We start from the raw sequence: 70547 nt of genomic DNA on the forward strand, positions 1-70547 counted from the left end.
AATACCTTGTGTGCAGTTCGGTTACCAGTGTGGTGCCCTCAGTAGGCCCCAGAATGACACTTTCGTAGGGCATGTCCATGTTCACGCTCAGGCACACAACATCTAATAACACCATCTACCCCTTCTTGATAAAGATGTGGGTCATCCCAAAAGTAATGTATTAAATCATAGAAGAACTTTTTCTTTTGTTGGTAGGTGAAACTCGATGGTATATATTTAGCAACAATGTAATTAGCATAATGTGACATCCTCGACTTTTGCTACAGTGATTATTGTAATTAAGCTACAGTGATCAACCGCTAATGATGCCACGTCATCGAATTCTCATCTCAGACCCGCGTTGATTCGAGTTTGTCCGGATCCAAAATTTGGAATCAAAAGAAAAGTATTTTATAAATTCATGTTAAATATTAAAAGAATATGTATATGAAAGAGAGAATTAAAAGTATGTATAATAAATTGTAAAAAAAATATAATAAGCATTTAAAAAGAAAAATCAGTTAGTAAAATAAATAGGAAAGAAAGAAATAATAAAAAAGGGCAAAATAAAACAAAACAAAATAAAACAACAAAAAAAAGGAAAAAAAGCAACCCCCACCCCCCTGGCCGAGCTGGGCCAAAAGGCCCAACTGGCCAGCCCACCCGCGCCACCCTCCCCTCAAACCCTAGCTCCACCTGGCGAGGGAGCCCCCCTGGCTCGCTCCCTCTCCCTCCCCTTAGCGCCGCCACCCCCCACTCCCTCGTCCCAGCCCCTCACCCCCCCCCACGAGAGCCCCACCCCCCACCAACCGTCGCCCTCTCTCCCGTGACTTCCCTCCCACCTCGCCTCCCACCTCGGCTCCCCTCCCTGGCCGGCGCGCCTCCCCCCCCCCCCCCCCGCCGACGAGCAACCCCCCCCCCCACGGCCTCCCACTCCACCGCCCGATCCCTCCTCCTCCTCCCTCCTCGGTCCTCCCGCCGGCGGCCTCTCCCCCCGTCGGCTCCTCTCCTCCCGTCGGCGAGCTCCCCCGTCGCCCCCCCCCACGGCCTCATCCTCCCGGCCGGCGAGCCCCTCCTCCTTCCCGCCGGCGAGCCGCCCCCCCTCGGCCTCCACCCCGCCGGCAGGGGCCCCGACCTCCTCGAGGTCCCTCTTGCCGGCCTCACCCACTCCGGCCGGCTCCATCTCCGGGGGCCCCTCCTCACCGGGGCCCCTCTCGGCGAACCTCCGGCCGGCTCCTCCTCGCCGGCACGCCCGTCTTCACCGGAACCGCGTCACCGTCGTCACCTTCACCTTCGTGCGAACTCCGGCTTCATCGGGCCGTCTCGTCACCGTCGGTGAGCCCCTCCTCGGGCTCCTCCCACCATGTCATTCTCCTCGCCGCCCCGGTTCCGTTCCGGCAAACGGGACCTCGATTCGTCGACGGTAGACACCGGTAGGAGGGATTGAAGTTTAGGTTCTTCTATGTTAGTTAGCAGAGAGTTGTTTCTCTCTTGTGTGTTAACAGAGAGGGAGATGAGAGTTTTGAGAGAATAAAAAAAAGCAAATGTTGTATTCCGTATGTATGTATGTATGTATTTGATACCCGTATTATGTATGTATTGCGTATATAAATATTGGAGGAATACGATATTTGCATGTTTATATCTATGGAAAAAATCGAGTATATGGCCTATGTCACTTACCGGTGGGGCCATACCTCCACACCCACTTACAGGGAGGCCCCACACTCGCTTTGAAGAAAATGGAAATTAAAATATAAATAATAGCAATATATGTTTTTATTAAATAAATAAATAAATAGCTATAATAATTAATTAATGAGTTAATGAATTAGTTAAATAAATATATAAGTTAATCTGTTAATTAGAATAATTATTTAACATAATGAGAGAATGCCACGTGGGTCCCTCATTAAATTAATCTGATTAATTAATAATTAATCTTAAATAAAACTTGTGCCTATGACGTTCGGGACCCACTGGTCAGTTGACCAGTCAAATGTTGATGTGAGCCTGACATCGCGATGATGTCATAATGGGATTTTATTAAAATAACTAAATCTGTTTTTAATTCCTAAATAATTAATAAAACTTTAAAAATTAATATAAAATAATCCGTAAGTCAGATCAAATTATTTTCAACATGAAAGTTGATCAGCAGATCGAGACGAACCCGGATACACGGCCCGTTCGTCTGTCACGCGTCCCTAGCATAGCAAACTTGGAACTTTTCCTCCGTTTCCAGTGTAACCGGTAGTAGCCCGAGACCCGGAAAATATCGTCAGATATTCTTCCGACCCGTCTATGACGGATGTTGCTGCGTTAGCTCATGTCTAGCCTGCATCTTTCCATGTCATGCTTTGTGTTGCATCGGTGCTATTTATTTATTGTTTCTTCCCCCTCTTCTTACCGGTAGACCCCGAGACTGACGCTGCTGCCGGGTACATCTACGACCCTGCCGATCAGTCCTTTGCCGCAGAGCAGCAAGGCAAGCAAACTCCATTGATCATTCCTATATCGCCTATGTCTTTCTTCCTACTGCTTGCATTAGTATTTTGCTACTGTTGTAGTTAGCTCCTATATCTGATGCATAGCCTGTTTTTTATGAACTGCTACTTTCAGTCCTGTACCTTTAATATGCCTAGTATAGGTGGAGCAGTCATCCCCTCAGACCCCGTAGTCCAGTTGCCCCGCTTGTTTTCAATTCTCGATCTCTGATCGACGAGCCAGACCCGACACAACACTTTCACCCCCTTCGTTGTACGACGCTACAGCGATACTATCGGGTACCGAGGGTGACACCTCGCTAAGTACTCCTGATGATATCTTTGTAGTATAGCTAGTCGGTCGTGGTTATCGAGGGTGATTCCTCTTTCACCATTCCCGATGACGCCTCTGTCGTGCAACCCCGCGAGTGTGGGACCCCCGAGGGTGATTCCTCTAAGCCCACCTTGACGGGTACATCGTTCGGAATCCAACGAGGGTGATACCTCGGATTCCCCCGATGTTACAACCACACAGTTACTCGACCATGTTACTGGGATCATTGGTGATTAGTTGTAAGACGGGTGGATTCCCGTGAGACTGTGTTGCTGGCCTAATTAAAATGCTAATGGATTTGGGTATTTGATCTGGGTTGGTCGGAGACCTTTTCGCACTAACCGGCTACGCGGGAAGAATTATGGGTACTCGGCGTCGCGGTATCAGCCGAAGCTTTTCAGATGCCAGCAATGTAGCGGCGCGCGCCCGAGTGGTCCCGAGATGCATCGCGCTTGTGATTAAGGGATGCTAGGACTGACGTCGGCCGCCCACGCCACGTGCAGGAGCGTGAAGGGGAACTGGGCCCACGAACCCTTTGTGCTTAGGATTTAGACCGGCGGGCTGGCCTCTCTGATTAGTCTTAGGTGGGGCTGCGACGTGTCGATATTCCGAGGCCGGGCAGGACCCAGAAAAGTATGTCCGGCCAGAGTGTTATCGAGCGTGACGGGACATGTGGTGCACCCCTGCAGGGATGAAAATTAACTATTCGGATAGCCGTGTCCACGGTTACAGGACGACTTGGAGTTGTGCCCCGATCTTTTACAACTACAATTGTTACTTAACTGGAATTAGTTTGCCTCGGGATTGCTTCCTCGCAGGGAGTCGAGGGAGGATCCTTAGGCGTGACCTCACCTTAATATTGCTGCAACAATATGACTATTAATGTTTTACCCGTGTTCTACTCTCGTCTATTGCTGCAAGACCCTGAAGATGCTAGTCTTCGATAGGACTAGGTCTTCTCTCTCTATTCTCGCATTGCTGCACTCAGTCCACATATACACCCTCCCCTTCTTTGATACTGATGCATAATTAGAATAGTTCTGATGTAAGACTTGCGAGTACTTTGGATGAGTACTCACCGCTGCTTTGCTCCCCCCTTGTCCCCTTGATCCGTTTGCTGCGACCAGATGATGGAGCCCAGAAGATGGAGGTCCCCGCCGCCGACGACTGCTACCCCGACGGTGCCTACTACTACGTGGAGGCCGCTGATGATCAGGAGTAGTTAGGAGGTTCCCAGGCAGGAGGCCTCGCCTCGTTCGATCGTTGTATCTTTTGTGCTAGCCTTCTCTAAGGCACCCCATGTTTTATGTCTGTACTCAGATATTTGTTGCTTCCGCTGACTCGTGTGTTTATCGAGCTTTCGTATTCTAGCCCTCGAGGCCCCTGGCTTGTAATATGAAGCTGATGTTATTTTATTTGTGTCTAGAGTTGTGTTGTGATATCTTCCCGTGAGTCCTTGGGTTTGATCGTACGCATTTGCGTGTATGATTAGCGTATGATTAAGCCGAGGGCGCCACACATAATCTGCATACCAAGGAGTACCACGGGAAGCATTTATAACATCTAGTTACTCATCATGAAAATTATCATCAATTGGAGGTAGGTCATCAAGAACATTTTCCATTCTAGACAAATTATCTGCTACAGGGTTTTCAACTCCCTTTATATCAAGAATATGAAATCAAACTCCTGAAGTAAAAGCACCCACCTAATCAGTCTAGGCTTAGCATCTTTCTTTTCCATAAGGTATTTAATATTAGCATGATCAGTGTGAATAGTAACTTTGGAATCAACAATATAGGGTCTAAACTAATCACATGCGAACACAATTGCTAAAAATTCCTCTCAGTATTACCATAATTTCTTTGGGCACTCCCTAGAGTTTTACTAGCATAATGGATAACATTCAATTTCTTGTCTACTCTTTACCCTAGAACAACCATAAAACATAATCACTAGCATCACACATATTTTCAAATGGTAAGTTCAAATCAGGTAGTTGAATAATAGATGTAGAAATTAAGTCTTTCTTAAGTATTTCATAGGCTTGTACACAATCATCATCAAAAACAAATGGAATATCCTTTTGAATAAGATTAGTTAACAACCTAGAAATCTTTGAGAAATCTTTAATGAAACACATATAGAACCCAGCATGACCAAGAAAGCTTCTTATACCTTTAACATCTTTAGGACATGGCATTTTCTATATTGGATCAACTTTAGCCTTGTCTACCTCAATACCTCTTTCAGAAATTTTATGCCCAAATACTATACCTTCATTCAAAATAAAGTGGCACTTCTCCCAGTTCAAGACAACATTAGTTTCTTCACATCTCTGCAAAACTCGATCAAGGTTGCTTAAGCAATCATCAAAAGAAGTCTCGTAAATGGAAAAACCATCCATGAAAACCTCAACAATCTTTTCACATAAGTTAGAGAATATAGCAGTCATACATCTTTGAAAGGTAGCAGGTGCATTGCATAAACCAAAAGGCATACGTATATAAGCATAAGTTCCAAAAGGGTATGTGAAAGTAGTTTTTTCTAGGTCTTCCTTTCATACGGGTATTTGAGAAAACCGATAATATCCATCAAGAAAACAAAAGTGCGTGTCTCAGATAATCAAACATTTGATCAATAAATGGCAAGGGGTAATGATATTTTCAAGTAGCTTTGTTTAATTTCCTGAAATCAATTACCATGTAACCAATCACAATTCTTTGTGGGATAAGTTCATTTTATCAATAGGAACAACAGTTATATGTCCTTTCTTAGGAAAACAATGAACATGACTTACCCATCTACTGTCAGCAATAGGATAAATTATACATGCCTCCAAAAGCTTTAGTATTTAAGTACTTACCACTTCCTTCATTTTAGGATTTAAACGGCGTTGATGATCCACGACAGGTTTAGCATTCGGTTCCATATTAATCTTGTGTTCACATAGAGTGGGCGAATGCCCTTAAGATCATCAAGAGTATATCCAATAGCAGCTTTATGCTTCTTCACGGTTTCAAGTAATCTCTTTTCTTCATGCTATAAAAGATTAGCACTAATAATAACAGGATATATCTTCTTTTAATCAAGATAAGCATATTTCAAAGTATCACGTAATTTCTTTTTCTCAAACACGGGATCTCCCTTTGGTGGAGGAGGACCCCCCTAAAATATCAACATGCAAGTTGTTTTTAAGAACAGGTGTTTCTGCAAAGAATATCTCATATATTTCATTTCTTTCATTCATATGCATATCATTCTCATGGCCTCGCAAGTATTGTTCAAAAGTATCAGTAGGAGGCACTGTTGGAAATATGCCCAAGAGGCAATAATAAATTAGTTATTATTATATTTCTTTGTTCATGATAATCGTTTATTATCCATGCTATAATTGTATTGATTGGAAACACAATACTTGTGTGGATACATAGACAAAACACTGTCCCTAGTAAACCTCTAGTTGACTAGCTCGTTGATCAAAGATGGTCAAGGTTTCCTGACCATAGACAAGTGTTGTCACTTGATAACGGGATCACATCATTAGGAGAATCATGTGATGGACTAGACCCAAACTAATAAACGTAGCATGTTGATCGTGTCATTTTGTCGCTACTGTTTTTCTGCGTGTCAAGTATTTATTCCTATGACCATGAGATCATATAACTCACTGACACCGGAGGAATGCCTTGTGTGTATCAAATGTCACAACGTAACTGGGTGACTATAAAGATGCTCTACAAGTATTTCCGAAGGTGTCCGTTGAGTTAGTATGGATCAAGACTCGGATTTGTCATTCCGTGTGACGGAGAGGTATCTCGGGGCCCACTCGGTAATACAACATCACACACAAGCCTTGCAAGCAATGTGACTTAGTGTAAGTCACGGGATCTTGTGTTACGAAACGAGTAAAGAGACTTGCCAGTAAACGAGATTGAAATAGGTATGCGGATACTGACGATCCAATCTCGGGAAACTAACATACCGAAGGACAAAGGGAATGACATACGGGATTATATGAATCCTTGGCACTCAGGTTCAATCGATAAGATCTTCGTAGAATATGTAGGATCCAATATGGGCATCCAGGTCCCGCTATTGGGTATTTACCGAGGAGTCTCTCGGGTCATGTCTACATAGTTCTCGAACCCGCAGGATCCGCACACTTAAGGTTCGGCCATGTTTTATGCGTATTTGAGTTATATGGTTGGTTACCGAATGTTGTTCAGAGTCCCGGATGAGATCACAGACGTCACGAGGGTTTCCGGAATGGTCCGGAGACGAAGATTGATATATAGGATGACCTCATTTGATTACCGGAAAGTTTTCGACATTACCGGGAATGTACCGGGAGTGACGAATGGGTTCCGGATGTTCACCGGGGGGGGGGGGGCAGCCCACCCGGGGGAAGCCCATAGGCCTGAGGGGTGCTGCACCAGCCCTTAGTGGGCTGGTGGGACAGCCCAAGAGGCCCTATGCGCAGGAATCAAAGGAAAAAAGGGGAAGTGGGAAAGTGGAGAAGGACTCCACCTTCCAATCCTAGTTGGACTAGGATTGGAGGAGGAGGACTCCTCCCCTTGCTTCGGCCGACCCCTTGGGGCTCCCTTGAGCCTCAAGGCAAGGTCCCTCCCCTCCCTCCTATATATACTGGGGTATTAGGGCTGATTTGAGACAACTTTGCCACGGCAGCCCGACCACATACCTCCATGGTTTTTCCTCTAGACCGTATTTCTGCGGAGCTCGGGCGGAGCCCTGCTGAGATAGATCACCACCAACCTCCGAAGCGCTGTCATGCTGCGGGAGAACTCATCTACCTCTCCGTCTCTCTTGCTGGATCAAGAAGGCCGAGATCATCGTCGAGTTGTACGTGTGCTGAACGCGAAGGTGCCGTCTGTTTGGCACTAGATCGAACGGATCGTGATACGGATCGCAAGACGGTTCGTGCAACGGATCGCGAGATGGTTCATGGGACGGATCGTGGGACGGTTCGTGGGACGGTTCGCGGGGCGGATCGAGGGACGTGAGGACGTTCTACTACATCAACCGCGTTTCTTAACGCTTCTGCTGTGCGATCTACAAGGGTACTATATTGCTAGGACATAGCTTTAGTAGTAATAGCATGAGTAGCACGACAACCCCGATGGCGACATGTTGATGGAGATCATGATGATGGAGATCATGGTGTGACGCCGGTGACAAGAAGGTCGTGCCGGTGCTTTGGTGATGGAGATCTAGAAGCACATGATGAGCCATATCATGTCACTTATGAATTGCATGTGATGTTAATCCTTTATGCACCTTATCTTGCTTAGAACGACGATAGCATTATGAGGTGATCTCTCACTAAAATTTCAAGACGAAATTGTGTTCTCCCCGATTGTGCACCGTTGCGACAGTTCATCGTTTCGAGACACCATGTGATGATCGGGTGTGATAGACTCAACGTTCACATACAACGGGTGCAAAACAGTTGCACACTCGGAACACTCGAGTTAAACTTGACGAGCCTAGCATGTACAGACATGGCCTCGGAACACAAGAGACCGAAAGGTCGAGCATGAATCGTATAGCTGATATGATTAGCATAGAGATGCTTACCACTGAAACTATTCTCGACTCACGTGATGATCGGACTTGAGATAGTGGATTTGGATCATGTACCACTCAAATGACTAGAGAGATGTACTTTTTGAGTGGGAGTTCTTAAGTAATATGATTAATTGAACTAATTGTCATGAACATAGTCTAATGGTCTTTGTGAATTACGATGTAGCTTGCGCTATAGCTCTACTATTTTTTATATGTTCCTAGAGAAAATTTAGTTGAAAGTTGATAGTAGCAAACTTTGCGGACTAAGTCTGTAAAACTGAGGATTGTCCTCGTTGCTGCACAAAAGGCTTATGTCCTTAATGCACCACTCGGTGTGCTGCACCTCGAGCGTCGTCTGTGGATGTTGTAAACATCCGACATACACGTTTCTGATGACTACGCGATAGTTCAGTACAAAATACTTAATGGCTTAGAAGCAAGGCGCCGAAGACGTTTTGAAACGTCACGGAACATAAGAGATGTTCTAAAGAGATGAAATAGTGATTTCATGCTTGTGCCCTTGTTAAGAGGTATGAGACCTCCGACAAGATTCATTGTCCACGAAGTAAAGGAGAAAAGCTCAATCGTTGAGCGTATGCTCAGATTGTCTGAGTACGACAATCACTTGAATCAAGTGGGAGTTAATCTTCCAGATGAGATAGTGATGGTTCTCCAAAATCACTGCCACCAAGATGTGAGAGCTTCGTGATGAACTATAACATATCAAGGATAGACACAATGATCCTTGAGCGATTCGCGATGTTTGACACTGCGAAAGTAGAAATCAAGAAGGAGCATCAATAGTTGATGGTTAGTAAAACCACTAAGTTTCGAGAAAGGCAAGGGCTAGAAGGGATACTTCGTGAAACGGAAAAACAGTTGTTGCACTAATGAAGAGACCCAAGATTAAACCCAAGCCCGAGACTAAGTGCTTCTGTTATGAGGGGAACGGTCACTGAGGCGGAGCTACCCTAGATGCTTGGTAGATAAGAAGGCTGGCTAAAATCGACAGAATTATATTTGATATACATGATATTGATGTGTACTTTACTAGTACTCCTAGTAGCACGAGGGTATTGGATACTGGTTCGGTTGCTAAGTGATTAGTAACTCAAAATGAAAGCTACGGAATAAACAGAGACTAGCTAAAGGCGAGGTGACGATACATGTTGGAAGTGTTTCCAAGGTTGATATGATCAAACGTCGCACGCTCCCTCTATCATCGGGATTGGTGGTAAAACCTAAATAATTGTTATTTGGTGTTTGCGTTGAGCATGAACATGATTGGATCGTGTTTATTGCAATACGATTATTCATTTAAGGAGAATAACAGTTATTCTATTTGCTCTAATAATTACCCTCAATGGTTTATTGAATCTCGATCATGGTGTTACACATGTTCATGATATTGGTGCCAAAAGATACAAGGTAATGATGATAGTACCACTTACTTGTGGCACTGCCGCTTGAGTCGTGTATGTATAAATTGCATGAAGAGGCTCTATACTGATGGATCTTTATACTCACTTGATTTTGAATCACTTGTGACATGCAAATCATACCACATGAGCAAGGCCTTGTTTTCATTGAGATGAGACAAGATAGTAACTTGTTGGAAGTAATACATTTTGATGTATGCAGTCCAATGGGTGCTGAGGCACGCAGTGGATATCATTATGTTCTTACTTCAATGATGATTTGAGTAGATACAGGAGTATTTACTTAATGAATCACAAGTCTGAAATATTGAAAAAGTTCAATTCTGTTTCAGAGTGAAGTTCGTCGTAACAAGAGGATAAACTGTCTACAATATGATCATAGAGATGAATATATGAGTTGCAAGTTTTGGTACACAGTTAAGACAATGTGGAAGTTGTTTCACAATTCATGCCACCAAGAACACCATGGTGTGATGGTGTGTCCGAACGTCATAGCCGCGACCTATTTGATATGGTGCATACTATGATGTCTCTTATCAAATTACCGCAATCATTTATGGGTTATGCATTAGAGACAACCGCATTCACTTTAAATAGGGCACCACATAATTCCATTGAGATGACACAGTATAGACTAAGGTTTAGAGAAATCTAAACTGTCGTTTTTTGAAAGATTGGGGTTGCGACACTTATGTGAAAAAGTTTCAGTCAGATAAGCTCGGACCCAAAGCGGATAAATGCATCTTCATAGGATATCCAAAATAGTTGGATACATCTCCTATCTTAGATCCGGAAGCAAAGTGTTTGTTTCTAGAAAATGGGTCCTTTCTTGAGGAAAGGTTTTCTCTCGAAAGAATTGAGTGGGAGAGTGGTGGAACTTGATGAGGTTACTGAACCGTCACTTCAATCAGTGTGTAGCAGGGCGCAGGAAGTTGTTCCTGTGGCGCCTACACCAATTGAAGTGGAAGCTAATGATAGTGATCATTGGAGCTTCGGATCAAGCTACTACAAACCTCATAGGTCGACAAAGGTCGCGTACTACTACAGAGTGGTATGGTAACCCTGTCTTAGAGGTCATGTTGTTGAGCAACAATGAACCTATGAGTTATGGAGAAGCAATGGTGGGCCCGGATTCCGACAAATGGCCGGAGGCCATGAAATCCGAGAGAGGATCCATGTATAAAACAAAGTGTAGCCTTTGGAGGAACTGCTTGATGGTAGCAAGACTATTAAGTAAAGATGGATCTTTAAAAGGAAGACAGACGATGATGGTGATAAGTCACTATTAAGAAAAGCTCGACTTGTCGCAAAGATGTTTCCGACAAGATCAAATAGTTGACTATGATGAGACTTTCTCACTCGTAGCGATGCTAAAAGTCTGTTAGAATTATGTTAGTAGTTGTTGCATTATTTATGAAATATTGCACATGGGATGTCAAAACATTGTTTCCTCGACGTTTTCCTTGAGGAAAAATTGTATGTGATACAACCAGAAGGTTTTGTCAATCCTGAAGATACTAACAAGTATGCAAGCTCCAGCGATCCTTCAATGGACTGCTGCAAGCATCTCGGAGTTGGAATATACACTTTGAGGAGATGATCAAAGATTTTGGTTTTGTACAAGGTTTATGAGAAACTTGTATTTCCAAAGAAGTGAGTGGGTGCGCTGTAGAATTTCTGATAAGTATATGTGGTTGACATATTGTGGATCAGAAGTAATGTAGAATTTCTGTAAAGCATCAAAGGTTGTTTGAAAGGAGTTTTTCAAAGGAATACCTGGAATGCGCTACTTGAAAGTTGAGCATCAAGATCTATGGAGATAGATAGAAACGCTTAATAGAAGTTTCAACAAGATGCATGCCTTGACAAGTTTTTGAAGGAGTTCAAAATAGATCAGCAAAGAAGGAGTTCTTGGTTGTGTTGTAAGGTGTGAATTTGAGTAAGACTCAAAACCCGACCCCGGCAGAATAAAGAGAATAGATGAAGGTCGTCTTCTATGCCTTGGTCGTAGAATCTGAAGTATGCCATGCTGAGTACTGCACCTGATGTGTGCCTTGCCTCAAAGTTTGTTGAGAGGTACAGAGAGTGATCCATGATTGAATCACTAGCAGCGGTCAAAGTTATCCTTAGTAACTAAATAAGGAATTTTTCTCGATTATGGAGGTGGTTAAAGAGTTCATCGTAAAGGGCTACGTCGATGCAAGCTTTGACACTAATCCGAATAACTATGAGTAGTGAAACGGATTCGTATAGTAGAGTAGATATTTGGAGTATTTCCGAATAGCACGTAGTAGCAGCATCTATAAGGATGACATAAAGATTTGTAAAGAACACACGGATCTGAAAGATTCAGAACCGTTGACTAAAACCTCTCTCACGAGCAAGACGTGATCAGACCCCACAACTATATGGGTGTTGGATTCGTTGAAATCACATGGTGATGTGAACAAGATTATTGACTCTAGTGCAAGTGGGAGACTGTTAGAAATATGCCCTAGAGGCAATAATAAATTAGTTATTATTATATTTCTTTGTTCATGATAATCGTTTATTATCCATGCTATAATTGTATTGATTGGAAACACAATACTTGTGTGGATACATAGACAAAACATTGTCCCTAGTAAGCCTCTAGTTGACTAGCTCGTTGATCAAAGATGGTCAAGGTTTCCTGACCATAGACAAGTGTTGTCACTTGATAACGGGATCACATCATTAGGAGAATCATGTGATGGACTAGACCCAAACTAATGAACGTAGCATGTTGATCGTATCATTTTGTTGCTACTGTTTTTCTGCGTGTCAAGTATTTATTCCTATGACCATGAGATCATATAACTCACTGACACCGGAGGAATGCCTTGTGTGTATCAAACGTCACAACGTAACTGGGTGACTATAAAGATGCTCTACAGGTATCTCCGAAGGTGTCCGTTGAGTTAGTATGGATCAAGACTGGGATTTGTCACTCCGTGTGACGGAGAGGTATCTCGGGGCCCACTCGGTAATACAACATCACACACAAGCCTTGCAAGCAATGTGACTTAGTGTAAGTCACGAGATCTTGTATTATGGAACGAGTAAAGAGACTTGCCGGTAAACGAGATTGAAATAGGTATGCGGATACTGACGATCGAATCTCGGGCAAGTAACATACCGAAGGACAAAGGGAATGACATACGGGATTATATGAATCCTTGGCACTCAGGTTCAATCGATAAGATCTTCGTAGAATATGTAGGATCCAATATGGGCATCCAGGTCCCGCTATTGGATATTGACCGAGGAGTCTCTCGGGTCATGTCTACATAGTTCTCGAACCCGCAGGGTCTGCACACTTAAGGTTCGGCGATGTTTTATGCGTATTTGAGTTATATGGTTGGTTACCGAATGTTGTTCGGAGTCCCGGGTGAGATCACGGACGTCATGAGGGTTTCCGTAATGGTCCGGCGACGAAGATTGATATATAGGATGACCTCATTTGATTACCAGAAAGTTTTTGGCATTACCGGGAATGTAACGGGAGTGACGAATGGGTTCCGGATGTTCACCGGGGGGGCAGCCCACCCGGGGGAAGCCCATAGGCTAGAGGGGTGCCGCACCAGCCCTTAGTGGGCTGGTGGGACAGCCCAAGAGGCCCTATGCACAAGAATCAAAGAAAAAAGAAAAAAAGGGAAGTGGGAAAGTGGAGAAGGACCCCACCTTCCAATCCTAGTTGGACTAGGATTGGAGGAGGAGGACTCCTCCCCTTGCTTCGGCCGACCCCTTGGGGCTCCCTTGAGCCTCAAGGCAAGATCCCTCCCCTCCCTACTATATATACTGGGGTATTAGGGCTGATTTGAGACAACTTTGCCACGCAACCCGACCACATACCTCCACGGTTTTTCCTCTAGATCGTATTTCTGCGGAGCTCGGGCGGAGCCCTGCTGAGATAGATCACCACCAACCTCCGAAGCGCCGTCACGCTGCCGGAGAACTCATCTACCTCTCCGTCTCTCTTGCTGGATCAAGAAGGCCGAGATCATTGTCGAGCTATACGTGTGCTGAACGCGGAGGTGCCGTCTGTTGGGCACTAGATCAGAACGGATCGTGAGATGGATCGCAAGACGGTTCGTGCAACGAATCGCGAGATGGTTCGTGGGAAAAATCGCGGGACGGTTCGTGGGACGGTTGGCGGGGCGGATCGAGGCACGTGAGGATGTTCCACTACATCAACCGCGTTTCTTAACGCTTCTGCTGTGCGATCTACAAGGGTACGTAGATCGGAAATCTCCTCTCGTAGATGAACATCACCATGATAGGTATTGCGTGTGCGTAGGAATTTTTTTGTTTCCCATGCGACATTCCGCAACAGGCACAACAATAGAAGCAAGACCAATAATTTCATTTTTGCTAGATAACTCTTTCTCATGTGGTTATCAACCAAACTTAGATAAATTAAATTCACGAGAGACATCACCAAATCTTACTTTAACATTCTCAGTAACACAATTAATTTCAGCATTAATCATATTCAAGAAAGGTCTGCAAAATATAATGGGACAAAACTATCTAATTGTGAACCAAGTACTAAGAAATAAGTAGGGTACTTAATTTTTTTCACACAAGACTTCAACATCTCTAACATTCCCAAGCGGTGGAATAGTGTCTCTATTTGCAAGTTTGATAGTAACATCAATATCTTCAATTTCAGTGGGTGCTTGATACGTCTCCAACGTATCTATAATTTTTGATTGTTCCATGCTATTATATTATCAACTTGGGATGTTTTATATGTATTTATATGCTATTTTATATCATTTTTGGGACTAACCTATTAACTCAGTGCCCAGTGCGAGTTTCTGTTTTTTCCGTGTTTTTTACCTTTTCAGATAAGAATATTAAACGGAGTCCAAATGGAATAAAACCTTCGGGGTGATTTTTTCCATAACAGAAGGGATCCAGAAGACTTGAGAACCAAGGCAGAGGGCCACGGAGGAGGCCACGAGCCCCCTAGGCGCGCCCCAGGGGGGCGCGCCTAGCAGGCTCGTGGGCTCACCGTGCCTCCTTTGCCCTACCTCTTTCGTCTATAAATCCCCTAAAATCCCCAAACCAACAGAGAGATCCACGAAAATACTTTTCCGCCACCGCAAGCTTCTGTTTCCGCGAGATCCCATCTGGGGACCGTTCTGGTGCCCTGCCGGAGGGGGATTCGGACACGGATGGGTTTCTTCATCAACACCATTGCCTCTCCGATGATGCGTGAGTAGTTCACCATAGACCTTCGGGTCCATAGCTAGTAGCTAGATGGCTTCTTCTCTCTCTTGGATCTTCAATACAAAGTTCTCCATGATCTTAATGGAGATTGATAACCCACAAGTATAGGGGATCGCAACAGTTTTCGAGGGTAGAGTATTAAACCCAAATTTATTGATTCGACACAAGGGGAAGCCAAAGAATATTCTCAAGTATTAGCAGTTGAGTTGTCAATTCAACCACACCTGAAAGACTTAGTATCTGCAGACAAGTATCAGTAGCAAAGTAGTATGATAGCAACAGTAGCAACAGTAACCAGTAGCAGCAAAGTGACAGCAGTAGCAGCAGAGTAACAGTAGCAGCAGAGTAACAGTAGCAGTAGTGACAGCAGTAGCGGCAAAGTAACATAGCAAGGGCCGGTAGGAAAAACTTGTAGGCATTGGATCGGTGATGGATGATTATGCCGGATGTTATTCACCATGCAACAGTTATAACACGGAGAGATATGTAACTAGCTCCAATTCGTCAATGTAATGTAGGCATGTATTCCGTATGTAGTCATACGTGCTTAGGGAAAAGAACTTGCATGACATCTATTGTCCATCCCTCCCGTGGCAGCGGGGTCCTAATGGAAACTACGATATATTAAGGTTCTCCTTTTAATAAAGAATCAGACCAACGCATTAACACTTGGTGAATACATGAACTCCTCATACTATGGTCATCTCCGGGAGTGGTTCCGGCTATTGTCACTCCGGGGTTGCCGGGTCATAACACATAGTAGGTGACTACAACTTGCAAGATAGGATCAAGAACACACATATATTGGCGACAACATAATAGGTTCGGATCTGAAATCATGGCACTCGGGCCCTAGTGACAAGCATTAAGCATGGCAAAGTAGTAGCAACATCAATCTCAGAACATAGTGGATACTAGGGATCAATCCCCGTCAAAACTAACTCGATTACATGATAGATCTCATCCAACCCATCATCGTCCAGCAAGCCTACGATGATATTACTCACGAACGGTGAAGAGCATCATGGAATTGGCGATGAAGGAAGGTTGGTGATGACGATGGCGACGATCTCCCCTCTTCGGAGCCCAGACCGGACTCCAGATTTGCCCTCCAGAGGAAGAACAGGAGGTGGCGGCGCCTCCGTATCGTAAAACGCGATGAACTCTTCTCCTTGATTTTTTTTCCAGACGAAAGGGACTAAATAGAGCTGAGATTGGAGGCGGTGGAGAAACGTGGGCCCCACAAGCCTGCCAGGCGCGGCCAAGGGGGGGCGCCTGGTGGGCTTGTGGGCTCTCAGCTCCACCCCTCCGGTTGATTCTTGCGCCAGTATTTTTTATATATTCCACAAAAAATCCCCGTAAATTTCCAGGTCATTCCGAGAACTTTTATTTCTGCGCAAAAACAACACCATGGCAATTCTGCTGAAAACAGCGTTAGTCCGGGTTAGTTCCACTCAAATCATGCAAATTAGAGTCCAAAACAAGGGCAAAAGAGTTCGGAAAAGTAGATACGACGGAGACGTATCATAGATCTATTTGATGTAACTTTCTTTTGTGGTGTGTTTGTCGAGATCCGATGAATTGTGGATTTATGATCAGATTATCTATGAATATTATTTGAGTCTCCTCTGATTTCTTATATGCATGATTTCGTATCCTTGTAATTCTCTTCGAGTTATGGGTTTCATTTGGCCAACTTGATCTATAATATATACGTGCAATGGGAGAAGTGCTTGGTTTTTGGTTCATACCGTGCGGTGTTCTCACCTAGTGACAGAAGGGGTAGCGAGGCACGCATCGTGTTGTTGCCATCAAGGGTAAAAAGATGGGGTTTATATCATATTGCATGAATTTATCCCTCTACATCATGTCATCTTGCTTAAGGCGTTACTCTGTTTGTTATGAACTTAATACACTAGATGCATGCTAGATAGCGGTCGATGTGTGGAGTAATAGTAGTAGATGCAGAAAGTATCGGTCTACTTGTCTCGGACGTGATGCCTATATGTATGACCATTGCCTTAGATATCGTCATGACTTTGCGCGATTCTATCAATTGCTCGACAGTAATTCGTTCACCCACCGTAATACTTGCTATCATGAGAGAAGCCTCTAGTGAACACTATGGCCCCCAGGTCTATTTTACACATTATATATTCAGATCTACATACAAAAATACCTTGCTGCACTTTTATTTATTTATTTATATTTACCTATTATCACTATCAGATCTCACCTTGCAAGTAATCGTAAAGGGATTGACAACCCCTTTATCGCGTTGGGTGCAAGTTTGTTTGTCTTTGCGTAGGTGCCTTGGTGCCTCATCTTGATACTCCTACTGGATTGATACCTTGGTTCTCAAACCGAGGGAAATACTTATCTCTACTTTGCTGCATCACCCTTTCCTCTTCAAGGGAAAAACCAACGCAAGCTCAAGAAGTAGTAGTGCTATGTCATTCATAATTTCCTGATATAAGGTAAAAGGTATAGCACTAACAATAGCACCAATGTCACATAATCCATGATAACAGTGATCTCTAATCTTAACAGAAACAGCTGGTGTGCCAGCAATTAATTTATTTTTGTCTAACTCATCCCGCTTGTTTCTAACAGGTTTTGCAATTCTAGTGGCTTCAGCATAGAAGTAAATAGCGTGTCTATCAATATTATCAACTAGGAGATCCTTAACCATAGCAATATTAGGTTATACATTTATTTGTTCATAGGGTTTAGGTGTTCTAATATTGCTTTTATTAACCATAATTGTAGCTTAGCATGTTCCTTAATTCTAAAAGGAAAAGGTGGTTTCTCAATGTAAGCAATAGGAACAACTTGATCAACATGGCTAACAATTATTTCCTCCTTAACCTTAATGGGTTCCTGAAATAATTTCAATGGGTGGATGAAATTTAAACCACTTATCCTTAGGGAGATCAACATGAGTCGCAAATGATTCAGAGAAAGAAGGTACTATCTTAGAGTCAAGCCCACATTTATCTCTAAGCTTATGAAAAGTATCAGTTTCCATAAAAGATTTAACACAATCAAACTCAAGCTTTATACCTTACTCTTTACCTTTGTTGAGTTCCCAATCTTCAGAGTTGCATTTAATTCTTTCAGAAGATCCCATTTGAATTCAATATTTCTATTCATGTAGGAGCCAATGGAAGAAGAATCGAGTATTAATTGATCATCATGAGAAAGCCGAGCATAGAAATTTTGTATAATCATTTTTCTTGAGAGTTCATGGTTGGGGAAAGTGTGCATCATGGATTTAAGCCCCCCCAAGCTTGAGAGATGCTTTCTCCTTCACAAGATCAGAAATTATATGTATAGTTCCGGTCATGATGAACTAGATGCATAGGACAAAACTTCTGATGAAATTCCAGCTTCAAGCGATTCCAGTCCCATGATCCAACATCATCCAATAGCCTATACCACATCAGTGCTTTTCCCTCCAAAGATAAAGGGAAAACCTTCTTCTTAACTTTGTCCTCGGATAAACCTGCAAGCTTAAACAATTTACAAATCTCATCTACATATATCAAGTGGTAATCATGATGAGTTGTACCGTCTCCTGCATAAGGATTAACTAGTAGTTTCTCTAACATACCTGAAGGAATCTCGTAATAAATATTTTCAGAAAGTTCGGTAGGTTGAGGGGCAACTTTTTCCACTTCTCGTCGGGGTGAAGATACCCCAAACAGACCCTTCAAAGGATTACTATCCGTAGTAACAAGCAATGGTAAATTTCAGCATGTATCGGAAATGTTTCCTTACGAAATTCCACTTACCAAAGGCGCTACACTCCCCCGAAACGGCGCCAGAAAATAGTCTTGATGACCCTCAAGTATAGGGGATCAATCATAGTCCTTTCGATAAATAAGAGTATCAAACCCAACGAGGAGAAAAAGAAAATGATAAGCGGTCTCACCAAGGTATTCTCTGCAAGTGTTGTGAGTAAAAATGATAGATAGTTTTGTAGCAAGATAATTCATAACAAGTGACAAGTAACAATAGTAATAAGTGTGCAGCAAGATAGCCCAATCCTTTTTATAGCAAAGGATGGGCCCGAATTAACTCTTATATAAAGCAAAGCGCTCCCGAGGACACATGGGAATTTCCGTCTAGTCATTTCATCATGTTTAGTTGATTCACGTTCGTTATTTTGATAATTTGATATGTGGGTGGACCGGTGCTAAGGAGTTGTTCTTACTTGAACAAACAACCCACTTATGATTACACCCTCTCGCAAGCATCTGCAACTACGAAAGAGGAATTAAGATAAATCTAACCATAACATGAAACATATGGATCCAAATTAGCCCCTTATAAAATAACGCATAAACTAGGGTTTAAGCTTCTGTCACTCTAGCAACCCACCATCTATGTATTACTCCATAATGCCTTCCCTTAGGCCAATTAGATGGTCAAGTGTCATGTAGTCGACGTTCACATGACACCACTAAGGAAACAACAACATACATATCATCAAAATATCGAACGAATATCAACTTCACATGATTACTTATAACAAGACTTCTCTCATGTCCTCTAGAACAAAAGTAGCTACTCACACATCATCAACATGCTCAAGATCAGAGGTGTAATAATGATGATTAAGGATCTAAACTAATATCTTCCACCAAGTAAACCAACAAACCTCAACTACAAGATGTAATCAACACTACTAGTAACCCGCGGGTACCAATCTAAGTTTTTGAGACAAATTTTGAATACAAGAGATGAACTAGGGTTTGAGATGAGATGGTGTTGGTGAAGATGTTGATGAAGATTGGTCATCCCACCAAGGAGGAAGCGTTGGTGGTGACGATGGCTTCGATCTCCCCCTCCTGGAGAGAAATTTTCCCGCAGAATCACTTTGTCGGAGAGCTGACGGCACTTCTTCTCGAAAGTATCTTCTTATTATTTTTTCTAGGTCAAAACACACCCTATAGCAGAAGAGGGAGGTTAGGGCGCCTACGAGGGGCCCACAAGCTAACATGTGCCTAGGAGATGGGCGCGCCCTGTTGGCTTGTGGCCAGCAGGTAGCCCCCTACCAGTATATTGTTGGCCCATAAATTCACATATATTCCATAAAAAAAGTTTCAGGACAATTGGAGTCCAGTGATTTTTCACCCTTTTTCTTGGTTTTCACGTCTAGACTTCCAATTCCCGGCAATTTTCTCTTTGTGACGTACCTTATAAATTAAGAGAGAAAAGACATAAGAATTGTATGATGAAGTGGAATAATGGATAAGAATACTATAAATATCGATAGGAAATCATGATGCAAAATTGACGTATCATTGAGCAACGGGGTAATCGATCATACACCTCGCCTAACGGACTAACGGCCTAACAACGGAACCTAACATTGGGGAGAGGGGGTGTTGCTTACCGCATCGAAGATGAGGGCGACAAAGGGGGCATGGTTGAGTCAAGAACGAGCATACAGCGGCCAAATGGAAGAGCAGCAACAGTTCCTACTGTCACATCTGCTGTCGTCGCCGCCGCTTGCACAGATATGAGTCACCACCGCAGGAGGTGGTGATGCTAGAGGAAGAGGTTCTCCTAGAGGTAGCGGTGACCGAGTAAATGAGTTGGGAGGAGCATAGATTTGGCGTCGCGTCCGATTTCCATCTCCTACCATCTTCACTCGCTTTCGTCCTGCCACCCGCATACAAGCTTGCGCCGCCCTCAGTCTGATTCTGTAAAAACTGCCGACTCGATAGTTTCTAAAGGCCCAGGTTGTTCGTTAGAAACTGTCGACTAAGGACTGCTTTAAGTTTCGTGCCGATCCGCTCCGTTCGACGACAAGGGAGTTTTTTTTTTTTTTTGAACCACGATGGTAAGGGAGTTGACTGCCGGTGCGGTACCGGTACTATTACCAAACACACATTCTGTGGTTGAACCGGGTCTGGTTAAACCGGATGCGGGCAACCAAACGCCTCCAAGGCGAACCATGGTCGGACGGACGCAGCCCGTTGGCACCCAGATTTGCCGTCACGTTTAATAATCGGGATCGGCCTCCGCAACCGCACTCCAGAGCTCACAAGGGACGGAGGTTTGATGGCGCCAGCGCAGCGCAACAGCCCTCTGCATCTACACCAGCCGCTATAAATGAAATTCCGTTTGGAGGATACTCTAGCAGATTAATAAAGGCATCCCGCAAGCTCACGACTCCCCCAAGCAACCTCGGCTCAGCGAGACCTGCAAGAAACAAGCACCGGGCGGGCGGCAGGCAGGCGATCTTGGGAGCGCGCGATGGCGGCCAAGGGGACGACCGAGATGGAGGTGGGCGGCGACGGCGTCGCCGTCATCACCATCTGCAACCCGCCAGTCAACTCCCTCTCCATCGATGGTAATAGCACCGCACCGGCAGCACCCATCCCCGTCTTGGATCCCATCCCAGTCTGTTGCTCTGCCTGTTTTATCTTCTCTTTTCTGTTGAATTCTCCTTGGTGTTTGATGGGGGGAGCGTGATTCGCTGCCAAGAACTGTGTCTCTAGGCTTAATTTTGCCTCCGTGATTCACTTCAAGATTGGGGGCCTGTGTGTTGTTGGGGGCAACTTTCCGGTGGAGGCGCACACGCACAGCCACAGACACACGTAATCAACGCCGGCCGGCGAGATTCCAGGTCGGAGAGAGACACACACACACACACACATACATACACAGCCAAGACAAGGATTTGGTCCTTCAACATTGGGGATTTTTGTTTCTCCCAGCTCACTCTGCTTTGCTGGGTAGAGGAATTTAGTAGCAGCTTAGCGCTTTACAGAATCAGAAATTTAGCTTAGCGCTTTTTGCGTGATCTAACTGCCGCCTATAGTCAAAACTGTTCTTGTCACCTGTTAGGCTGCTGTTACAACAACTATGCTACGGGTAACAATTAAAACTGACTGTTTCGCCAATCCTTTGAAGCAAAATCACATGGCATTCTACAAACCATCTGTGGCTGATGACCACAGGTTTATACCCCGAACAATCGGCCGACATTAGCGCAAGTTGTTCTCCTCCTAACATAAGCATTCGTAGGATAGTTAGCTGGAATGTAATTAGAAGCTATTGCCTCTGAGGATTATATAAAATATTATTGACAAATCTTTTGGTGATGTTAGTTTTCACCATGACTTCTTCTTTCTTTCAGTACTGCTAAGCTTAAAGGAAAGCTATGAAGAAGCTCTTCAGAGGAAGGATGTCAAAGCTATTGTTGTTACAGGTATTTGTCAGTTCTTTTTTCTAGGCAACTGAGGGCGCAGCCTGACCCACCTTCTCCATGCCCGGGCGCGCTAGCTGTCCCCATGTCTGTGCATTTGAAGAACCAAACACTATTTGTTTCAGTGAGGAAACCTTTTCTTGTTATTTCAAACCTTTCGCAGGGAAAGGAGGAAAATTTTCTGGAGGATTCGATATTAGTTCCTTTGGTGATCTTCACAGCGGAAAAAGTATTTTATACTCGTCTCATTGTGTTATTCTTGTCGTTTCATTGCTGTTTGAATATTAATTCTATAAATCTCATCATTGTTTTACATTTGTTTCTAACAGTTGAGCAGCCAAAGGTTGGTTACATATCAATTGACATTCTCACTGAACTTCTGGAAGGTATATGATCAGTCTGCCTTGTCTCTTGATTCGTTAGTGTACAGAGGTAGTAATTTTTGTTGAATATCTCCCGTACTTATTGTGTTAAACAGGAGCAACAAAGCCATCAGTGGCTGCAATTGATGGTCTTTGTCTTGGCGGAGGATTAGAAGTTTCCATGGTACTTTTCTTCTTTATCCTTCCCTAGATCAGTTGAATCAAGAGGTTTTATCTTACATGATTTTTTTCTGTGTTATATTAGGCATGCCATGCACGTATTTCAACTCCCACTGCTCAATTAGGTCTTCCAGAACTTCAACTTGGGATAATTCCAGGATTTGGAGGTAAAATTATATCTTTTCATATCTCGTTTATGTTACATTTTCTTTGTAGCACCCAGAGACAATTCATTATTTAAATCCTTTTATACATAAAGTGAAGTAGCTCTTAAACCATGCACTTTCCTGTTAGTTTTGTACTTTAGCACAGAAACTGCTTAATGTAATGTTTGTGGTTTTTTAAACACCCAGAAATATATTAGGGCTCATCACTTGTCAACTTGTTGTGTCAAACTAGCTTGTAGGCTCTATGCACAGTAAAACAACCATACTTCTCATAATACGAGATGGGTACTGCATCCGCATCATGGATGTTTTGTTTGTCATCCCTAGTTTATTTAAATACGAACGATATGGACTCCACTGTTGCTTTGTATCTTTTCTGTCATATACTTACCCCCAATATGAACTGGATTTTCAATGTGATGACCCATATGCATAATTTATAGGAACGCAGCGACTCCCACGTCTTGTTGGACTGACAAAGTCACTTGAAATGATGTTGGTAAATACTGCTTTGGAGCCTGTTTTCTTTTCTGTGACTTAACTGGTTTAAATTCAACCACTTCACCTAACTAAACAACCCATTTGCATCAGCTATCCAAGCCAATTAAGGGCGAAGAGGCACACCAACTGGGTCTTGTTGATGCCTTGGTTTCTCCTAATGATTTGGTGAATACTGCTCGTCGTTTGGCTTTGGATATCTGTGAGCTCAGAAAGCCATGGATCAAAAGCCTTTACAAGACCGACAAACTGGAACCCCTTGGTGAGGCTAGGGAGATTCTCAAGTTTGCAAGGGCTCAAGCTCGAAAGCAGGCTGCAAATCTTGAACACCCACTTATTTGTATTGATGTCATTGAAGAAGGTATAGTTTCAGGACCTCGAGCTGGGCTCTGGAAGGTACTTGATGCTATTACTGCTACTTTATTTAATTTTCCTGTTATGAATACAGAATTTTGGATTCACTTCTGTAATGTACATGCAGGAAGCAAACGCATTCCAGGGCCTTCTTTTCTCAGATACATGTAAAAGCTTACTTCATGTATTCTTCTCTCAGCGTGCAACATCAAAGGTATGAAGGACATTTTTTCTAATTGTTACTATCAAATTACATCATGTCTTAATCCTCTAAAATATGCGACAGGTTCCTGGTGCTACAGACCTGGGTTTGATGCCTAGGAAAATAATGAAAGTCGCCATTCTAGGTGGTGGGCTTATGGGTTCTGGAATTGCTACTGCAATGATACTGAGTAACTATCCTGTGCTGCTGAAAGAAGTAAATGAGAAATTTCTGAATGCTGGAATTGACAGGATCAAAGGTACTACAAATAGGATCCAGCCTCTCCATATCTTACTTTTTCTGGGAATCTCTTACGCTGCATCTTTGAAAAAAAATAATCACTGGTTCGCTCCACCAGCCAATTTGCAGAGTCGTGTGAGGAAAGGAAAAATGACAGAGGAGAGATACGAGAAGGCTTTGTCTCTTCTCAGTGGTGCCCTTGGTTATGAAAAGTTCAAAGAAGTGGACTTAGTCATCGAGGCAAGTCTTAAACCTTATTAATGACCTGGAATTAATTACAGTTAGCTATTTATGCTTAACTCTGTTATTTCTCACAATTGTAGGCGGTTATTGAGAATGTGAAGTTGAAGCAGCAAATATTTGCGGACTTGGAGAAGTACTGCCCTTCCCATTGCATCCTTGCTACCAACACATCTACAATTGATCTTAATCTAATTGGAGAGAAAACAAAGTCCCAAGACCGTATTGTTGGTGCACACTTCTTTAGGTAATGCAGCGTATATTGATTGATGTACAGTAATTCTGGATGTACATCCATTAATTGATTGCACTACGTATGCAGTCCTGCGCATGTGATGCCACTCCTGGAAATAGTTCGTACCCAGCACACTTCAGCACAGGTTGTTGTTGACTTGCTGGATGTCGGGAAGAGGATCAAGAAGACACCAATAGTGGTTGGGAATTGCACTGGTTTCGCAGTCAACAGGATGTTCTTTCCTTACACCCAGTCAGCACTCCTGTTTGTTGATTATGGTCTGGATGTTTACAAGATCGATCGTGCATGTACCAAATTTGGAATGCCCATGGGTCCATTCAGGTCAGATAAACAATTCTGTATCGTTTTCCTGAATATATATATGCTCCTATGACATTATTAACATTTTGTATGATAGTTTTTGAGCGATGCCAGATGGACTCAGTCTAGCTGCTAACTATTTTATGTATATATATGCAGGCTTGCAGATCTTGTTGGTTTTGGTGTTGCTGTGGCTACTGGTATGCAGTACCTTGAAAATTTTCCGGACAGAGTCTACAAGTCCATGCTAATCCCTATTATGATGGAGGACAAAAGAGCAGGTAAATTTTATCAAACAGCACCAGTATATCATGCATATTTGTTCTTTTGCAGTTAATGTCTGTACATTGTACTGGTTTCTGAAATGTGTTACCATGATTGACCAACCATTCATGTAGGCGAAGCCAGTCGGAAGGGATTTTACAAGTACGAGGATAAGAGGAAGGCAACTCCTGATCCTGAAATTATGACGTATATTCAGAAATCTAGGAGCATGGCAGGAGTCACTCCAGACGCTGAGGTTTGGTTTGGTTCATCTTTTGATTTTTGGCTAATCTCTGTTGTATTTTCTTGCAAAAGAAACAAGTTGCTCTAGGGCTAAAACTTCCTGCATAAACATGTCAGTTGATGAAGCTAAGTGACAAGGACATAGTTGAGATGGTGTTCTTCCCGGTCATAAACGAAGCGTGCCGTGTCCTTGATGAGGGCATTGCAGTAAAGGCGTCAGATCTTGACATCGCCTCAATCTTTGGCATGGGATTCCCACCTTACAGGTGCCTCTCACTATGAACCCTACAGGTCCTGTTGTAGAGATTTACTAGCAACTACTTACTTGCCCGTGGTGTAAAATATTGCAGGGGAGGGGTCATGTTGTGGGGAGATTCCATCGGCGCAAAATACATCCACGAAAAGTTGCAGCAGTGGGCGAAGCGGTACGGCAGCTTCTTCGAGCCTTGCTCCTACCTCGCCGAAAGAGCGGCGAAAGGGATTCCTCTGGTGAGCATGAGTGCCATTTCGTTTCAGCTGAAAACTTTAATGCCCGTTTTCCCCACTAAAGTGCTCGTAGTTTCTATTTGTTTCAGCCAGAATGAGAGCCAATTTTAGATCGCCAATTAATTCTTCTTGTTCTGATACAGTGAAATGTGATACATTTATATAATGCTGATTTTCATGTGCAGAGTGCACCCGCAGCAAGTCAGGTCAAGGCCCGGCTATAGATGGTGATAGGTCTGGTGTTTCTGTCAGCTGAAGGAATTATGTCACGAGTAATAATGCGTGAAGAAGGTGGTGATTAGTGGAGGGAGCTGAATAATAATAACACGTGAGCTGTATATTAGAACGCACAGGAAAACGTAATCAATTGCGGTTGGACCCTTGAATGAGGTTTATGTAATATATGCAATTGATTTTTACTCAATTTTTTTTTGTTACACCACGGATCCGTCCCGAAACAGTGTGAATGTCTAAACCTGAATTTCTGGAACAGAGTGTGCTCAATGTGCTGGTATGCTGAATCTGAACCACACAACCTGAACCTGAACTCCCTTTTTCTTAGTCATTCTCGCAAAGCTTTATCCATCTAGCCATGATGTTTATACAGGAACTAACGTAGGATCGTTAGTATGGCCTAAACAGACATGGTGGCCAATACCAAGAGAAAGAGATTTGCGACGAGCCGACGAGGTTGTGAGCTTCAGAATTAAAGTTTCTAAGCTCATGGGTAAAGCTACATGAAGAACATATCCCTTTGCATTGAGACCTAGCCAGTTTTCTCTTGACCTGCCCTTTTTGGCCGATCAATGCAGCTCCAGTCAGAAGGTGGAGCGTGATTATGAATGTGAAGCCGCAGAACATACCCCCACTGTCTTTATTTACTCTACATATTAGTTTTGCCACAAGAGTTTGACCAAGCTTATAGAAACAACATGAACATTTACAATAACAAATCTAATGGTACTGATTTAACATTGTACCATGTTAATAACTTTTTCTATAAAGTCGATCAAAGTTCATAAAATTTAATTGAAGGCAAAGCTAAATAGAGTACATAAAAACGGAGGGAGTAATAGCCCCCATGATGTTGTATGTCAATTAGTTGCTCAGATAAGAGATATGTATGCACTATCAGAGCTATTTATTAGTTTACAACTTTTATGACCCTGCTTTCTTTCCCAAGAGCAAAAAAAAAAGGTGAAAAATACTTGATTTCATAAATCACGGTTTAAGAATACATCGATAACTCTCTTGCTTATCCTCTTCTATGTTTAACAGATGAAGAATCCGAAGGCATCTTACTAATCAGATCAGCAACTGATATTCATAACACTCATCTTCTACATAGGTCATGCATGCGTGGGTACAAGTTTTGTAGTGTTACTGCAGTTTCACATATTAGCATCCATCACGCGAAAAATAGCTTGAACAACATTTTGGACACCTCCTAAAATCAGACCGCGGCTGACTTCTGCAGGTTGCCCATTCCAAACAAATTCTCGAACAATTTCGAAGCCATTGGAGGAACCGTCATAGGCACCGGGGCCATGAAATTAGCAATCTTCTCGTGAACACTGTACCTGAAAACTCACATAAACAAGTTAATACAAAATTGCCGACAAGAAAAAACAACTGCACCCGAAGTCACTCTACCTTATCTTTCTGCTTTTTGAAGCGCGGCGATCAACGAGTTTTCTTTTCTTATTCTGCTTCTTCCTCAGAGCATAAAATGCAGACTCTGCAACAATTGCAGCAGCATGGCTCATCAATTCATTCAGGGCTAAAAAAAACTAGTGCAATTGTTGGATATGAACTAACCAGATGCTCCTCCTGTATCACACGACTCGAGAAACTCCTTGAGAAGTTGATGATAAAATTCAGAGTCATCAATAAGTTCAGGATCACCTTCCACATCCTTCCCCTGAGTTGAACATCCCCGAAATCAGTCTAATTTAATTAATTGATAACTGAGGCTACATGAATTTTCACCTCAATATAATAACTGAACTATACTAGACTACACCCTCCATCTGGAATTAGTTGACGGTAAAACGGATATATCTAGACGTATTTAGTGCTACATACAACCGTTTAAGCATCAACTAATTCCGGACGGAGGAAGTACATAACACCAAATTTGAATAGAAGAGACAGGCAGGCAAGCTTGAAATTATTCCAAGTAAAGAATGAAGTGCTCAAACCTCCACGGTAGTAGCAGACTCTGCTGCACTCTGCAAAATGAATGAGAAGAGACAAATTATTCACTATAACTAGGAGCATAAATAAGACCGGCGGCCCTTTATAATAGATGCATTTAAAATACCTCCCCGAATACACCAACATCAGATTTTCGCAAGTACATCCGGTTAATCATCCTGCTTGGGTCTCTCATGTAACCAGCAACTTGGTCACTTATGTTCTGTTCTCATACAACATGGGAAAGCAAAGGTCTTATCTTTTTAAATCCAGACGTGTTCCACAACAAAAAATTACTAGTAGTTAAATAGGCATTCAACCTACCTGATTAAATGCGTGCAACTTTCCTTTCAGTGCAGCAGCGCCAGTTGTGACCTGTGTTTTCCTCTGCCATTTATCTATCTCAGTATTTCTGAACGGGGTTATCCTGTACAAAAATCATGATGTCAAACCGGTTTATTTTTGTACCCGTACAGAAAGTTAAGTAAAAAAAACCAAAAAAATCATATAGGTGCAATCTGACAAGTTCTAGAACTGACAAACCAAGTTTGGGTTTCCAATTTCCCTTCTTTTAACAGAAAATACCAGCTTAGAGCCTTTACGTTAGTTTCAGTATCCTTATAATCCTTCATTTTGTGTGCGCTAACTTAAGGATTCACCAATATGGTGGAACTAATTCCTTCTGTTGGGGGATGTTAATCCCAATGCAAGTTGCAATGTTCACCAACATTAATCAGGGACATGTAGCAAGTTGCAATAAAGAAAACAAAGGTCTTGTAAAGATGAAACCAAAATAAATAAATAAAAATTAACAGAAACAAACAAACAATTCACTAACTCAAAGACATATAGGAAACTATTATAACAAAGGACCAGGGAAGAGTTTAGATGATCCGATTTCAAGCACAAAACACATTCTACTAACATGATATGGTAAGCATACAAGTGCAGAACTGCATAGTGTTGATTAACAAAAGATATGCTGTCATGCAAGACACTGTAGCATATCCTACAGTACTTCATCACAGTTTCTGTTACTGCAAAAAGTTTACCTTGTCTGCACCTTCTGTACTTGCAACCACTCATCATCCTCTCCATTTGAGTCAGGCAATGTATCTGTCATTAAGTCAGGATTAACAAACGTTTCAAGGCATCTTTCAGAATGAGAAGGACTGGACAGAAGTATCACCATTCACACCCTTTGCAGCCTGGTTCCGCTCCAGTAAAGCCTACAGGTAGTTTTGGAAAACATATTGTTCACAGTAAGAAAACCAGGAACAACTACAGTATAGTGGTAGCATGGCACTGAAGCAAAAAACATGAGCAGGTAAGCGAACCTCCTGCAGCTCCAGCATGCAACCGAGAGTCTGTTTCGATGAGTCCAACAGATCAACATATGCTTGCTCTATCTCCTGATCGTGACTGCAGAACCTTGACTTGGATGGATCCTGCAAGAACAGAAAAAAAATATGTTAGAATGCTGCCTACATTCTTCAGAAGTAAAATCGATGAAGACGAAGAAACGAAGGTGCATGTTCTGGCAGTCATATGAGAGAAACAACGGACCCTGGGAAGCTTGTTTGAAGTGGAGAACGCCTTTTGCAGCAAGAATCTCATTTCCAGTGTCTTATCCCATAGCGCCTAGAGTAAACAACAATTGGATGTAAAGGTTAACAGTTTAAAGCTTAAACACTGAATGTAAAGGATAGCTCTGCAATTAAACATGATCGTGGTGAGTAGATGTTATGCAAAGCACATAAGAAAATACCTTTTGGTTTTTGACTGCCTGGCCTCTCGAGACATCGTCGTCCCTGTGTTGTTTCAAGGTTTGAAGAATGCTTCTGCAAGGTAGAAGAGAAGAATATAAGTGAGATGATGAAGCAGATACTAGAGTAAATTGTGTGAAAGGGAGGCATGGCGAAGAAGGGCGGAAGGAGACATTACTGCTGATTGGCCTGGAGGGTGCGATACTGCTGCTCAAGCTCCCCCATCTCACCATCATCCTCCTCCTCATGGAAGCTCTCCTCATCTTCATCCTCCTCCTCCTCCTCGTCACTCTAACAAGAGAGAGATAGACACAAAACAGCTAAGTAACCTATACCCCTCAGAGGAAAAGGAAAATGAGAGGGGAGGGTACGGTGGAGGAATTCTGGACATCGTCATCGGCGGCGTTCCCTGTGGAGAAAAATCTGTCCTCTGGATCGGAGTGGTCATCAAGGTGGAGGTCAGAGTCGCTGCCGGAGTCAGAAGAAGCCTCCGGGGGGGAAGGGGAAGGTGCTGCCTTGCGGTGCTTAGGTGCGAGTGGCGCCATCTCCTCCTCAACAGTGTATCGTCAACTAGGCCTGGGTGTTCGGTATAAACCGAAATTTTGTTTAGTACATGTTGTTACTTTTTTGGGGTAAATTTGGTTAGTGACTAAAGCTAACAAAAAATGTCAGTCAAAAAAGCAAAATCGGTATTTCGGTTAACCTAGAAAATCGGTTCTGTGGTCGGTCAATACCGAACTGTACAGGTTCCAGAAATTCAGGTTTAGCACACACTGTTTCAGAAATTCAGGTTTAGACAATCACGCTATTTCGGGACAGGTTCAGGGTTTAACCAAAACAAAAAATGACAAGAGTGCACCTGTAATATAATTTCAGCAGTTAATTACAACTTAACGATCCCCAACTTAATACTATTGTGTTTTGCCAAGCATCGTACCGAGTGGTGCAAACAGTTCGCCCCTCAAGTTCACTGAAAATCAACCTCCAATCTATCGACTTGTTTCCGGGCACAATTCGTCTCTCGTGTCTCAAAACCAGACGAATTCCATCCAAAGCCAGAGTAGAGGGGGAAACCGGCCACGTGTAAGCGGGTTTCCTCTCTCTCCTCACTTACTACCACACCTCATCTCCTTGTTCCTTCTCATTCTCTCTATCTCTATGTAGTGGGCACTTTATCAAGCAGTTGGCGTGCTCGCCTGCAAGTGCCATCTATGCACCATCCACACACGGAACCAGTGCAAGCGCTACTGCTAGAGTATCCATGGGAGGCATACCGAGCAAGCATCCATGTGATGTATGACCTACATACGGAGCTAGTGCAGGAACGGCTGAGCAAGGTTTTGGAAGGCGAAGTACGAGAGGAGCTGCGGACTCACGTTGCCTTGTTTGCGGAGTGCCTGCCGCGGTTGGAGACGCGGGGGAGTAGAACGCCGGGGTGCACCGGCGGTCGCCGGAGCGGAGAGCTGGGGCGCTGTCGTCGTCGGCGGCGGCGAGCACGCTAGGTTTGCGGGGTGAACGATGCTGGGGTGGGAGATGGCACTTCCGCGCATATGGGTTAGGCGTCAAGCAAATGCGCACCCCGTGCGTGCATGGGCCTGGCCCAATTGGGCTTGTTTTGATGTGATGTAAACATGTGCAGTTGATGTGATGTAAACATGTCCAGGAATAGCCCAGGAGCAGCCTGTACAGGGAGCAGCTAAAACGTCCGCAGGGAACGACCCCTGCCCACTCACGTCCGCATCGACAGAAGCAGCAGCACAAGGGCAGATGGATCCGAGAGGGGTGGAGGGAGGAGGAGAACCAACCTCTACGCCGGCGACGAGCTCGCGAGGCGCCGGCCGAGATCTGTTCGCACGAGAGAGACTAGTGGGGGACCAGAGCGGCGCGTCTGGGGGGTGGGAATCGGCAGGGTATGGTTCCCGACACGGCACGTCCGCCGTAATCGTGTCAGGCACGGCACGGCCCGCCTGGGCCCAATTAATACACGGGTCATGCCGTGTCGCCCCGCGTGCCAGCCTCCCAGACCCAAGCACGGCACATGGCTTAATTGGGCCGACCCGCGGCACGCTAATCTCCCGTGCCCCTTCCTTACGAAAAAAAATTCCTAATCTCCCGCGCCCCCCTCCCTCCCGCCTCGCTCCCCCACATCGGTCGGCCCCCGCTGCGCTGACCGCTCTGCCAACGGTCGGCCCCATCTCCCGCGCCCCCCTCCCGCAGTCTCCCGCCCGCCATCGCCTCGCTGAATGCTTGAATTGTTGGTCGCTCGACTCGCGCCCTCCTAATCGTGTCGTGTCGGGCTGGCACGTGGGCTCGTGGTGGCGGCCCGGGCATGATTAGGCCGTGCCAGGCCGGGCCCATCTCATGCCTGGCCTGCGAGCAACCGTGCTGGCCCGTCAGGCACGGCCTGTTTTGCCAGGTATGAGAGAAACCCTACCCTCTTTATCCCGTGGGTGTGGGCGGTCGGTGCACACACGGGTGGAGCCTCGCGGAAACGCGTCGTTTCCGCTCAGCCTGGCTCGGGCCTCGGGGTAGTCGGATGACCACAAGAATACAAGATGAGCACATAGATGCTCGGATGACCACAAGAATACAAGATGAGCACACGGATGCACCAGGCTCACCTGCCAGAGAGAGGTGGATGTTTGGGCTTGAGGGGTCAATCTATACCTAATAATAAAGTGGCTATTGCTTCCGTCGGAAAACCCACCGCGATATTTTTATAAAAGAGCCCCTGTAATTTTTGTTATCCAACCCGCGCTCCATCATTTATCTGCAATGCAAAAGGAAAAAATAATTCGCTGCAAAAATTATACCTGTACGCATCGCCTCCTCCCGTCGACCCTGGGCCACCCTAGCCTGTGCCCAGGCTGCCGCCACACCACTCGCCGCCGCGGTCGACCTCAACCGCCACCGCTGCCGATCTCAACCCACCCGCCTCCGCGGCCGTACCTCTCCCCGCTCACTGCCCCCTCGAGCGCATCGCGTCGACCCTGGTCCACCCTGGCATGTGCCCAGGCCGTTGCCACACCACTCGCCGCCGCGGCCGACCTCAACCACCACTATTGTCGATCTCAACCCACCCGCCTCCGCGGTCGTACCTCTGCCCGCTTGCTGCCCCCGTTTCGGCGCTCGAGCACAGCTTCTGGATCAAATCAACGTGACAGCTACAGTGACTAGGGATGATGCGTCTGCAAGATGCAGAAAAGCGGCGGCGCGCGGATAAGGCACGGCGGAGCGAAGTACTTGCAGGTGGAGGCGGGCCTCCATGGCTCACACGGGGAACTTTGAGGTTATGGCGCGGCAACGACGACTCCTTATGGCCAGATAGAGGCGCCTAACCCTTGCCCCCCTCATCGTATCCCCTCCTCCGGCAGGAACTCATCATCTGGTGAGATCCCCTCCCCATGCCTCCAACCGTGTGCCAAGCACCAACAAGAAATTTTGTTTTGTGGGGATTTGTTTGCTGATGAATGGATGTATTGAATGTAAGATTGTATTGTTTGTAGAGACAGAGAATGGAACACCACCTTCAGTTTGTCATCTGATCCCACATTCTCTACCCCATGAGTGAAATAAGATAACAGTCCATTGATCAATTCACGTAGCCTCTTTGTTTTGCTTTGTTTGCCCCGCTCAATTTCTCATCATGGTGAAATTAACAATGAACGGGTTGATTTCTCAACAAATTAGGATAGGGCTCACTACATTAGTTAGTTAGCTTATTATTTTAATAAATCAAAATAATTATAAAAAGATTAAAAGCGTGTGGTATTTTTTTCTCCCGTTGCAACGCACGGCCCTTTTGCTAGTATTTCCAAAACCAATGGGTGCCGGAATTTATTTTGTACTACGAATTACCAACAATACCTGTTGCACAATCAAAAAAATAAAAGAAAAATAGAGATGCAGATGCTCAACGATACACACCTTAGACCAAGAATATAATAATAACAACAACTCTACAATGATAGAATGGCAATAGGTCAAAATTCACCAACATGCTGCAGACTGTCCTCAGAAGAAGAAGAAAACAGCGTTCATGCTCTAGATTAAGTTACACCCGACACCAACCATCCACTTCTTTAGTCTGATTATTAAGGTTTAGTCGAACCCTGCTACTTCCCCGGGCATCGGAGCGAGCTCGTTCCTCTCGAACCTTCCCTCGTCGAAGAAGGTGGCGTGCACTATGCGTCCGCCAAAGTAGCGGCCTTCCAGTTCGACCAATGCCTTGGTCGAGTCTTCTGTCCTCTCGAACAGCACAAAGATCCTCACCGCTTCGTCTGCGGGGAAGTTTGCCTGGGTGATCTCGAATATCAGCACGCGCAACACAGCCCCAAACTTGGAGCATTCCGAGGCAATCTCGTCTTCCAGCTCGTCGTCAACCTCGCCCGGACCAATCTGCACATGTTTCATGGTGATGCTTAACAACATGTTGCACAAAACAAAAACTCTCGCCTTAACTAGAAATAAACCATGTAAGTAAATCGTCAAGCAACATTCAAACATTATGGCATTATCCCTCTATTCCAGCATACAAAGGCCCCGGCTTAAGCAGTCAAAAACAAACATACAGTTCAACAACGTAATAGACTTGCTAGGAGCAAACCCTGATACCACAGAAGACAACTCTTCATCATGTAAGATCAAATACCACTTGACAGATAAAACTAATGAGGCCTCATCAGACAATTCAGAAAGCCGAATGCATTGTGTGATCAAAGACATAACCTGTTTGAACCCATATTTGTTACCACAACCCTCAGTGGACATCGTGTCAAAACTGGGTAATACCATTCTAGTACCCAAATTCATCAGGTTCTATGCCCATCAGGTACTATCCAAAGATTACTAATAATAAAATAGAGCACAGCTGTTTTCTAGAAGCACACATTCAAGTTTAATGACTGTGTGATCAAATACCCTAACATAATATTCAAGTTTAATGATTATATTGCAAAGCTCAAATCATGATCTGAACCCATTAGTGTACATAATCCATCATACGCTGAACTTTCTTTACATGAAATTGGACCTTAAGTTACACGTTTTATACTAAACTAAAAAGCAACCAGCTTATATTGAATAAGCCAACAGCAACCTGAAAGACCAAAATTCCCAGCTGCCTGTTAACCAAAATTATCGTGCTATATAGTAGTTAGATTTGGAAGCTCATGCAGTGAGCAAACTATGTAGTTCCTATTTTGCACTACCCTGTTTACCCCAAGTTCCCTAGTACAAAATAACCAACAGTAGATTTACAGCATCACAAATAGATTCTCAAACTCTATATACATTGCTAATCACCCTTCATAATTTAAGTCCTTAGCGTTCATGTGTGTATCAGTATCATCTGAAAACAGATCAAACAATAGCCTGTGCACTTCAACCATAACAGAAACAAACATTTCCCAAATACATATGCCACCTGATACCTGCTTGGCTGCCTATGCGTTTACTGGACACTCTACTGCAAATTATCACATATCAGTCAGCATCAACAAGGCAATTACAGTATGTCACATAGGTAACTACATTTTGCTAGTTGGTATCAGGCTACCAGCACACAAGTAGAGACAATAACAAACACTATATGCTCAGAATGGATGGTGGTATTCTAGAATAGTTGTTGTCTATGTATGAGAAACCACTAATAATAATAAATCAACAAGAGCAGCAGAAGTACATTTGCTAAGGTGATATCTAAATTACACAACCAACTAACTCCAGCTTAGATATTCACATAACAGCATATAAACACACAAGGATGCATTTTGCAACTCGGTGCCTAAAAGATAATCAGGCATAACCCATGAACCACTACTTCATCCTTGCTCATGCAAACCTGAAAATGTTGACAAAATGTGGTACTCTTATTACACAAAATCATGGAAAAGTACTTACCATGTTACGAAGCAGCACTACTCTGGTGGGCTGGCCTTCAAAGTTGACTGATCTGGGCCTCCTGGAGCTGCTCTCATCGACAATTACCCCTGCCCTCCGATCGGTCTTCCTAGCGACCAGAGGCGCCGTGATTCCCTGCTCTTGCTTGCCGAGCCCCTGGCCTTCCTTCCACCCCATCTTGGCCATCATTCTCTGGGCAGCGGTCATCTGGCCGCCGGCGCCCAGGCCCAAGCCAGAGGAGGAGGAGCCCGGGATGGAGAAGCCACCGGCATCCCCATGGGGCGGAGACGAAGCCCTCTGAGGAGTACCGCCGCCAGCGCCGCTCATGGCGGCCCTCCTCTTCCATGCTTCCTCGCCGGATATGTTGAGGGATGACGCCCTGGACTGCTCCTCGCGCAGGCGGGCCTCGGCCTCCCTCTGCTCGCGCTCCCGCTCCCTCTCCTGGTCCTCGCGGCGCCGCCTGTCGAGCTCCTTCTTCATCTCGGCGTCCTTGGCCCGCTTGAGCTTGTCCTTGCGGTAGTCCTCGTAGTCGTTGGGCCTGGCGGGGTCGTACTCCTCGAGCACGGTGGACTGCACGGCGACGAGGGCCGGGTGGAAGGAGGGTACGGTGGTGGTGGTGGCGGCGGAGGCGAGGGGCTGCTGCTGCTGCAGGACGGCGCTGGGCTTGGGAGCGGCGGCGGGGCGGGGGTGCTGGTTCCTGAGGAGGGACGTGGGAGGGGCGAAGGTCGCGGATGGCTTGCGGAGGGTCGGGGGCGCCATCTTGGTGGCGCTCGACCAGACGGAGGCCGTCGGCTTGTCGTCGTCGCCGGCCGCCGAGGTGGGCGGCGGGAGGTCGCCGTACAACCCGCCCAGCATCTTCGACAAAGCGGGAGCGGCACCGGCGGCGGGGATTATGTCGATTCGACCGGAGTCCGAGGAACGAGGTAGGTAGGTAGGTCCGAGGGGCAAACCCTAACCCTAATCGAGTCGTATCGAGCGGATCTCGGTCGGAGCAGGGAGGAGGAGGAGGAAGAAGAAGACTCGCTCTATCTTCTTTCTCTTGTATGGGCCGCGGCTGCTCGATTGGGCCACCATCGATGTTTTCTCTCTTACGTATTAAGCCCTATGTGCCCATTCAAGAAATGATACACCATTCCCTCAAAAATAAAAAAGTCAAGAAATAATACCCTTATGCCCCCTAAAAAAAAATTCAGTTCACCAAAACAACATATACCAGCATAAATTTTTCTAAATGTTAACTAACTGAAGTTAGCTTAGATGTATTTTTTGAGCGAATGTGATGTGGCACGTTCAACTCCTGCGTGTGATTGTGTGAATCTTAAAGCAAGACACGTGGCGATTACTGTTCGCTCCCACGCACCACTCTAACGAACTACGAGCTCACGACACTAGGCAGTCCGTTGAAGATGGCAGTCTGAGCAAATACAGCTAGGATGATAGATTATGTTCTTAAAGCATGCAATTTTTCACGGGCTCCCTTTGGCGTAGCATGACATTTTTTTTTCCTGCTAGGATGGCAAATTTTGAATAAGCTGGAAATTTTCTTTTTAGGCTAGCAATTCTTCATGTTGCATCATGACAAATCCTCAAAAGCGCATGTCAATTACTCTGCTCCAGCCTGACAAATAATTTTGCTAGCGTGGCAATTTTGCTTTACAAGGTGGCGACTCCTTTTACAAATAACATTACAAATATCGAAAGTCCCCTTTACTCCCGAACTCATTTGAGCTCGGGAGCTCTAGAGAAACAGTAAATTAAAAAAAAAATGATAACAAATTGCAAACTTTGACAAATGTTCTCACCGCTTGGAAATTTTCATCCCGAAACAACATTCATGGAAATGTAAAAGAATCAACACTCCAAAAATGCTTTCTGATATATCATTTTTTTAAGGATTGATATTTTTTCCCCACAACTTTCACAAATGTAATATCTTGATAATTTTTTGCAAGCACACAAAAACATATGTTAAGGTTTACACCTTTTTTTTTTTTACCGTTTATTAGTGAGAATTTAAGCTCCAGAGTAGATACTCGGCGTTCAACAAATATATCTACTTTAGCATAACAACTCCCTAGCGTTTGTTGGGAGTGATTTTTTCATTGGATAACCTCCCACCGAAACAATAGTTTGCTAGGGTGACCTCGGGAACATCAACATAATACTGAGGTCCATTAGTTTCTACACCAGTATTTGACAACTAGAAAAAAATAGCAACATATATTTTCCGCTTTCAGAAAAACAAGGCATTTTCTTTTCACTTCTAGAGAAACACAACACTGAGTACGCGACAACCGGGCTCTTTGTATTATTCTTCTATACTTAATCCACCGCAATTGATTACAGATTGATTTATACACATCATCCATTCCTCTCCTTTTTTTCGCCATAAATGGTTGCTCGAGAATTCATAAATAACTTAATCATCTAGATTATGATACAACAGGAACAATGACAGCATCAAACATTGTGGGATCCCTTTTCTTTACTTTCCCTTTCAACCGCTGATTCATCTACTACTGTTTTCAGGTATAACCATCCTCATATGTACAATTTATCCTGAAAAACAAGGAATGCAAAATTCTTTCAATCATCTGCAGCCAACTCCAGAGGCAAGAGATATTTATATACGTAACCTCGCAACAGAAAATCCTGGAGATGCTTAGGACTGCTGCTCCGATGCCGCCCTCCTTTGGAGATCAAATTTATGGTTGAATATAATTATGGGATTTTTCTAAGGGGAAACATGAATTCTTCAATTTCCTTATTATTTTCATCACTCGGAACCTCCTTTTAGCAACTGTAACACAAGAACAACACTCAAAACCCCAACCATGTAGTGGATGATGCTCATGTCCACAAGGAACTCAGATCTCCAATGTGGTCGTATCAGAACTTACCTTGTACTGGTACTTCTTCCTCAGCCTGACAGCCAGGCGCACACATCTTTTTACATTGATTTTCAGTATATTGTCGTTGAACATCTGAAGACAAATGGACTGGCTCAGTTCCAAGGAAAATGAAGAGTATATGTATACAGATGCAGTTGCAGACTTGCAGTAGATCTGAACTTGACGAAATTGACATGCCATAATAATCCATCTAATTTCAGCTTGAGAGCAACTTATATACACATATCATACTATATATAGAATGACTAGCAGCTGCCCTAACTTGCAAATGTCAATCTTCCAAAACTGAAACATGCAGTCCTAACCATAGACTGGAATGCACAAAAGTGTGCCGCAAATAAATAAATTTTAGTGGTAGTTATTTCATGGGCCTAAGACTTTAAATAACATGAAAAAAGCAGCGACTGGAGATTTGAAAAGATAAAGTAGTGACCGAACTTGCCTTGATAGCATCATCTATTGAGTGAGTATCTCTAATAATCTTGTGCCGATTGATTATCAAGATTGCTGCTACACAGAATATAGGCAGTTCGTCGTCTCCGTTCTTTGTCAAGACATTTGTACTCAAATGAGGCATATGTTGATGCCTTGCCCAGATAGTAGCACCTGACAAGCCACACAGGGGATTTCTTGTACTAGATTTCACTCCGGGGTTGCAAGAAACGCGGATTTCACCATTTCTACGATGGGATCTCCTGCTTTTGGATTTTCTTCTCGTGTGCTTGTTCACCCGGGGCTCTTCTTTGACCTCACATGACAAATCATTCTTCACATCTAGTAGCAACGGTTCTAGGCAGTTCGCTTCCAAATTCCTGATTGCATCTTCATCAAAATCAGCAGCCCACATCATCTGAAGACAGAAAGCACAGTTAGTTAACCGAACAAGACTATCCTATGAAGAGCTTTTACAATATAATTGTTGATTTATGTGGGTACTTCCCCTGGGTTAGTGTAATGCCAAATAAAATATTTAGTAGATTCTGCAATGCATGTACACTAACTTAGAGGGTGCTTGGATCCAAGAGACTAAAACTAGTCTCTTTAAGAGGCTAAAGTTCCAAGCACCCCTGACTAAAGAGAGGCTAAAATCTTTTAGTCAGGGGTACCCCTACTAAAATGTGCATTAGTCCTCTCTCTCCTCATTTAACTCCTCATGCAAGTTCTGGATTGGAGGGTTTGGAGCATAATAAATGCTCATGAACTTGATTTTAGTCTCTTTAGTACTTGGATCCAAGCATGAATGAGGCTAGCAAGTTTTAGTCTCATTACTTTTAGTCATGAGACTAAAACGTATCCAAGCACCCTCTAAATTTCATGGAACACTAACGATTAAATATCCAAGAAAAAGAATCTCTAAACGAACTAGGAACCGTCCAAACTAAATCAGAAATATCTTTGAAGTGCCTGACAGACCTCCCACATGCTCAGCGACTCCTCAAAAGATAGCTCTCGACGAAAAAGCACTAGCAGCATCCGGAAAGCGAAATGGAGGCTTTCAGCACCAATTGCTGATAAATGCTCAAATAATTCCGCATCTGTCAATTCCATGATCTTCCACAATGCTTCCAACTGCTTCATAACTCCTGTCGGTCCCTCGAGCTGGAAATTTTCACGCTGAAATGCAACAAGATTTATATCATGCATTAAGTCACGCAAAATACCAAACCTAACATATGCCAGTATAGTTCGACATAGATGCAAATTACCATCCTTCTCAGTAGCATCTCAAAACACCAAAAGGCATCTGCATCATCCTCGTATAGAACAACAAAAGGGGAAAGCAGATCGCTCATACCTACAATCAACTTATACCATTTAGGCAACTTAAATAATTGAAACAAAACTATGTAATGCTCCATTGAAATGCAAACCTTGACAGTATCCAGTGGAAGGATCAACCCATGCATAAACTGCAAGTATATCTGACATTCTCGCCATATTTCTTGATTCTCCATAGAAATCAAGATGGCTATCTGTTCTGACAACATCGACCACTGCATAACCATTTTTGGCAATTAGAAAACAATATGACAACAATAAGAGGCCAATGCAATTGTGTGATGTGAGGGGGGAAATAAGCATACCTATTCTATGCAATGTCCATAGCCACTCGGCGACTCTGTCTTTGTTTGCAACCGGACTGTCGGATTTGGTTCCGTCAACAAAATCTGCTTCTGGCGCATCAGATATCTTCAAAGAATCTACTATTTCCCTGTTGTAGCCAGTGTCATCTAACCATCTATCCTGTTTGAACGCATCAGAGTGAAAGATGGCTGAGTCACTGTTGCTAGCCCGAAACAGATCACTGGAATTGGACTCCATAATGAGATCTATGTTATTATTGATCTGGAAGCTGTGCATGCGTTCGTCACGTTGTCTTAACCTATCTTCAGGAACTGAGAAACTACAAAGACTTTCATCAACCCCATTGACATCCCCACCATCATTTGCGAACAAGTTTGTACCAGGCAGGGAGGGATACTCCATGAACGTCTCACTGTCATATCTTGGTTCACCCATGTCATTGTAATCCCCAGAATCTGACAAGCAACTATTCACCACTGTGGAGGACACCATAAATTTGGATGAATTATATACAGAGCTATCATTATGTGCGTTGAAACCAACTACTTCAGCTGATTTGCTACAGCTTTGTGACTGTGGTGTTCCACCAGAGTCATAATTTAAGTTGGAGTTTTCTACTGCACTGCCAGGTGCATTTTCTGAGGCTCGTTGACTTGTGCTGACTTCTTCTCTACTGTCATTTTCTTTTGGCATAGTCCTGACATCCATCAGCTTTGAGCCAACAGCATACGCAAGCTCACCTGTACCAATGCTTGGGTGCATACTCTTGCATTGCCTAACTAAACATTGATATTTCTCCCTTCATAGAAATAGAAGAAAAATCACTAGGTTAGATGCTTCTGAAAATGCTCTACAGCTCACATGTGTAAAACTATAAGAAGGAAAACATCACAGTAAATTGCAGAAGTAGGAATTTGATCGCCCTGCTTGCAACATAGGAATACATAACAAATGCAAAACACAGAATGTAAAACATTCCAGCCTCCTAGGTATTAAGAAATATTACTCCCTCCGTAAAGAAATATAAGAGCATTTCGATCACTAAAGTAGTGATCTAAACGCTCTGATATTTCTTTACAGAGGGGGTACTATATAACCGACCAGGGTATAATGTTTGGATGAAAAATCATGTAGAGATACCATATAGATTGAAACTAGGATCCTTGTAACACTACTAAGAATGGATAACCATTGGTAAGTGATCGTCCAGACCTTTAGCTGTTATACATTGGTGGCTCGATAACTGAACATTTAGTTGTTATATATGGTGGGCGTGAAGCAAGAAAATTAGCTATATTTACCCAAGCTACCTACGAATCATGTCACTTAGATTCTCTGTATTTCATTTACCTACTCTCTAGTGTATGCGCAAAATATCTTGAGTCATCAAGGGAATGAAGGGGCCTAATAGAAGTGCGGTATACAAGGTTAAACCACAAAAGTGCAGGTGAGGTGGATTACCAAAGTAAATCCAGTTATCGAGCCAATCATGCTTGTCTCAGCGCTGCGTAGGTGCAAAATCAGTCAGGGTACATAACCAGAGGCTATGGAAGTCTGCCTCTCCTTGCCCAATTATGACAGTGGCCAGCCATTCTGGGTTTCTGGCACTCTGGCTTTATCTGTGCATCCATGGCAAGGAGCTCGGTGGTCACCATGACTGGGTGGTGTTAGTCGCTTGGGGACACTTAAGGGTCTTTGAGAGAGAGAGAGAGAGAGAGAGAGAGAGAGAGACGCAGAGGGAGAGACGCGACATGGGTGTTAGTCTCCTAGATGGCACTGCTGCTCCTCACTGGATCAGCTCAGCTGCCAACGCTGTCGCAGGTATGCTCCTGCCAACGGGCTTCCACCCACTCCCTTCCCGGGCGGCTGTCTCTAGTTCTGCAGCATTGCCTTGCTCCGCCTATGTTCCACTTCCATTCCCACTTTTCCCCATTCTCAGTTATCTGTTTCTCCCTCTGTCCTTCTATTCTCCGCTCTTTTCACTATTCCTTTGTTTTCCCCCGCGGCCTCTGCCTGTGATCCACTGCTATGATCTCCCCGGCCTCCTCTGCGCGTGCTCCACTGCCATGATCTCCCGGGCCTCCTCTGCGCGTGCTCCACTGCCATGATCTCCCGAACCTTCTCTAGCTTTATTCTACTCCTAGGATCTCCCCGCCTGCTTATCTGCTTTTCTCTACTATAGAAGTGTAGAAATAGAACCACTTCTCTCCCTAATTGGTGTTGACCCCTCTCATTTATTGTTCAAGTCAGCTATTTATGTTCACCTTATGCCCAGGTAACATGATTGCCTAGTCTGCCATGAAAGCCATGGGACCAATCACATCAAATGTAGCGACATTACCTCCCATGTTCTTCTACGCACAAATACAAACATAAGAAAAACTGTAGCCTGCGGCAGTGGTTTTAGTGCTTCATATATGGAAGACAACAAGGAAAGGATGTGGAGATTTAGCTACAACGGTTCCAATTTCAGTATAATGGAACCAAATCGGTACCTACTACAGCTATTATTCAAGATAATAAAATGGAAAACAAATTAGCTGATCACGTTTCTAAACATAAGGAACATTGTATGAAAAACAGAGAAAAGAGATCAAACCTTCGAGCGGCTCTTAGTTTCCTCCTATACTCTGTTGTGCTACTTAAGGCATAGCACCCAAGAAGAAACTCCCAAACTTCTGCTCGAATAGAGGGATCCATGCCCTACACATCAACATGGAGGTAAATAGTTGCTTTAAGAGCAGAAAACCAGTGTGTGCTGTGCTTAAATTATTGACAGTTGTAGGCAGTCCATTTGGTTATTTATGAAAAAAAAGAATGCTACTACACAAAGATTAACATCACATGAGCTGCTTTGAAGGAACATGATTCTTTTCTACCCATTGTTTACATCAAAGGACAGCACTAGTCCAAGAAAGTAATCCGATTCATTCATCTCATGGTGCAAATTTAACAATCAGCTAGAGTAATCAGATCGGCATTTATGGGAAAAATACTAAAATGAGCGTAGCTAATCAAAATTTCCGATAAGGAGATGGATGGTGTTGTGCAGCTAATGTCAAATGAACTGTGTAAGGTGAGGTCAACGTATGAAGTAACTGATATTTCCTGGGTTCTGATACAGGATATATACAGTGTGAACATAACTTTCCTAGGGCACAATAAGGCATTGCAGTACGGTTCTCATCATGCTTTGAATGTGAACGCCTGAAGGCCGGAAAAAAAAGCATAGCAGACATGTCTGCAAACATAGGTACAAGGAGATGAAAACCGAGTCTTTGAAGCACTAAAAGGGATACTGCTAGTCCACTCACCCCTAAGACAATGAGTTTGAGAGCCTTACGGAAGCCTAGGACCTTCCCGTCGGCATCGAAACACGCCTTCCATTTCTCCGGCCTGAGCATTTTGCCCCCCTGTAGAATCGCCGATAGAGTTAGAAAGAAAGAACGAAAGAAAGAAAATGTGAAGGCGTCAAAAAAGAAAGAAAATGTGGGTAGTGCAGGCGCGAGAGGTGGATATGAGCCAAGCTGCGCACAGCTGACAATGCCGACTCTGGTTCTGCGGCGTCGACGCGGAACCTATGCCGTATGCTAAATATAAACACTGTGCCGGCTGCCAAGACGAGCGTCCGGCTATATTTAGAGGGGTGACGATGCGGAAGCGTTGCGTAGCATCGGCCATGGGGAGTGGTTACCCTGACGGCATTGGCGTGCAGAGAGATGTGTGGTGGTAGTTGAAGAAAGGAGGAGGCGGCGGAAGGGGAAGGGGACCTTGAGGTAGTAGGGGTCCGGGTTGAGGCCGCAGGGTTCGCGGACGAGGGAGCCGAAGCCGCGCTGCAGGTTGCCGCACATGATCCATGACTTGATGTAGTCCCCGCCCCCGGCGCCGCCGTTTCCGGTGCTGTGCCTGTGGGGCTGGGACATGGATCCTCCCCTCCCCGGTACGGCGGCGCGGCAGGGGCGAGGGGGACCCGGATCTCCGGCGCGGGCGAATCGTACGAATCGTCGGCCACGGCGGCGGATCCGAATCGCCGCGCTCGCTGCTGGAGCAGAGTCGAGTCGACGGCTCAGCTCCCCTCCCCTCCGCTCCTCTCCTGGATGGAGCGGGTAGGCTTCTCTCTGCGTCTCGTCGGCGGGGCCGGGGATCCGCCGCCTGCTGGCTTGGCTCGGTCTCCGTCGGTCGGTCGCCGCCGCGGTTGCTTGGCTCGAGGAGACGTGGGTGGGAGAGGGGGGGTGGGGTGGAAGGAAGCAACGAACCAACCTAACTGCAACTGCTCATCATTCGTTGCTTCTTCTCTTTCTTTCCTTCTCTACGTGCCAACGACCCGGAACAAAATTGCTCTGCCATAATAGTGCCATACTAGTTCATTTCACTTATTTTTTATATATATAATTTTTTCCCGTATTAGCAGCAATTTATTGTATTCATTATTAGCAATCTATTTCACTTATTACACTGCAGATTGAAAAAAACATGCTATCATTTCCTTATTATTATGTCACAAAACAATGAAATTACGAGCACCAACCAGACCTCGAGATAAACCCAGCTCGGAAAAAAAAAACATCAAACATTTCAAATTTCAATGTATATAACCGGCCTGAATTTTGCTTTGGGCGAGCGAGCGAGTGAGTGGGTGAGCGTTGCTCATACAAAAAAAAAAAGAGAGGTATAACTGCTTCCTTACAACCATGCGTATCATCATCGTATATCAATCGACACCAGGAATATCATCATCGTATATCAATCGACACCAGCAAAATGCGAGCGGGCTCCGAAGAAGAACGGGCGTAAGGTCGAGCGTTCGTTCGTTTCCATGCCCGCCTTATTCTTATTCGGTTCGACGGAGAGGAAGATGCAGCAGAAAAAAAGGCTTCTTTGCCGGGCGCGGAAATGGCCCTTCACGCTTCGGCCTCCATCTTCTCGCACTCTTCCCTGATGGACTGGAACAGCACCGACGACAGGTACCTCTCGCCGAAGCTCGGGAACACCACCTGTTTGTCGCGCGCACAGAAACAGGCAACAATGTCGGTGCCATCGTCATTGGATGTTTTCAGGAGAAGAATTCTATGAGCTTGTAAGATTAGCGGTACTTACCACTATCAGCTTCCCGGCGTTCTCGGGTCTCTGGGCGACCTTTATGGCAGCGGCCGCGGCTGCCCCAGACGAGATCCCGACCTGCACAACATACATTCGTATATAGGTTCAGGATTGCTGATCTCTGATTCATAGACGACTGACTGACTGACTGACGGGAGAAACAAAAAATGCAGGCTTCCTACTGCTTATTAACCACTACATACGAGGAACAGAACAACCATACATATGAACAAGTGGTTTATGATTTTTGCAACAATGAGATTATGTGGTGGTCTCCTACGCCCTGGCCCCACATGAGATTATGTGGATACGATGGAACACCAAACAAACAACAGCTGTCCTTCTGAGGTACCACCTGCCCACCAAGGCTAACCTCCTCCTCCTCGTGCCCAGTAGTACTGAAACCACACCTCATGGTGCTCAGTTTTAGTGCTACTAAGCCTAAAATCTTGCGATTCCAAAGTCTGTCTCCACAACTCCAACTAGCACTATGATGCACCATAGAAAAATTGTATGGGACGCATCATACATTTAGCAACACTATGATGGGAGAAATGAACAAATAAACTGGCTCAAACATGCTGCCTATAAAAAAACACCATTTCTAGTCTAGATCTACAGAGAAGGCTGCCAGGTGCTTACACTTAAATAGCAAGGGGGGAAACAGACATTGACTAGCATGATGTGTGTCATGATTCGCCTGCTTTTTTTAAGCATATAAACATTTGCAACTAAAAGACGATATCTCAACACGCATCAACGTATTGAACACACAAAAATTGCATCAACATGTGAAATTACAATACCAGCAATCCTTCCTGAAGAGCCAACTGCTTTGCTGTCTCAACAGCCTCATCGCTTGATATCTAGAACATAAGCAGAACGTGGTCAGAGATAACTATAAGAAAAGAAAACCCAGCAGTAATAGCCCCCTAAGAAAGTAGTACCACACAGCCCTAACAGCTTCACTGTACCAAGCCGAGCAAAAGGAGGGATGATCTACTCATGCAAGGACAACATCCACAGAACCGAAGACGTAACCACAGTAGAACTAGCATATGCAATTGCACTTGTATAACTACGTAGAACTAGCATCATAGAACTATCAGCCTATGGTGAGAACTGAGACGTTAAGAAAATACAGTGAAATGGAATAACAGGCACAATTCAGCTGAATTCAAGAAAGAAACTACAACCTTCATGTCTTGCTTTTATTCTAAAAAAGGTGAAATATACCAACGGACAGAAAAAACTCTGACCTCAATTACTTCATTGAGAACATCACTGTCCAAATTCCTAGGAACAAATCCTGCTCCAATGCCTTGAATCTTATGTGGGCCTATACAAGCGGATAACAGTTGTAAGGCAAAGAACATAAGCTTGACAAGCTCAAAGGAAGTATGTCTTTCTTCAATGGAAAACTCAAAGGAAATATTTTTCTGATAGCAAACATACCAGGTTTACCACCAGAGAGTATGTTGCTTTCAGTAGGTTCAACACCAATAACCTAGAAAAAGAAAACCGTATGAGCACTATATGGTGCATATAACAGGGTACATTTTATTTGGGTGGAATTTGAAGAAACCTTGACGTCGGGATTTTTCTCCTTCAGGAAACGACCAGTACCAGATATTGTTCCGCCCGTTCCAATTCCACCAATGAATATATCAACCTTTCCTTTTGAATCCTCCCAGATTTCAGGCCCAGTAGTCTCATAGTGTACCTGATGGGAAATGAAGAAAGATACGCATCAGCCTCAAGTAGGTTAGAAACATAGTGCACACATAGATAGAGACACAAAGTTAATTCTCCTTGTTACCTTTGGGTTGGCAGGGTTGTCAAACTGCTCAAGCATGTATGAATTGGGTGTCTTATTTAAGATCTCTGTAGCCTTATCTAGGGCCCCTTTCATCCCTTTTGCAGCATCTGTAAGCACAAGTTCAGCGCCAAAAGCCTTGAGCAGAACTCTCCTCTCCATGCTCATTGATGTGGGCATTGTCAGTATCAACTTATATCCCCTGGAAGCAGCAATGAAAGCAAGACCAATGCCTGTGTTTCCACTTGTTGCTTCAACCAAAACACTCTGAGAGCAGAGAACATAGGTAAGTTAGCATATGCATATATTGTTACCGAGTACCCTTCCCTTGTTAGTAATTGCTAGGAAAGGGATAGGACATGATAAGGACGGCAGCAAGCATGTAAGCACACAAACAGAAGACGCCTCACCTTTCCGGGTGTTATCAAGCCCTTCTCTTCAGCGTCGGAAATCATACTGATACCTATCCTGAAGCATAAATCGGTTGGGAGCTGCTTAGCTGGTGGGTCCATCAGGGGAAGGAAACGACCTCAACATTGAAACGAGGAGGACAACAAGAATTGTAATGCAACCTGTCCTTGACACTGCAACAGGGCTCCATAATCTCGAGCTTGGCGGCGACGTTGGCGACGCAGCCCTTGACGATCCTGTTGAGATACACCATGGGCGTCTTGCCGATGAGCTGCGATAAAAATTCAACAAGGAGCTATCATTTTCCTGAGACAGGCAGCTTGAATCCTGAGGCCGATGATGTTTTGCTTTCTTGCTAAAGGATTTGTCCGTGCGGAACTAGGATGGTTTGAGATACGATGGAAGAAGGATGCCGCAGGGTCAAACTAGAGAGTAGATCTTTACTGGCTCAGGGGTTTGTGGCATCGGTGAGCTCTGGGTAGCGGCAATCCTACCAACCCCCGCTACTCCTGGCTGGGCACACACTGGAAATGGAGGGATTGAAGTGGAGGCAGCGGGTAGACGGTGCTGGTTGCCTACCTGGGTGACGTCGTCGGCGATGTTGAGGCCCTCGACCTCGGTGGCGAGGGCATGGCGCCTCCACGAGGGGGAGGCGGCGGGGGCGTTGACGGCGAGGAGGGAGGAGCCGGCGGGGAATCTGCGGGCGAGAGGCGGCGGGAGGACGGCCGGCCGCGCCTGCGCCGGGCGGGCGGCCGGGAAGCCGAGCTGGGCCTGGGCGGCGGCGGCGACGGGCGATGGTGTCCACGACGCCATTGTTCCTTTCCCCCAAGGAGATTCTTGCTTCGCTGGGTGTGATGGCGTCGTGTGCCCTCTGGGACTCCGAGGGGATGATGGATGGACGTTGGATACGGGCCTCTTTTCGTCGCGATGGATGGATGGATGTATTCGGACCTGGAGACGGTGTTAGTTCATTCGTCAGCCATCGCGCACGAAATATCTCTGCTAATTCCAAAACCTGGCTCCACTTGGAATTTTGGAATGTCGTTTTTATGCAACCCTGTAACATTTTACACTTGTATTCCCTCCGTTCTTAAACATAAGTTATTTTAGAGATTTTATTAAATCTACTCCCTCCGTTCCTAAATATAAGTTTTAAAAAAAATCATTAAAAAACTATATACGAAATAAAATGAATAAATCTATATTTTAAAATATGTCTATATCTATCCGTATGTAGTCCCTAATGAAACCGCTAGAAAGACTTATATTTAGAAACGAAGGGAGTACATACGAAACAAAATGAATAAATTTATATTCTAAAACATGTCTATATACATTCGTATGTAGTTTATATTGAAATGTCTAAAAAGACTTATATTTAGAAACGGAGGGAGTATTATATCAGTCTCCAACCGAATACATGTCCCAGGGTTGTATTTCCATTCCGCTTCTAGCTTACGCTTGGAATGTTTTTTTTCTGTGTAACTTCCCATCAGTTTCATTCCACTGTTCAAATATGCATGGCACTTAAATGTATAGCTTTTCAACAGCTTCAAATATGCATGTCATTCAAATGTATAGCTTTTTAACAACACATACTTTTTAATACACATGTACACAGACTTTTCAACAACACGGACTACACTTCCACATAAATTGCACATGTATAAAATGAGCTAAAATTTTAATTTACATAATAGTACAACAACATAAAAAAAAGATAATATTTTTCCAATCATCCATTTGAATATCCTACCTCCGTCACGGTTTAGAAGGCACGGTTAAACTTACGTGCATTTTCATAATAGTCAAGGTTTAAAGCGCATTGTATTTACTCCTAGCAGCTAATTAGTACTCCATTGTACTCCATTGTACTACTTTTATGTGCATGCGTAGTGTGAATGTTATTTTTTATCCCATCTCACAGCCAATCAATAACCACCTAAGTTACAGAAAATTTTCAAACATGTCTTCCAAAGAAACATTAGTTATGTAAGAACATTCTGTGCTATTTGAATGATACCAACCACACATGTCAAGAACAACCATGTATGTCAAAAAGATTAGCACAAAATCATGAACTACCAAGGGGAGCCAGGTGATACAAGATAGCCATAGCATGTCACTAAATTAAAAAAATATATCAAGAAACACCAATATGAAGAAACAACATGACAGCAATATAAACAACATCTTAAATAAGAAAAGATGCTCTAGACAAGAGTAGTTCTATATGATTTTGAATGCAAAACTGATAGCTCCAATAATTGCATGTTCTCAGCATAGGTCTATTATGGATAATAACACACATGTCCAGAATATTATGTTGCTCCCTCCCACTGGCAGAGCCTCGTGGAGGCCAAAGGCACTCCAGGAGCAAGCAAGGTATCCTTCACCTAATGGAAATAAAAGGAGCAATGACAATACCTATGATGAGAGCACCAAATTGATTGAAAGAATACTTGTAATGCCCTAGATGTAACCTTGCCATATTTGGAAACCTTTCATGTTTGGATCCATGTGGTCATGTTATATGAGAGTTGTCATTTCATGTGGGAATTTCATGTCTTCTCCTTTGCATCATACCATTCATTGCATTCATGCCATTTCTTGTATTGTTGTTGTTGATCCATATGTGTGGTGTGATGAGTGCATGTGGTGTGTGATGATGTGGTGTTTGCGAGCTTGGGTTTCAAACTATGTTAGTTTTCAAACTAGATTCCAAAAGGCCCCTTCTTCTTTATTCTTTTGAGCTCATGTTTTACTTGATCCATTCCTGTTTTAAAAATGTAGATCATTTAGTGCCTTTTCTTGTGGATGTGGGGGTGTGGCTAGGGAATTTTAAAACTTTGCTTAAATGGGGTTTTATTTACAAAACAGATTAAATTAATTCTGTTTTGTAAATATTTTATTGCTCCAAAAAACATCTTTGTATTTTATTTAATTGGGTCATAATTCCCCAGGGGATTTATCTTGTGTATTTGTTTTAAATGGAAAAACCCTTTGGGTTTTTTCTTTCTTTCTATCTGGCGCCAGCAGTGGGCTTCCTCCTTCCCAGGCCCAGAGTTCCTTCCCTCGCGCGCAGCAGCCCATCTTCCCCGTTCCTCTCTTCTTCTCTGACAGCGTTGTCTTCCTCGCCTGCTTTCCGTCAGGTCCCGAGAGAGAGAGAGAGCGCGCGCCGTCGTCTCACGGACGTCGAGGTCGTCCTATTTAGTGCCTCCCGCTTCGCTAGTGTGCCTAGGGTTCCTCCTCGCCGCCGCCACCCCTCGTTCCCATCTCTCTCCCTCTCCCTCGACACGTAAGTCCAGAGAGCAGAGAGTTCAGAGAAGTCGCCGCCGACGATCCCGCGTTCCCCTCGTCGCCGACAGCCTCTCCCCACGGCGTCCGAGGCGTCTGCGAGCATGGGGCATCTCCCGCCGTTCCATTCCCGTCGCTATAGGGGTGGTTCCCCCTCACTAGCACTCCCTCGGCGGCGGCTCCGTCAGGCTAGAGTAGCACGTTGTCGATCCCACGCCTCTTCGTCCCCTTCTTCCTCTCCGACGTGCCTTCCTCCTCTCCTCGACGCGTAGGGTGAGCAAGATCTCGTTCCCTTCCTTTCCCTCCTCCTAGCGTAGGTCGCCGTAGCTCTCTGTTGTCACCGCCGTCGCCATAGTAGGTGCTCGTGGAGCCGTAGATGTGGTGCGCCTCCCGGTGAGCTCCGGCCAGGAATGGATCCTTCGATGATCCCTCTTCCTCCCCGCAAGTTCTCCCTTGCCAATTTTGCGCGTAGCAACGCCGGTGTGGTTCCCCTGTTCCGCCCGCCGTCGTTCTGTAGATGGATCAGAGGGGATACTCAAAGGAGTTACTTCCCCCTCTCTGTTAAGTTCCGCAGCGTAGCAGAGTGGTGTGTGATACGTCTCCAACGTATCTATAAATTTTGATGGTTTCATGCTATTATCTTGTCAAACTTTGGATGTTTTGCATGCCTTTTATATATATTTTGGGACTAACTTATTAACTCAGTGCCAAGTGCCAGTTCCTGTTTTTTTCCATGTTTTTGACCCCTTTCAGAGGAGAATTTGAAACGGAGTCCAAACGGAATAAAATCCGCGAAAGATTTTTTCCGTAATGGAAGAAGATCAGGAGACTTGAGAGCCAAGGCAGGGGGTCCCAGGGGCCCCACAAGCCGCCACCCCACTGCCAGGGGGAGGCCGCGACCCTCAGGCTTGTGGCCCCCTGGACCTCCTTTGCCCTAGGTTTTGCGCCTATATATCCCCAAAAATTCCACAAAAAATCAGGAGATCATCGAAAGTACTTTTCCGCCCCCGCAAGCTTCTGTCTCCGCAAGATCCCATCTGGGGCATGTTCTGGTGCCCTGCCGGAGGGGGGATTCGGATACGGAGGGCTTCTTCATCAACACCATGACCTCTCCGATGATGCGTGAGTAGTTCACCATAGACCTACGGGTCCATAGCTAGTAGCTAGATGGCTTCTTCTCTCTCTTGGATCTTCAATACAAAGTTCTCCATGATCTTCATGGAGATCTATCCGATGTAATCTTCTTTTGCGGTGTGTTTGTCGAGATCCGATGAATTGTGGATTTATGATCAGATTATCTATGAATCTTATTTGAGTTTCTTCTGATCTCTCTTATGCATGATTTCATATCCTTGTAATTCTCTTCGAGTTGTGGGTTTTGTATGGCCAACTAGATCTATGATTCTTGCAATGGGAGAAGTGCTTGGTTTTGGGTTCATACCGTGCGGTGACCTCACCCAGTGACAGAAGGGGTAGCAAGGCACGTATCGTGTTGTTGCCATCAAGGGTAAAAAGATGGGGTTTTCATCATTGGTTTGAGATTATCCCTCTACATCATGTCGTCTTGCTTAAGGCGTTACTCTGTTCGTCATGAACTCAATACACTAGATGCATGCTGGATAGCGGTCGATGTGTGGAGTAATAGTAGTAGATGCAGAAAGTATCGGTCTACTTGTCTCGGACGTGATGCCTATATGTATGATCATTGTCGTAGATACCGTCATGACTTTGCGCGGTTCTATCAATTGCTCGACAGTAATTTGTTCACCCACCTTTCTACTTGCTATTTTGAGAGAAGCCTTGATACGTCCATTTTGCATCATGTTTTCATGTTGATATTTATCGCTTCTTTTGCTGTTATTTCACTTCACGCTACTATTCTTATGCCTTTTCTCTCTTATTTTGCAATGTTTACATGAAGAGGGAGAATACCGGCAATTGAAATTCTAGCCTGAAAGTGGAGCAAAGTTGAGATACCTATTCTGCGCAACTCCAAACGCCGTGAAAATCAACGGAGATTTTTTCCCAATATATAAATAATACTGGGCCGAAGAAGCGCCAGAGGGTGATACGTCTCAAACGTATCTATAATTTTTGATGGTTTCATGTTGTTATCTTGTCAACTTTGGATGTTTTATGTACCTTTTATATCTTTTTTGGGACTAACTTATTAATTCAGTGCCAAGTGCCAGTTCCTTTTTTTGTGTTTTTGACTCTTTTCAGATCTGATTTTGGAACGGAGTCCAAACGGAATAAAATCCCCGAAATAATTTTTCCAGAACAGAAGAAGATCGGGGGACTTGAGGGCCAAGGCAGGAGAGCCACATGGGGCCCACAAGCCCTCTAGCCGCCACCAGGGGCGGCGGCTACCAGGCTTGTGGCCTCCCTGGCGCCCCCTGCCCTAGCTCTTTCGCCTACATATTCCCTAAAATCCAGAAAAAAATCAGGGCATCCACGAAAACACTTTTCCGCCGCCGCAAGCTTCTGTTTCCGCGAGATCTCATCTAGAGACCCTTCCCGGTGCCCTGCCGGAGGGGACTTTGGAGTTGGAGGGCCTCTACATCAACATCATCGCCTCGCCAATGACTCGTGAGTAGTCCACTTCAGACCTACGGGTCCATAGTTAGTAACTAGATGGCTTCTTCTCTCTCTTGGATCTTCAATACAAAGTTCTCCATGATCCTCATGGAGATCTATCCAATGTAATCCTCTTTGGCGGTGTGTTTGTCGAGATCCGATGAATTGTGGATTTGTGAACAGATTATCTATGAATTATATTTGAGTCTTTGCTGATTTCTTATATGCATGATTTGATATCCTTGTAAGTATCTCTGAGTCTTGGGTTTTGTTTGGCCAACTAGATCTATGATTCTTGCAATGGGAGAAGTGCTTGGTTTTGGGTTCATACCATGTGGTGACCTTTCCCAGTGACAGAAGGGGCAGCAAGGCACGCATCGTGTTGTTGCCATCAAGGGTAACAAGATGGGCTTTTATCGTAGATATGAGATTGTCCATCTACATCATGTCATCTTGCTTAAGGCATTACTCTGTTCTTATGAACTTAATACACTAGATGCATGCTGGATAGCGGTCGACGTGTGGAGTAATAGTAGTAGATGCAGAAAGTATCGGTCTACTTGTTTTGGACGTGATGCCTATAGATATAATCATTGCCTTAGATAATGTCACGACTTTGCGCGGTTCTATCAATTGCTCGACAGTAATTCGTTCACCCACTGTCTACTTGCTTTCATGAGAGAAGCCACTAGTGAACACTACGGCCCGCGGGTCTATTCACAACTATCGTTTCCACTTTCACTTTTACTTTGCTTTGTTTACCTTTTGCTTTCAGCTCTCACTTTGCAAACAATCTATAAGGGATTGACAACCCCTTCATAGCGTTGGGTGCAAGCTCTTTGTGTTTGTGCAGGTACTTGTGACTTGACGCGATTCTCCCTCTGGATCGATACCTTGGTTCTAAAAACTGAGGGAAATACTTACCGCCGCTGTGCTACATCACCCTTTCCGCTTCGAGGGAACACCAACGCAAGGCTCCAAGTCCACGGGGGAATCCTTTGCATATTTGCCAAGGAAGTCCCTAAAGGCGTAGCCGTAGCAGAAGGATTCCTGGCGCCGTTGCTGAGGAGTATCAAGACAAGAATAGTCTCCCGTCAACACACCTATTTCTGGTGCCGTTGGAAGGTCTTTTGTTGCAGTAGCAGAAGTATTTCTGGCGCCGTTGCCGGGGAGAGAGAGATCAAGTCAAGATCTATCCAAGTAGGTGTCACAAACTCATCTCTTGCATTTACCTTTTTTGCTAGTTGCCTCTCGTTTTCCTCTCCCCCACTTCACATTTGCCGTTTTCATTTGCCTTTCTCCTTTGCCGTTTTCTTTTGCCTTTCTCCTTTGCCTTTTTCGTTTGCCTTTTTGTTCGCCCTTTTCTCTCGCTTTCTTTCTATTCGCTTATGTGCTATGTGCCTTCAATATGCTTGCATCTTCGCTTGCTAAAAATCTAGTGATATGGATCCTCATCCACTTGCTAATCTCTTTAAGAGATCCAATTATGCTGATCCAATTGCTAGTAAGTTGAGTGCACTTGACTTTCTCTATGGAGTTTTGCTTGAGATGCGTGAATCTAAAAATCGTGATGAGGAAATTTATGAAGTGATTCACGAGGGCTCCTTGGATGAAAAGCATGATTGCAATGGTTTCACTACAAATTCTATTAGTGACAATCATGCTAAAAATATGCAAAACCCTAAGCTTGGGGATGCTAGTTTTGCTATGATCACTACTTGTTGCAATAATCATGATTGGGGTGATGATCTTTCTTATGATCTTGAAAATTTGTTTAACCCTCATGATGATTATGATGTTTGCAACAATATTGAAAGTGGGTTTGGAGAAGTCATGACTTTAGTTGATGATAATCCCACTATTTTTGAAGAGCGTCAACTTTGCATGCATGTGGATCATGAAAAGAATATCCTATGGGATAGCTATATTGTTGAATTTGAATATGATCCCACATGTAATTGCTATGAGAGAGGAAAATATTTTGGTAGAAACTTTCATGTTACCAAATTACCTCTCGTTATGTTGAGATTGGTATTGTCTCTTTCTTCTTCCTTGCATTTGGTAACTATTGGTTGTCTTGCCAATTTGTTTCCCTATAAAATGCCTATGCATAGGAAGTATGTTAGACTTAGATGTGATTTTCACATGCTTTATGATGCTCTCATTGTGCTTCAACTCTTGTCTTTTGTGTGAGCATCATTGATGCCTAGCTAAGGGCGTTAAACAATAGCGCTTGTTGGGAGCCAACCAACGAATCTACCCTTTTTCTTTCTGTTTTGTGTTTTCCACACTTTCATAATTCTGTTATGATTGTGTTTTTTGTGTTTATTTTTTGCATTTGTGCCAAGTAAAACCGTTATGATTAGTCTTGGGGATGATCGTTTGGTCATGCTGGAAAAGACAAAAACTTTCTGCTCATGAAAAGAATTTTCATTTTTTTCTGTAAGAGCTTTTGAGTTGATTCTTTTTTATTCTCATTACTACGCAAATTCTTCAAACTTTCGTAATTTTTCAGAAGTTTTGAAGTACCAGAAGTATACGAAGTATACAGATTGCTACAGACTGGTCTGCTGTTAACAGATTCTGTTTTTGTTGAGTTGGTTGCTTATTTTGATGAAACTATGGATAGTATCGGGGGGTATTAGCCATAGAAGATTGAAAATACAGTAACCCAACATCAACATAAGTAGAATTTAAGTTTGCTACAGTACCTAAGGAAGTCGTGGTTTGCTTTCTTATACTAATGATATCACGAGTTTCTGTTTAAGTTTCGTGTTGTGAAGTTTTCAAGTTTTGAGTGAAGTTCTTATGGACAAAGAGATAAAGAGTGGCAAGAGCTCAAGCTTGGGGATACCCAAGGCACCCCAAGATGATTCAAGGATGTCGTAAAAGCCTAAGCTTGGGGATGCCTCGGAAAGGCATCCCCTCTTTCGTCTTCAATCCATCGGTAACGTTACTTGGGGCTATATTTTTATTCACCACATGTTATGTGTTTTGCTTGGAGCGTCTTGTATCGTAGGAGTATTTTATTTTTGTTGTGTCACAATCTTCCTTGTTTCACACCTAGAGAGAGAGACATGCACTCACCGTGATTTTGTCGAGCTTCACTTATATCTTTTGAGCTAGTTGATTTTGCTCTGTGTGCTTCACTTATATCTTTTAGAGCACGGAAGCGCGTGGCTTGGTAGTTGATCTATGCTATGAAAGTAGTCTCAAAAGTGGTAGTTATCCAAAGAGATATGAAAACTTCCACCTTCATGTGCATTGAATAGTTAGAGAAGTTTGATTCATCTCAATTAGTTTTGAGATGTGGTTGCGGTAATATTTAAGTTGTGTTAGTATGGTGTTGTGGATCTAGAAATACTTGTGTTGAAGTTAGTGATTCCCGTAGCATGCACGTATGGTGAACCGCTATGTGATGAAGTCCGAGCATGATTAGTCTATTGATTGTCATCCTTTGTGTGGCGGTCGGGATCGCGCGATGGTTTATACCTACCAACCCTTCCCCTAGGAGTATGCGTTGAATGCTTTGTTTCGATTACTACTAAAACTTTTGCAACAAGTATATGAGTTCTTCATGACTAATGTTGAGTCCATGGTTTAGATGCACTTTCACCTTTCACCATCACTATCTTCTTTAGTGTCGTGCAACTTTCGCCGGTGCACAAAACCCACCATATAGCCTCCCTCAAAACAGCCACCATACCTACCTATTATGGCTTTTTCAAAGCTATTCTGAGATATATTGCCATGCAACTACCACCATGACATGTGCCACCACTTCTTCATTGCCATTGCATGATTGTAAGATAGCTAGCATGATGTTTCCATTGATGTCTATGCCATGCTAGATCATTGTCACAGTACACTACCGAAGGCATTCCATATAGAGTCATCATTGCTCTAAGTTTTGAGTTGTAAGTGTGATGATCATCATTGATGGAGCATTGTCCCATGTGAGGAAATAAAAGAGGCCACCGAAGCCCATTTACAAAAAGAGGCCAAAGATACCCACCAAAAATAAAAAAATAAAAATTTAAAAATAATAATAATAAAAAAGAGGCCAAAGAGCCCACCAAAAAAAGAGAGAAAAAGAGAGAAGGGACAATGCTACTATCCTTCCATACTTGTGCTTATTAAGCACCATGATCTTCATGATTGAGAGTCTCTCGTTTTGTCACCACCATATAGCTAGTGGGAAATTTTCATTATATAACTTGTCTTGTATATTCCAATGATAGGCTTCCTCAAAATTGCCTTAGGTCTTCGTGAGCAAGCAAGTTGGATGCACACCCACTAGTTTTCTTTAAGAGCTTTCACACACTCTTAGCTCTAGTGCATCATTTGTATGGCAATCCCTACTCATTCACATTGATATCTATTGATGAGCATCTCCATAGCTCATTGATATGCCTAGTTAATGTGACCATCTTCTCCATGTTTGTCTTGCAACCTCCACCACACTCCATTCCACTTATAGTGCTAAAACCATGGCTCACGCTCATGTATTGCGTGAGAGTTGAAAAAGTTTGAGAAAGTAAAAGTGTGAAACCAATTACTTGGCCAATACCGGGGTTGTGCATGATTTAAATTCGTTGTGCAAGGATTATAGAGCATAGCCAGACTATATGATTTTGTAGGGATAACTTTCTTTTGGCCTTGTTATTTTGAAAGTTCATGATTACCTTGCTAGTTTTCTTGAAGTATTATTGTCTCCACGTCAATAGCAAACTATTATTTTGAATCTAATGGATCTGAACATTCACGTCACATAAGAGGAGTTACAAAGGACATCTATGCTAGGTAGCATGAAAGCATCAAAAATTCATTCTTTATCACTTCCCTACTCGAGGACGAGCATGAGTTAAGCTTGGGGATGCTTGATACGTCTCAAAGGTATCTATAATTTTTGATGGTTTCATGCTGTTATCTTGTCAACTTTGAATGTTTTCTGTACCTTTTATATCTTTTTGGGACAAACTTATTAATTCAGTGCCAAGTGCCAGTTCCTGTTTTTTCTGTGTTTTTGACTCTTTTCAGATCTGATTTTGGAACGGAGTCCAAACAGAATAAAATCCTCGAAATAAATTTTTCCAGAACAGAAGAAGATCGGGGGACATGAGGGCCAAGGCAAGAGAGCCATAGGGGCCCACAAGCCCTGTAGCTGCCACCAGGGGGGCGGCGGCTACCAGGCTTGTGGCCTCCCTGGCGCCCCCCTGCCCTAGCTCTTTCGCCTATATATTCCCTAAAATCCAGAAAAAAATCAGGGCTTCCACGAAAACACTTTTCCGCCACCGCAAGCTTCCGTTTCCGCGAGATCTCATCTAGAGACCCTTCCCGGTGCCGTGCCGGAGGGGACTTTGGAGTTGGAGGGCTTCTACATCAACATCATTGCCTCTCCAATGACTCGTGAATAGTCCACTTCAGACCTACGGGTCCGTAGTTAGTAGCTAGATGGCTTCTTCTCTCTCTTGGATCTTCAATACAAAGTTCTCCATGATCCTCATGGAGATCTATCCGATGTAATCCTCTTTGGCGGTGTGTTTGTCGAGATCCGATGCATTGTGGATTTGTGATCAGATTATCTACGAATTATATTTGAGTCTTTGCTGATTTCTTATATGCATGATTTGATATCATTGTAAGTATCTCCGAGTCTTGGGTTTTGTTTGGCCAACTAGATCTATGATTCTTGCAATGGGAGAAGTGCTTGGTTTTGGGTTCATACCGTGTGGTGACCTTTCTCAGTGACAGAAGGGGCAGCAAGGAACGCATCGTGTTGTTGCCATCAAGGGTAACAAGATGGGCTTTTATCGTAGATATGAGATTGTCCATCTACATCATGTCATCTTGCTTAAGGCATTACTCTGTTCTTATGAACTTAATACACTAGATGCATGCTGGATAGCGGTCGACGTGTGGAGTAATAGTAGTAGATGCAGAAAGTATCGGTCTACTTGTTTTGGACGTGATGCCTATAGATATAATCATTGCCTTAGATAACGTCACGACTTTGCGCGGTTCTATCAATTGCTCGACAGTAATTCGTTCACCCACCGTCTACTTGCTTTCATGAGAGAAGCCACTAGTGAACACTACGGCCCCCAGGTCTATTCACAACTACCGTTTCCACTTTCACTTTTACTTTGCTTTGTTTACCTTTTGCTTTCAGCTCTCACTTTGCAAACAATCTATAAGGGATTGACAACCCCTTCATAGCGTTGGGTGCAAGCTCTTTGTGTTTGTGCAGGTACTTGTGACTTGACGCGATTCTCCCTGTGGATCGATACCTTGGTTCTCAAAACTAAGGGAAATACTTACTGCCGCTGTGCTACATCATCCTTTCCGCTTCGAGGGAACACCAACGCAAGGCTCCAAGGCCACGGGGGAATCCTTTGCATATTTGCCAAGGAAGTCCCTAAAGGCATAGCCATAGCAGAAGGATTCTTGGCGCCGTTGCTGAGGAGTATCAAGACAAGAATAGTCTCCCGTCAACACACCTATTTCTGGCGCCGCTGGAAGGTCTTTTGTTGCAGTAGCAAGGGGCGCCAGGGGGTGGCCACAAGCCCGCACGGCGCGGCCACCCCCCCAGGCCGCGCCATGGGGGCTTGTGGGCACCCTGCTGGCCCACTTGCCCCCCTCTTTTGCTATATGGACGGTTTCGTCCAGAAAAAAATCAGACGGGAGCTTTTTCATGGTTTCGCCGCCGCCACGAGGCGGAACTTGAGCAGAACCAATCTAGAGCTCCGGCAGGACGATCCTGCCGGGGAAACTTCCCTCACGAAGGGGGAAATCATCGCCATCGTCATCACCAACACTCCTCTCATCAGAGGGGACTCGTCAGCATCAACATCTTCATCAACACCATCTCATCTCCAAACCCTAGTTCATCTCTTGTAACCAATCTCTGTATCACGACTCCGATTGGTACTTGTAAGGTTGCTATTAGTGTTGATTACTCTTTGTAGTTGATGCTAGTTGGATTACTTGGTGGAAGAGTTTATGTTCAAATCCTTGATGCTACTCATTACACCTCTGATCATGATTATGATTATGCTTTGTGAGTAGTTACTTTTGTTCCTGGGGACATGGGATAGGTCATGCTAATAATAGTCATGTGAATTTGGTATTCGTTCGGTATTTTGATATGTTGTATGTTGTTTTTCCTCTAGTGGTGTTATGTGAACGTCGACTACATAACACTTCACCATTATTTGGGCCTAGAGGAAGGCCTTGGGAAGTAGTAAGTAGATGATGGGTTGCTAGAGTGACAGAAACTTAAACCCTAGTTTATGCGTTGTTTCGTAAGGGGCTGATTTGGATCCACTAGTTTAATGCTATGGTTAGACTTTGTCTTAATTCTCCTTTCGTAGTTGCGGATGCTTGCGAGAGGGGTTAATCATAAGTGGGATGCTTGTCCAAGTAAGGGAAGTACCCAAGCGCCGGTCCACCCACATATCAAACTATCGAAGTAACGAACGCGAATCATATGAACATGATGAAACTAGCATGACAGAAATTCCCGTGTGTCCTCGGGAGCGTTTTTCCTCCTATAAGACTTTGTCCAGGCTTGTCCCTTGCTACAAAAGGGATTGGGCCACTTTTCTGCACCGTTGCTACTTTTGTTACTTGTTGCTCGCTAAGAATAATCTCACCACACAATCACTTGTTACCGACAATTTCAGTGCCTGCAGATATTTCCTTGCTAAAAACCACTTGTCAGATCCTTCTGCTCCTCGTTGGGTTCGACACTCTTACTTATCGAAAGGACTACGATTGATCCCCTATACTTGTGGGTCATCAAGACTCTTTTCTGGCGCCGTTGCCGGGGAGTGAAGCGCCTTTGGTAAGTGGAACTTGGTAAGGAAACATTCATATAGTGTGCTGAAACTTATTGTCACTTGTCACTATGGATACTAATCCTTTGAGGGGCTTGTTCGGGGTATCTTCACCTCGAACGGAAGCACGAATGGTTTCTCCTCAACCTGCTGCACCTACTGAAAATATTTGCTTTGAATTTCCTTCGGGTATGCTTGAGAAACTGCTGGCTAATCCTTTTACAGGAGATGGAACATCACATCCAGACTTGCATCTGATCTATGTAGATGAAGTTTGTGGTTTATTTAAGCTTGCAGGTGTGCCCGAGGATGAGGTCAAGAATAAGGTCTTTCCTTTATCTTTGAAGGATAAGGTGTTGACATGGTATAGGCTATGTGATGATACTGGATCATGGGACTACAATCGGTTGAAATTGGAATTTCATCAGAAGTTTTATCCTATGCATTTAGTACATCGTGATCGAAATTATATTTACAATTTTTGGCCTTGTGACAGAGAAAGCATCGCTCAAGCTTGGCTTAAATCAATGCTATATTCATGCCTCAATCATGAGCTCTCGAGAGAAATTATCATTCAGAACTTCTATGCTCGGCTTTCTCATGATGATCGCACCATGCTTGACACTTCTTGTACCGGTTCTTTTATGAAGAGAGATATTGACTTCAAATGGAATTTATTGGATAGAATTAAACGCAACTCTGAAGATTGGGAGCTTGAAGAAGGTAAGGAGTCAGGTATGAATTTCACTTTTGATTGCGTTAAATCCTTTGTTGAGACAAATACTTTTTGTGACTTTAGCGCTAAGTATGGACTTGACTCTGAGATATTAGCTACATTGTGTGAATCTTTTGCTGCTCATATTGATATCCCCAAAGATAAGTGTTTTAAATATCATCCTCCTTTAGAAGTCAATGTAGTTAAACCCACTCCAGTTGAAGAGAAAGTCATTGCCTATAATGATCATGTGGTACCCAGTGCTTACATTGAGAAACCACCTTTCCCTGTTAGGATAAAGGGTCATTCTAAAGCTTCAACTGTGATACGTAGATGCTATATTAGAACACCTACACCCCCTGAGCAAATTAGAGTTGAACCTAGCATTGCTATTATCAAAGATCTTCTGTCTAAAGAAGTTGAGGGACATAATATTCACTTTTGTGAAGATGCTGCTAGAATTGCCTGTTGTTGGCATGCGTGTGGTTTATGTTAAGATAGGAGATCATTGTTATCATGGTTTATGTGACTTGGGTGCTTGTGTTAGTGCAATACCTCAATCCTTATACGATGAAATCAAAGATGAGATTGCACCTGTTGAGATAGAACCTATAGATGTCACAATTCACCTTACCAATAGAGATACTATCTGCCCTATGGGAATTGTTAGGGATGTTGAAGTCTTGTGTGGTAAAATGAAGCATCCTACTGATTTCCTCGTTCTTGCTACCGCACAAGATAGCTTTTGTCCCATCATATTTGGCAGACCTTTTCTCAATACTGTCAATGCTCATATTGATTGTGAGAAGCAAACTGTCACTGTTGGCTTTGAAGGTGTGTCACATGAGTTCAATTTCTCTAAGTTTGGTAGACAACCTCATGAAAAGGAGTTGCCTAGTAGGGATGAAACTATTGCCTTAGCCTCTATTGCCTTGCCCCCTACAGATCCCTTAGAGCAATACTTGCTTGAGCATGAAAATGATATGCATATGGATGAAAGGCACTACTGGAAATCAGTTTTTTGCCATCTCCCAAATCTTTGCCGTCAGCTAGCTGATGGCAAAGAGTGTCTTTGCCGTCAGCTGCCACAAAGCAGACGACAAAGAAATGGCTGATGGCATAGAAGGTCTATGCCATCAGCCACTTCTTTGTCGTCAGCCACAGACGGCAAAGGGCCGCACAGCAGACGGCAAAGCTGTAGGGGGGGCCCACCTGACCGCGGGGACGGTAGGTCAAACTGGAGTCCCTTCTTTGCCGTCTGCTCGCGGACGACAAAGAGGCCAGAGGCAGACGACAAAGAGTCTAGACTCTTTGCCATCCGCCAGCAGACGACAAAGCCCTAACGTCTACTAACGGCCGTCCCGCCCCCACCCTGGCCTCTCTCTCTCTCTCTCTCACCCCGACACCCACCGCCGCCACCACTGCCCCCTGCCGCCGCACTGCCCCCCACCACCGCCATCACTGCCCCCCGCCGCCGCACTGCCCCCCACCGCCGCCACCACTGCCCCCCACCGCCGCCACCACTGCCCCCCGCCGCCGCCGCATTGCCCCCGACGACGCCCCACTGCCCCGACGCACCCGTCCTCCTCGCCGCCCCCGCCGGTGAGTCCCCCCATTTTTATTTTGTCTTTCCTTATTTTTATTTATGTTAAATTAGTTAGGTTAGTTTTTTAGTTTATTAGGTTAGTTAGGCTAGTTGTTAGGTTGTTAAATTAGTTAGGTTAGTTAGTTAGCTTGGTTAGTTAGGTGGAGGAGGAGAAGAGGAGAAGATGAGGAGGAGGAGGACGAGAAGAAGAAGAGGAGGAGAAGAGGAGAAGAAAGAGGAAAAATGAAAAGAAGGAAGAAGAAGAAGAAGAAGAAGAAGAAGAAGAAGAAGAAGAAGAAGAAGAAGAAGAAGAGGAGAAGAAAAAAATAAGAAGGAGAAGAAGAAGAAGAAGAAGAAGAAGAAGAAGAAGAGAAGAAAAAAAAATAAGAAGAAGAAGTAAAGAAGAAGAGAAGAATAGAATAAGAAAAAAATAAGAAGGAGAAGAAGAGAAAAAATAAGAAGAAGTAGAAGAAGAGGATAAAGAAAAATAGAAATAGAAATAAGAGGAAGAGGAAGAAGAAGAGGATAAGAGGAGGAGGAGGAGGAGGAGGAGAAGAAGAAGAAGAAGAAGAAGAAGAAGAAGAAGAAGAAGAAGAGGAGAAGAGGAGAAGAAAGAGGAAAAATGAAAAGAAGAAGAAGAGAAGAAGAAGGAGAAGGAGGAGGAGGAGAAGGAGCCCTCCTTCTTCTCCTTCTTCTCTCCTCCTTATTTTTTAGCTTGTTTAGCTAATTATCCTCCAAAATGACATAATAAGCTAAAAACCTTGGTTAGCTCATGAATATTATATTCTTAGCTTGTTTTCCTAAAAAATGACATAATTAGACATAATTAGAATATTTGTGTTGATCGGGTGGATTTACATGTGATAGTTGTCTCGTCGCTGTGAGGTCTGGTGTGCGAAGACCTACCCGTGCGTTGTACGAGCTCCGCCCCTGCATTCGTGGGTCAGTACAAATTTCGTCTCCTCCTCGCCCCTTCATTTACTGTGGCTCGGTTTCCGGATGAAACTTTCTAGATTTAGGTAATTCAATTAATTTATCAGTATGCGTGACCAGTATGCGTCTCCCGTTCGAAAGGGCGACATCTATAAATATGCATGTCTTTGCATATTTATAACCGTCATCCTTTCGAATTGTCCAACATTATCCATGGACAGCCCGAGTATGTGTAGATTGGGTTCGTTTTCCCGTATGATGTGCTCTGGATCCGATGCGGAGTTTTGTCAGTGCCTCCCTGTTGTTCTCCGCATGCACATCCTCTCTGTTTATTGCGGAGACGTGTATCAGGAGAACAGCGGGGAGGTGCTGCCGAAATTTTGCGTTGGATCCGGAGTGGAGCATGGGAAAACGAACCCAATCTACACATACTCGGGTGGGATTAGGACCTATCTTTACCTATTAGCGTGTAGGTTGCCTGGACGTAATAAAAATGGCGAACCTGATTAACCGATGAATATAAATGCTAAATTATATATAAATATATTTCTTCTGTCTTTAGTAGCTACGCAAGATGAGTGATCGTGCGTGGATGTATACCGGTCACCCTAGTCAGAAAGAGATGATGAAAGAATGGTTTGTAAAAACAAAGGAATTTGTGAAAGCCGCATTCGCAAATGGCCAGGAAATAAACTATTGCCCCTATCCTGGATGCGACAACTATAAAAAGATGACAGAGGCTGTAATGATTAAACACCTGCAGAGGAGGGGTTTTAAGCCTAATTATACGGTGTGGACATTTCATGGTGAGTCTATACAACACACAAGAGCTGAGGTGGTCCGTCGTCGCACGGACGAGCATGGTACCGGGATCGAAGACATGGTGCAAGACTTTGATGATGCTCGGGATTCGGAAGATGAGATGGAGGAATCTGCAAAGGCCTTTTATGAAATGTTGGAGTCTTCAAAACGTCCTCTCCATGAGCACACTGATCTCTGTCAGCTGGATGCAATTGCACAAGTAATGGATCTGAAGGCTCAGTTCAACTTGGGAAGAGAATGCTACGACGCGATGATGACACTATTTGGACGCTTCCTACCCAAAGGCCATGTCATGCCTGCAAACCTGTACCAGTTGGACAAAATACTTCGTGTACTTAAGATGCCCTATGAGAAGATAGATGCATGTGAGAAAGGATGTGTCTTATTTAGGAAGGAGTATGCACACTTGGACTATTGTCCCAATTGCGAGTCTTGCAGATATCTTGTGGTAGACAATGGTATGGGTGAGAAGAGGCAGGCCAAAATCGCAGTTAGTGTTCTTCGGTATATGCCAATCGTACCAAGACTTCAACGTCTTTTCATGGTCGAAGAGAGAGCCAGACAGATGACATGGCACAAATTGGGCAAAAGAACCGAACTAGATGCGGATGGGAATAAGATGATGGTACACACATCGGATGGGGAAGCGTGGAAACATTTCGATGGATTGCATCAGGATAAAGCGGCAGATCCAAGGAATCCTCGAGTCTGCAGCGCCACGGATGGTTTTAATCCCTTCGGCATGACGACAACCCAATACAGTTGTTGGCCTGTATTTGTCATTCCACTCAATCTCCCCCCCGGGAAGATTATGCAAAGAAAGAACATATTTCTGACATTGATAATTCCAGGGCCCAATTATCCGGGGAAGAATATGAATGTGTACCTGCAACCGCTTAAGGATGAATTGGAAGAAGCTTGGGATAATGGGGTCAAGACATACGATGCCGCTAGAAAAGAAAACTTCAAAATGCATGTGTGGTACATGTACTCTATGCATGACTTGCCAGCGTATGCGCTATTCTCTGGATGGTGTGTGCATGGAAGGTTCCCGTGCCCCCAATGCAAGGCAGCTCTTCAGTTTCATTGGTTGCAGGAGGGTCGGAAGTATTCTTGCTTTGACTTGCATAGACAGTTCCTAGATCCTGACCATCAGTTCAGAAAAGACAAGAAGAACTTTACCAAAGGTAAAATTGTCAAAAACTTGGCACCACCTGCGTTCACAGGCCAACAAATCCTGGATCAGTTAAACGCCCTCGAGCCTAATCTAGAGCGTCCAGGGTATTTCAAGGGGTATAATTCAAAACAGGCCTGGACTCACAAGCCATGCTTCTGGGATCTGCCTTACTTCAAAGACCTCCTTCTTCAACACAATATCGACATGATGCGCACTGAAAAGAATATTGGAGAGGCTATTTTTGGTACATTGTTCGACATAGATGGGAAGACAAAGGATAATATTAAGGCTAGAGTCAATCAAGAGACACTATGTCATAGACCGTTACAAAACATGCGAGAAGGCAAAGGAAAGCACAAGTGGTCGAAGCCAAAGGCCTGGTTCAATCTTGGAAGGCCAGCTATGAAGGAAATTATCTTGTGGGTCAAAATGCACTTGATGTTCCCCGATGGGTATGCAGCGAATCTAAAGAGGGGAGCGAGTCTTGAAAAAATAAAAATATTTGGTCTCAAGAGTCATGATTTGCACATATGGCTAGAGCGGGTAATGCCGGTGATGTTACGTGGCTTTATTCCTGAGGATGAATGGCTAGTACTGGTGGAGCTGAGCTATTTCTTCCGTGTTCTTTGTGCGAAAGAATTGTCGCCTGGCGTGGTAGAAGACATGGAGGAGTTTGCACCGGAGTTGTTGTGCAAGTTAGAGAAGATCTTTCCACCGGGCTTCTTTAATCCAATGCAGCATTTGATTTTACATCTACCGACCGAGGCAAGATTGGGTGGGCCCGTGCAAGATCGTTGGTGCTATGCAACTGAGAGGATGCAGAAGACCCTTCGAGCTAAATGTAAAAATAAGCGTAGAATTGAAGCATCGATGGCTGAGGCATTCATTACTGAGGAGGTGGCAAACTTTGTGACAGCACACTACGAAGCCAAAAATCATCATTTGCATAATCCGAAGCCTCGACACAATGATGCAGACCCTAAAAAAGGTGGGTCCAACCTCAACCTATTCAAAGGGAAGCTCGCACCAGCCGGTGCTTCGAAACCAATAACCTTGGATGTCGAAGAATGACGGAATATTTTGTTGTATATCTTCAACAACCTAACAGAAGTGCGGCCGTACATCGAGTGAGTTCTCGGCACATTTTCCCGTAACTTCTAATTCATTTGAACTGCTCTTATTTCCGGATATTTCAAACAGCCGTTACGTCGTCAAATTCTCGGATGGAGCGGTGATCGAAAATGATTCCGTCGAAGAGTATGAGCTTCTGTCAAAGACAGGAGGCGGCTATCCTGGTTTCATCTCTTGGTTCAAACAAACGGTAATTATCAATAATGGACCATTTCATTCTTGGTCTAACTTGCGGCTAATGCAACAACCATTTCGTATTAAACTTGTAGGCTAATTCAGAGTCTATGGACGCTGAATTGAGACAAGTCGCTAATGGTTTTGACTATAAGGTCCGTTCATTTGAGATATACAACATCAACGGGTATCTCTTTCGTACCTTTGGAAAAGAGCTATCTATGCGTAACCGGAAATCTACAAATTGTGGTGTCTCTGCTATCGGCGAAGGTGTTATCGAGTATTATGGAAGAGTTGAAGCAATTTATGAACTTCAATTCTATGGTGAAAACCCACCGAACGTCGTAGTATTCAAATGTTATTGGTTCCAGCCGAAAAAGACTAGAAGGACTCATGAACATATAGGACTAGTCGAAATCAATCCAAATACCCATTTAGATGTTCCCGATGTCTATATTACGGCTCAACAAGCGACCCAAGTTTTCTATCTACCGTGGGCATGCCAAACGGATAAGAATCTAGAAGGTTGGTATGTTGTTTATGAAGTGCCGCCACATGTCAGACCACCTCTCCCAAATGAACAAGATTATGAACCTCACATTAACCCAGACACATATGATGGAGAATTCTTGCAAGAAACACGTCTTTCCAAGAAACGTTTCAAGAACCGCCGTGCTTCACCCAAGAACATGGAAGTAGACATCGACAATGAATCCGACTCCAACCCTGAGCCGGAACCAGAAGACCTGGAACTCGTAGAGGTTACTGATGCAGATGACCTGTCAATGCTTCAACGATTAAAGGAAGGCCTTTCACAACTTCACGCCGTTGAACCCGACGAGCACGTCATTCATGAAGACATGCGTGATAGTGATGATGATGATGCATTTATTGATGATGATTATTAGTTTGTAAGATTCACAACTTAAATTATATATATTTTAATCTTTATTATTCATGTACATATTATTATTCATGTCAGTTATTCAATTTTTTTATGTTGTACTAATTTCTTTTAATCTTTATCATGGCAGGTCACCAGGTGTGGAAAGATGGTGGGCGCTGGTCCAGATCGCTCGACGGGTTCTTCCCAGGCGCCCCGCACGAGGGGTGGTACTTCCCTTCCACCCCTATCTCTCCGTAGAGCCTTGGCAGACAGTCTGTCGACACCACCCGTGGGTTCTTCTTCGTCAGCGGCATTGCCCACTGGGAGAGGTGCTGGTTGGGTGGGGAAGAAGGGGAAGGGGTACAGGGAGAGGTTGTGGCCGCAGAAGATCCAGGAGGACTGTTGAGCCGTCCTCGCCACCACCACCAGCTCATTCACCTGAGCAAAGGACTACTATGGTCGACCCATTTGCGGAGGAGGCTACGGGGACTCCGTTCCAGGAGCCTGTTGTTGACGGGCATTCGTCCCATGAGACTCCGGTCCAGGAGCAGCCTCGGGTCGAGGTGCATTCGGCCCAGGAGCAGCAGGAGGAGACTACAGTTCCGGAGGCTTCACCCGACGTGGAGAGGCCCGGATGGGAGACCTAGCCGGATCGTACCGAGTTGCCGGATTGGACCGAGGGTCCGGGTGGCTCAGGGGGCGGGGATGTCGGGGATGAGCTTACGGACAGTGAGGGCGATGTGCAGGTGGACGGGGCCACCGTGTACAAGCGTGGTAGTACACGTCTCCCGGTCGCGCCGGCTACCCGCGAGCAGAGGCCGGTGATTAAACCTCAAGGAGATAGGTAAGTACATTTACTCTTTTTTTAGCTTTTTCCTTCAAGTTTGTTCAAATATCTAATGCGTTGACCTTATCATACTGCAGGGGATGGGTACACCCTCTTGGAGTCCGCAGGCCAAACTCCGTCCTTGGTGTGCTTTGCCGGACAAATTTCCCGGGGTTTGTCACGTTGCCCGGTGAGGGTCAGGTTCCTACACTAGGATTTTCCTGGGAGCACTACCAGGCTGCGCAGGCCCCGCCGGAGGAGATTATAGATGGTGTCTTGTGCCACACGAGGGCCGAGATGGT

The 70547-nt window shown here is 44.2% G+C and overlaps 4 protein-coding genes across 6 annotated transcripts; 1 reads left to right on the forward strand and 3 right to left on the reverse strand.

The window, feature by feature from the left end:
- Positions 1–21130: 21130 nt before the first annotated feature.
- LOC123442775 (glyoxysomal fatty acid beta-oxidation multifunctional protein MFP-a-like) lies at positions 21131–26587 on the forward strand. Of its 2 annotated transcripts, XM_045118906.1 has the most exons (18): positions 21131–21447; positions 22237–22308; positions 22469–22534; positions 22635–22691; positions 22784–22851; positions 22933–23014; positions 23458–23513; positions 23606–23908; positions 23994–24080; positions 24153–24327; positions 24427–24548; positions 24632–24795; positions 24871–25125; positions 25264–25385; positions 25503–25624; positions 25729–25877; positions 25962–26100; positions 26283–26587. In XM_045118906.1, the coding sequence occupies exons 1-18, from the start codon at positions 21351–21353 to the stop codon at positions 26319–26321; spliced, it is 2175 nt and encodes a 724-aa protein (XP_044974841.1). In that variant the 5' UTR covers positions 21131–21350; the 3' UTR covers positions 26322–26587. The 2 variants fall into 2 exon arrangements, with proteins under 2 accessions (XP_044974841.1, XP_044974842.1); XM_045118907.1 differs by lacking the exons at positions 22469–22534; positions 22635–22691; positions 22784–22851; positions 22933–23014 and having other exon boundaries at positions 21225–21447.
- A 702-nt stretch (positions 26588–27289) lies between these two features.
- LOC123442776 (putative uncharacterized protein DDB_G0270496) lies at positions 27290–31593 on the reverse strand. Of its 2 annotated transcripts, none has more exons than XM_045118908.1 (14): positions 31436–31593; positions 30431–30635; positions 30238–30350; positions 30062–30134; positions 29860–29934; positions 29631–29741; positions 29483–29522; positions 29346–29409; positions 28618–28720; positions 28421–28516; positions 28299–28328; positions 27916–28018; positions 27751–27835; positions 27290–27677 (listed from the first exon to the last, which is right to left on the reverse strand). In XM_045118908.1, exons 2-14 carry the CDS (start codon positions 30602–30604, stop codon positions 27551–27553), a joined length of 1194 nt encoding a protein of 397 aa, XP_044974843.1. In that variant the 5' UTR covers positions 30605–30635; positions 31436–31593; the 3' UTR covers positions 27290–27550. The 2 variants fall into 2 exon arrangements, with proteins under 2 accessions (XP_044974843.1, XP_044974844.1); XM_045118909.1 differs by having other exon boundaries at positions 30449–30635; positions 31436–31591.
- A 2394-nt stretch (positions 31594–33987) lies between these two features.
- LOC123441429 lies at positions 33988–45207 on the reverse strand. The gene is made up of 13 exons (XM_045117869.1): positions 44728–45207; positions 44272–44370; positions 43557–43660; positions 40957–41756; positions 40744–40866; positions 40579–40667; positions 40286–40486; positions 39315–39722; positions 38861–38944; positions 38748–38760; positions 37127–37137; positions 35961–36911; positions 33988–34457 (listed from the first exon to the last, which is right to left on the reverse strand). Exons 1-13 carry the CDS (start codon positions 44878–44880, stop codon positions 34161–34163), a joined length of 3333 nt encoding a protein of 1110 aa, XP_044973804.1. The 5' UTR covers positions 44881–45207; the 3' UTR covers positions 33988–34160.
- Positions 45208–45510: 303 nt separating this feature from the next.
- On the reverse strand, positions 45511–49168 carry LOC123442777 (cysteine synthase-like). The gene is made up of 10 exons (XM_045118910.1): positions 48864–49168; positions 48446–48555; positions 48284–48341; positions 47877–48140; positions 47643–47780; positions 47513–47564; positions 47317–47396; positions 46864–46923; positions 46055–46135; positions 45511–45951 (listed from the first exon to the last, which is right to left on the reverse strand). Exons 1-10 carry the CDS (start codon positions 49095–49097, stop codon positions 45859–45861), a joined length of 1170 nt encoding a protein of 389 aa, XP_044974845.1. The 5' UTR covers positions 49098–49168; the 3' UTR covers positions 45511–45858.
- Positions 49169–70547: the final 21379 nt, after the last annotated feature.

This window comes from Hordeum vulgare, chromosome 3H, assembly GCF_904849725.1.
Source record: "Hordeum vulgare subsp. vulgare chromosome 3H, MorexV3_pseudomolecules_assembly, whole genome shotgun sequence".
NCBI classification, from domain to species: domain Eukaryota; kingdom Viridiplantae; phylum Streptophyta; class Magnoliopsida; order Poales; family Poaceae; genus Hordeum; species Hordeum vulgare.

Coding starts and splice junctions, on each gene's coding strand:
- LOC123442775 (XM_045118906.1), top strand. CDS start 21,351: ATGGCGGCCAAGGGGACGACCGAGATGGAGGTGGGCGGCGACGGCGTC. Junction 25,386..25,502: donor GATGGAGGACAAAAGAGCAG/GTAAATTTTATC, acceptor CCATTCATGTAG/GCGAAGCCAGTCGGAAGGGA. Junction 25,625..25,728: donor GAGTCACTCCAGACGCTGAG/GTTTGGTTTGGT, acceptor TAAACATGTCAG/TTGATGAAGCTAAGTGACAA.
- LOC123442776 (XM_045118908.1), bottom strand. CDS start 30,604: ATGGCGCCACTCGCACCTAAGCACCGCAAGGCAGCACCTTCCCCTTCC. Junction 29,523..29,630: donor GCATGCTGGAGCTGCAGGAG/GTTCGCTTACCT, acceptor AACTACCTGTAG/GCTTTACTGGAGCGGAACCA. Junction 28,721..29,345: donor GTACAGAAGGTGCAGACAAG/GTAAACTTTTTG, acceptor ATTTTTGTACAG/GATAACCCCGTTCAGAAATA.
- LOC123441429 (XM_045117869.1), bottom strand. CDS start 44,880: ATGTCCCAGCCCCACAGGCACAGCACCGGAAACGGCGGCGCCGGGGGC. Junction 41,757..43,556: donor AAACTAAGAGCCGCTCGAAG/GTTTGATCTCTT, acceptor ATTTCTATGAAG/GGAGAAATATCAATGTTTAG. Junction 34,458..35,960: donor TAGTGCTGCTTCGTAACATG/GTAAGTACTTTT, acceptor AAACATGTGCAG/ATTGGTCCGGGCGAGGTTGA.
- LOC123442777 (XM_045118910.1), bottom strand. CDS start 49,097: ATGGCGTCGTGGACACCATCGCCCGTCGCCGCCGCCGCCCAGGCCCAG. Junction 47,397..47,512: donor ACTCTCTGGTGGTAAACCTG/GTATGTTTGCTA, acceptor CCGCTTGTATAG/GCCCACATAAGATTCAAGGC. Junction 46,924..47,316: donor TTCTCAATGAAGTAATTGAG/GTCAGAGTTTTT, acceptor CTTATGTTCTAG/ATATCAAGCGATGAGGCTGT.